At 43.0% G+C, this 68,397-nt stretch overlaps 2 protein-coding genes, 1 long non-coding RNA gene and 1 other non-coding gene across 7 annotated transcripts; 1 reads left to right on the top strand and 3 right to left on the bottom strand.

Moving 5' to 3' along the window:
• Nucleotides 1-11,601: 11,601 nt before the first annotated feature.
• Nucleotides 11,602-48,872, bottom strand: Thoc5 (THO complex subunit 5). Of its 3 annotated transcripts, none has more exons than XM_046427292.2 (21): nucleotides 48,757-48,872; nucleotides 46,838-46,940; nucleotides 44,543-44,686; nucleotides 43,521-43,634; nucleotides 43,279-43,376; nucleotides 39,940-40,086; nucleotides 37,011-37,125; nucleotides 33,141-33,273; nucleotides 32,391-32,426; nucleotides 30,000-30,077; nucleotides 29,313-29,353; nucleotides 29,028-29,127; nucleotides 27,486-27,594; nucleotides 21,763-21,864; nucleotides 20,481-20,577; nucleotides 19,792-19,906; nucleotides 18,416-18,519; nucleotides 18,200-18,287; nucleotides 15,430-15,545; nucleotides 14,564-14,754; nucleotides 11,602-11,783 (listed from the first exon to the last, which is right to left on the bottom strand). In XM_046427292.2, exons 2-21 carry the CDS (start codon nucleotides 46,931-46,933, stop codon nucleotides 11,720-11,722), a joined length of 2,088 nt encoding a protein of 695 aa, XP_046283248.1. In that variant the 5' UTR covers nucleotides 46,934-46,940; nucleotides 48,757-48,872; the 3' UTR covers nucleotides 11,602-11,719. The 3 variants fall into 3 exon arrangements, with proteins under 3 accessions (XP_046283248.1, XP_046283249.1, XP_046283250.1); XM_046427293.2 differs by lacking the exon at nucleotides 48,757-48,872 and adding an exon at nucleotides 48,689-48,712; XM_046427294.2 differs by lacking the exon at nucleotides 32,391-32,426.
• Nucleotides 45,566-45,691, bottom strand: LOC124081148 (small nucleolar RNA SNORA40). Its single transcript, XR_006847969.1, has one exon. It is a non-coding gene; the product is annotated as a small nucleolar RNA SNORA40 (small nucleolar RNA).
• A 23-nt stretch (nucleotides 48,873-48,895) lies between the features above and the next one.
• LOC124081124 (uncharacterized) lies at nucleotides 48,896-50,659 on the top strand. Its single transcript, XR_006847962.2, has 2 exons — nucleotides 48,896-48,987; nucleotides 49,659-50,659. It is a non-coding gene; the product is annotated as an uncharacterized LOC124081124 (long non-coding RNA).
• Nipsnap1 (nipsnap homolog 1) lies at nucleotides 49,793-64,982 on the bottom strand. 2 transcript variants are annotated; one of them, XM_046427290.2, is made up of 10 exons: nucleotides 64,850-64,982; nucleotides 56,973-57,100; nucleotides 56,733-56,778; nucleotides 56,370-56,464; nucleotides 55,924-55,994; nucleotides 55,637-55,777; nucleotides 55,282-55,313; nucleotides 54,824-54,918; nucleotides 53,481-53,564; nucleotides 49,793-50,864 (listed from the first exon to the last, which is right to left on the bottom strand). In XM_046427290.2, exons 1-10 carry the CDS (start codon nucleotides 64,945-64,947, stop codon nucleotides 50,800-50,802), a joined length of 855 nt encoding a protein of 284 aa, XP_046283246.1. In that variant the 5' UTR covers nucleotides 64,948-64,982; the 3' UTR covers nucleotides 49,793-50,799. The 2 variants fall into 2 exon arrangements, with proteins under 2 accessions (XP_046283246.1, XP_058429550.1); XM_058573567.1 differs by lacking the exon at nucleotides 64,850-64,982 and adding an exon at nucleotides 60,930-61,000.
• Between the last annotated feature and the right edge of the window lie 3,415 nt (nucleotides 64,983-68,397).

The raw sequence follows: 68,397 nt of genomic DNA, 5'->3' as shown, positions 1-68,397 counted from the left end.
AATAGTCATCTAATTGACCTCCAATGTGCTTCTCTGGACATGAATTTGTGGTCCTCTTCTAGATTCACAGGTGTCTTTTTACTGTTAAATCATTGTGCAGTTTTTAATTTCAGGCCTTTTTACTAGACACCTTTCCAGGAATTGCTTCTGCCCCTTCCTCAGCCAGTTGGTTTTTAGGGAGCCTCTATATTTCAAATTTCTCTGTATCACTGGTCACTGATGATTGATCCAAGGATGGCCACCTGAGCCAATGAGAGCTCTTTCTTGGGGTTTTGAACTTGGGATCAGAGTAGCTGGGAGTCGTCTGGTTGTGGAAGGCAGTCAATTGGGAATCAGGAGCTGTGAGTAGCCATGTTTCTAGCCTTGTGGTAAAGCTAGTCAAAGCAAGTTAGAGACAAGGTTCCTAGAAAGCCATAGTAGGTTTCATGACCTTTCCATAGATTGTTGGCCATTACTTGTGCCAAGAAATCTCCCTCTGCCAAATTATTTGAGTTATAGCTCTGTCATTTGCAACCATAAGAGTTCTGAATAGGATAGTGACTAAAAGGAATGGTTGTTGGTACGCTAGAAACCAGGGGTGATCTCTCAGGGAACAAGCAAATAACCTCTTTAAAATACTATCCATGGTCAACTCTTTGTATCAGGGTCCACATGTCACCTTTGGTACCCATTTTCCATCTGTGAAAAGGTCTGAAGTGCACTTTAGACAGTTTAGGGTGGTCACATTTAAACAAAGGGGTGCTTAAATGTTTAAATGCCACTTTAGAAGTGGTTTTGATTTGCTTTTGCTCCAAGTTACCAAACATGCCCAAGCACTCCACAAAACCCTAAGCATTAATTTTAAAAAAATTTTTTTTTGTAGTTGTAGATGGACAGAATGCCTTAATTTTACTTATCTTTATGTGGTGCTAATGATCAAACCCAGTGGTTCACATGTGCTAGGCCAGTGCTCTGCCACTGAGCTACAGCCCCAGCCCCTAAGCATTAATTTTTTGAGCAGCTCTGTCCTAGAGAAATCAAACAGACCTCCTTAGGTCCTAGCACACAGCTATAGCATCTGAATATCAAGCTGGTATCCTGGAACCCAGGAAATATCTTCACGTGTCTTATCTGAAAAATGTTACAGTTGTCTGAGTACCCCCAATTGCTTATAATAACAAGTTATCATTTTTTGAGATAACCATGTTTTTACATAAATTCTCTCTAATCCACATGGGCAGTTTCCAAGATAGATTTTCTTTAATTTTTTTAGTTGTCAGTGGGCTTTTATTTTGTTTATTTATATGTGACTCTGAGAATCAAACCCAGTGTCTCACACATGCTAAGCAAGCACTCTGCTACTGAGCCACAACCTCAGCCCCTCCAAGGTAGATATTTTGATGCCTATTATAAAAGTAAGAAAACAGGTGAGGTGGTTTGCCCAAAGCTTGTAAGTGGAGCCAGGATTTGAACCCAAACTCTCCCAGTTTGCCTGGGATAGAGCAGTTTCCTAGGACATACAATTTTTAATGTTAAATCCAGGAATGTCTTAGACAAACGGGGATGAGTCTTCCCACCCCAATGTTTGGGCAACCACTTCAGCACATTTCAAAATATTGCCAGTGACAAAACCTGACATCTGGATTCAAGAGCTGCAGGGAAGTCAGTGGGTCACCATCTTGGTTCTTGGCTCTGTTTATCTCAATGTTGGCTTCTGTGATAGGCATCTTCTAAAATAGCTCCAGTGATCCCCATCTCATGGTATTCATGCTCTTGTCATCCTCTCCCCTCGAATGTGAGCCTGACTTTGTGACTTGCCTCTAATGGTGAGACAGTATCAAAGGATGGGATGTCATTTCTGAGAGTAGGTTACAAAAGCATTCTGGCTTTTTTTTTTTTAATAGAATTTTTAAAAAATATTTTTAGTTGTTGATGGACTTTATTGTCTTTATTTTTATGTGTTGCTGAGGATCGAACCCAGTGCCTCATGCATGCTAGGTGAGCACACTACCACTGAGCCACAACCCCAGCCCGCATTCTGGCTTGTTTTTGTCTTTTTTTGGAACTGGGGGTCGAACCCAGGGCTTTGTGAATGCAAGGCAGACGCTTTGCCACTGAACTACATCCCAGATCTCTGGCTTATTTTGAAGGCTTTTTCATTTGATCCTTCTGATGGAAATCAACTTCCTTGTTGTGAGCTGCTCCAAGGAGAGGCCCACATGGCAAGGAATTGAAAGAAGTCTTGGCCAAAAGTCAGTGAGGACCTGAAGGTCTCTGTCAACAAGGAACTAAATTCTACTAGAAACCATGTGAAGCCAGGTACAGTGGTGCATACCTGTAATTCTAGTGGCTTGGGAGGCTCAGGCAGGAGGATTGTGAGTTCAAAGCCAGCTTCAGTAATTTAGCAAGGACCTAAGTAACTTAGTGAGAACCTGTCTCTAAATACAGAAAAAGGGGGCTGGGATTATAGCTCAGTAGTAGAGGCTTGCCTAGCATGTGTGAGGCACTGTGTTCAGCACTATGTAAAAATAAATAAATAAATAAAGTTTAAAAATATATATTCATATACATATACATATATACATATATATACACATATATATGTGTGTGTATATATATATATATGGGCTGGGGATGTGACTCAGTGGTTAAGTGCCTCTGGGTTCAATCCCTGGTACCCCACCCCCAAAAAAAGGAAAAGAAAAAAAAAGAAAATGTAAGTGTAGAAGCAGATCCTCCCCAATTGACTCAGGAGACTGCAGCCCTAGAAACCACCCTGATTGCAGCCATGTGAGACATTAAGGATGAGCCACCCAGCTAAGCTGCATTTGAGTAAATAAATGTTTATTATTTTGAAGTCACCAAGCCTTGGGATAATTTGTTACACAAAAATAGGTAATATAGCTTCTCTCTCAGGGAGGCCTTCTCTACATGAAGATTCTCAGTACCTAGGGGCTTGCACCATTCTAGGTACAAATCAGAGGAGAGAGATTCTGCACCCACCAGTTGAAACCATAGTCTGGGGCTGCCGTTGTGGCTCAGCGGTAGAGCGCTCACCTCACGTGCAAGGCCTTGGGTTCAATCCTCAGCCCCACATAAAAATAAATAAATAAAGGTATTATGTTCAACTACAACTAAATAATAAAAAAGAAAAAAGAAACCATAATCTGAGAAGTGATCTGATTGTATGACTGGGTCATATGCCCAAACTGAAATTAATCACTGTGGCCAGGGAGGATGGAACACACTGATTGAACTTCATAGGTCACATGCCAAGCTGTAGACCCAAGGATGGAGTCAGCCCATCTAAATCACATAAACAGGACCTGATATTTCAAAACCTAGGGTAAGAGAGGATCCTAAAAGCTTCCAGAGAGACAGAGTGGGTTGTTAGGGTGGACCATTTAGAAATCTGTACTAATAAGCTACTGTGGTACATGCCTGTAATTCCAGCAGCCCAGGAGGCTGAGACAGGAGAATGGAAAATTCAAAGTCAGTGTCAGCAACTTAGTGAGGTGTGCTGAGCAACTCAGTGAGACCCTGTCTCTAAATAAAATATAGAGTAGGGCAGGGGATGTGGCTCAGTGGTAAAATGCCCCTAAGTTCAATCCCCAATACCCACCCCCCAAAATAAGTAGTAGTCTATACTGATAAACAAAGTGTAAGAGTAGAAAAAGGATAATTTCAGGCATACAAAGTCTCAAAAATTTACTTCCTATAAATTACTTGGGGACGTGCTCCAACAAAAGAACATAAATCATAGGCTGGGAATGTAGCTTTGTAGTAGTAGAGTGCTTCCCCAGCAGGTGTGATGCCCTGCATTCAATATCCAGAACTATGAAAAAAAACAAAAACAACAACAAAAAAAACAAAAACCCACATACCAAGAAACAGAATCTCTAGCAATACAGAAAACAAGGACAGTAGTCTGGGAATGTAGCTCAGTAGTAAAGTGCTTGCTTAGCATGCATGAGGCCCTGGGCTTGATCCACGGCTATACACATACACAGACTACAACCAAGAAGAGAGAGGTAGGGACTCTCTGACTCTCTGGAATAATAACAAAGAAGTGTTGAAGGACAAGAGCTGTGCAGTTCCTATTTATCCAGACTAGGGTGGGGTGTATAGGAAGAAGGAGAGTTCCAAGGGGAAAAAAATTGAACTGATAAATTATTTGACTTGATTGACTAGGTGCAAAATTGAATTGAAAGCCTTTCACTGAAGCTTTTGGAGATTTTAGGAAGATTTAGTCAAGTTCAAAAACAAAACAGACAATAAAAGCAAGGCAATTATCAACTTCAGGACAATCAAAAAACCATGTATAAAAGGAAGTATAATTATGATACACTAGCCAATTTAAAGATCACAACATTTACATAATACATCATGAAAGCAATTAATTTGGATTAAACAAAAAAGTACGATAAATATATAAGAAGTATGAGTAAAGGAGAAGGGGTGTAAGTGATTGATCAAAAATATTTCTGTGTGAGTCCCTGAGTTTAATCCCCCAACACCACCACCATGACAACAACAAATCACTCATCTCTCCTAATAGAAAGTTTAGGGGAAAAGCTCAAATTAATAAATCAAAGAAAAGATGTAGAACCAGGCACAATGGTGCTGCCTGTAATCCCAGCTACTAGGGAGGCTGAGACAAGAAGATCCTAAGTGTAAGGTCAGCCTGGGCAACTTTGCAAAACCCTGTCTCAAAATAAAAAAGGTCTGAGGATAGAGCCCAATGGTAAAGGATTTGCCTTTACTTGTGCAATGCCCTGGGTTCAATCCCCAGAACTGGGGGAAAAAAAAACAACCAAACTAGGAATAAAATTTTTTAAAGTATTTGTTTTTTAGTTGTTAATGGACCTTTATTTTATTCATTTATTTATACACAGTGCTGAGAATTGACCCAGTGCCTCACACATGGAAGGCAAGTGCTCTACCACTGAGCCACAACCCCAGCCCCAAAACTAGGAATAAATTTAACAAAGGAGGCAAAAGACTCCTTGTTTTCAGTTTTATTCAGAGACATTAAAGAATTAAAAAAATTTTAGGGTGCAGTGATTGCATACCTGTAATCCCAGTGACTCAGGAGACTGAGGCATGATAAAAAGGACTGGGGATGAAGTTCAGTGGTAAAGGCCCCTAGGTTCAATTCCCAGTACAAAAAAGGAAAATAGATAGATAGACAGATAAAGTAAATAAAAAGACATCCGTATTTATGGGTTGGAAGACTTCATAGTGTTTAGATGGCAATACTGCTGAAGGTGATTTGCATATTTACTGCAACCCCTAACAAAATTCCCATGGCTTTTTTCCTCCAATAATGGAAAAGCTCATTTTCAAATTTATATGGAAATTACCAAACTTACCAGTTACCCCAAATTACCAAAACAAAGTGAAAAAGAATAACACAATTGGAACAACCATACTTACTAATTTTACTTTCTGAAAACATACTACAAATCCACAGTAATCACAACATTGTGGTACTGACATAAGGATAGACATATAGACCAAGGGAATAGAACTGGGAGTCCAGAGCTAAACCTATTCATCTGTAGTCAATTGAACCTAGGAGTACTTTACAACTGACCTACATTCCTGGCATCTTTTTTTTTTTTTTTTTTAATTTTGAGACAGGGTCTCATTAAATTTCTTAGGGCCTCACAAAGTTGCTGAGGCTGGCCTTAAACTTGTGATCCTCCTGTCTCAGCCTCACAAACTGCTGGGATCATAGACATGTGCAATTAATTTCTGACAAGGGTGCCTAGACAATTTGATGGGGGAAAGATAGTCTCACTTCATCAGATGATGCTGAGACAACTGGATATTCATATACATAAAATGAAGTTGGCCCCCTACCTCACACCATATAAAAAGTTTACTTTTAATTAATTTCTTTTATTTATATGTGACAGTGGAATGCATTACAATTCTTATCACACATATAGAGCACAATTTTCATATCTCTGGATGTATACAAAGTATATTCACAAGAATTCGTGTCTTCAGGGGCTGGGAATGTGGCTCAAGTGGTAGCGCGCTCGCCTGGCATGCGTGCGGCCCAGGTTCGATCCTCAGCACCACATACAAACAAAGATGTTGTGTCTGCCGAAAACTAAAAAATAAATATTAAAAAATTCTCAAAAAAAAAAGAATTCGTGTCTTCATACATGTACTTTGGATAATAATGTCCACCACATTCCATCATTTCTAACCCCATGCCCCCTCCCTTTCCTCCCACCCCTCTGCCCTATCTAGATTTTGTCTATTCCTCCCATGCTCCCCCTCCCTACCCCACATGAGTCAGCATCCTCACATCTGAGAAAACATTCAGCATTTGGTTTTTTGGGATTGGCTAACTTCACTTAGCATTATCTTCTCTAACTCCATCCCTTTACACAATGGTATATTACTCAGCAATAAAAAAGTTAACTCTTGATGGATCAATGATCTAAGTATAAGAATTACAACTATAGCTGGGCATGGTGGCACATACCTGTAATCTCAACAAATCAGGAGGCTAAGGCAGGATGATCATAAATTTGAAACTAGCCTGGATATGGCACCAAAAGCATGAGCAACAGATTAGAAAATTGATACACTGAGCTTCATGAAAAGTTTTAGATTTTGTGTACCAAAAGACTTTGTTAAGAGAGTGAAAAGGAGAATGAGAGCATAACTCAATGTTAGAGAGCTTGGCTAGCATGCTGGAGGCCCACTTTGATCCCCACCTCTGCAAAACATTTAAAAAATAAAAATGAAGACCTACAAAATAGAAGAAAACATTCAAAAGTCATATACCTGATAAAGGCCTAGTATCTAGAATATTTAAAGAGTTTAATCCAAAAACAGGCAAAGGATTTATGATAGCCATTTTATCTTAATCTCCTAACAGACTAAATTGTCACTGAGTTGTTCACTTCAGAATGATTAATTTTATGTTATGTGAATTTCACCTCAATAAGTTATTTTGAAACATTTTTTAAAAAATTTTCTCTTTAGTTGTAGGTGGACACAATATCTTTCATTTTGTGTGGTGCTGAGGCTCAAACACAGCGACTCACGTGCACTACCCGAGTGGTCTACCACTGAGCCTCAATCCCAGCCCCTGAAACTTTTTTATTGTGGCAAAATACACATAACAAAATTTACAAGTGACAACATTTAGTACATATACCATGTTGTGCGACCACCACTTTTTGTTCCAAAATATTTTTATCATTTTCTCAAAAAGAAAACCCAGTACCCATTAGCACTCAGTCATTCCGTTTTCCTCTCCTCCGGTCCCTTGCAGTCTCTAATCAGTCCACTTTCTGTCTCTATGCCTTTGCCTATTCTAGACATTTCAGAGAAATGAGATCATCATAAAATATGTGATCCTTTTTGTTTGTCTGCTTATTTTGTCTATTTCCTTCTTCTACCAAGAAAATATGGGAGGAGGGAGGTATTTCTGTTGTTGATATGACTTTTGCAAAACAATAGTCAAATATAAATGTCAGCTTTATGTAGTACATGAATGATTATAAAAAAAATAATAAAAAGGTCTGGAGGATGTGGTTTAGTAGTAAAGCACCCTTGGTTTCTATCCCCAGTAATAAAAAACACAAAGAAAAAAAAAAAAAAGAAATACTTATTGATTTCTTTGTGCACCAATCTGTGTAAGGTCTGAGAGCTCTAGAGGTAAACAAAACACAAGTGGGTTTTCTGCCCATTCTGAAGCCTACAATTTAATGGGAAAACAAATAACAAATAGTAGTACAGCTGGGTGAGGTGGCACATGCCTGTAATCCCTGAGGCAGAAGGATTGAGAGTTCGAAGCCAGCCTCAGCAATGGTGAGGTGCTAGGCAACTCAGAGAGACCCTGTCTCTCAAAAAAATACAACACAGGGCTGGGGATGTGGCTCAGTGGTTGAGTACCCCTGAGTTCAATCCCTGGTACCAAAAAGAAAAAAAAAAAAAAGAGCACACAAATTATTATGTAATTAAATGTGTTATGTTTTATTCTAGGACCTCTGTGGGTTTTTGCTCCTAGCCTCTGTCTCCTTTTTTCTAACAATCCTTTTTTCTATTTGGGAAACCATACCTCCTCACTCTCAGGCCATATAGTAGACTAAATAATGGTCCCCTAAAGATATCCAGGTTGTAATTTCCAAAACCTATGTGCATGTTATCACATAAGGTATATGGGACTTTGCAGAAATGATTAGGTTAAGGATCTCAAGATGTGGAGATAGTCCTGGATTACCTGGGGAGACCCAGTACCAACCAAAGGGTCTTTGTAAGAGAAGGACTGGAGGATCAGCCAAAGGAGGTGATATGCTAATGGATGCCCAGATTGGAGTGACTTCACAGATGAAGCAAAAAGCTACAAGCCAAGAAGGCCTATAAAAGCTGGAAAAGCAGAAAACAGATTCATCCCTAGAGCCTACAGAAGGAACCAGATTTTTACTGTAGTCCAATGAATCTAATTTTGGACATATATGTGTTCCAGAATTTGAAGAGAATAAATGTGTTATCTCATCAAGTTTGAGGTGTTTTGTTACAGCATCCATATGACCCTAATATAGGCCATGTGCTGGCAAGGAGGGACCAAAGCTTCCAGAGTTGGAATCCCTTGGCAGAGGAAGGAAGTATCCAGTGCAAAAGGCCTTCCTCATCCAAGAGGCCCCTTCTCTAGGTTGAAACCTGGAGGGCAGGGATGAGTCTCCTGTCTGCTGAGCAATCCTAAATACTGGTTATGGTACCAAGAGTTGATACTACCTACCTGTGAGAAAGGTTTTGTGGCTACTCCCAGTAGCAGGGGAGGACCCCCAAGGCTTAAAGTGAGTCAAATAACCAGGGTTATGCAGCTGCTCAGGTTGGAATGAGGACCTAGATGAGTCAGTTGGACACCAAGCTGTTAGCTCCTGATGACTGTGTTACTCTGGGTGTATTGAAACGTACAACTTCTGTTGCTGAAATGAATATATGGCCCAGCAAGTGTGCCAGCCTGGATGAACACTGAGCCTGAAGTAAAGAGGGGCTGCAGTTTGGAATGTGCCCCAGCAGGGGAACTATGGAAATGTCATGGACAATTTCAGCTGAGTAGATTCTAGGTGCTCCCTTCCCTTTAGGCCCCTTTCCTCAATCTGCCCACCCTTGTCATGAATGGCTCAATTGAGTAGTTCAAAGGGGTCTTTGTCCTGGATTTCTCATTTGCTTTAAGACCCTTCTTAGCAGGGCACAATGGCTTACACTTGTAATCCCAGCCACTCAGGAGGCTAAGGCAGGAGGATCTTGAGTTCAAAGCCAACCTAGCAAAAGTGAGGTGCTAAATAACTCAAGTGAGACCCTGTCTCTAAAAAAATATAGTGTAGGGCTGGGGATGTGGCTCAGAGGTCGAGTGCCCAGGATACACACACACACAAAAGAACCACTTCTTAAAGCCAAGGGATTCTTTTGTTCAGCCTGCTCCTTTTAAAAGAGAAAAATCTCCTTGGGAGGGTGACAGGCTGCAATGAGCCCTGCCTAGGAAAAAGAGCCTCCTCCTAGTCCTCACAAGTCCCTATTTCCTTTGGAGGAGAGCTTTTGTGCTGAGTCAGACTGGCCGTCTTCCAGCCAAGAACAGAAGTGGAAGCTGCAATGCAGGAGCCAGTAAAGAAACTATTTTTAGGTTCCATTTTAATCGTATTCAGCACAGGCAGTGAGATACAAGGACTGAAGGTGGCCAAACCAAGAGGATGCCTGCAGGGACAAAGTCCCAGGTAAGTAGGTCAGGAAAAAAGACAAGATTTTGCTATGGGGAAGGAAAGAAGTGCCTAGAGGCTCGAGACAAAATTTTATTTTTTGGGATATTCCCAGTAAAACTTTCTCCTTTCGGGGCTGGGGCTGTAGCTCAGTGATAGGATGCTCGCCTCACACGTGTGGGACACTGGATTTGATCCTCAGCACCACATAAAAATAAAGGTATTGTGTCCATCTACAACTAAAACATTAAAAAAATTTGTTCCTTTTACAACAACAAACAAACTTTGGTCTCCATTATAAGCACATTTGGTAAAAGTGGGTTTATTGACTGTTTCTCCTGCCTGCTCAGCTGATCACTGAGCATCCCAGGATTAAGATTTTTCTGAAGGAGAGGCCTATCACTGAGCTCCTAAGACAAGAGACTAGGTGCAAAAGACAGAAGAGGGGAGCTGCTCAGAGAATTGAATAAGGGAAAAATAAGGGAGGAAAGTACAGCACCTTCCAAAAAAAGACTAGGGCACACTGCACCTGGGGAGCTTGTTAAAAATATACTTCCTTGGCCCATCTCAGGTCAACTGAGTCAGAATAGTGGGAGTGGAGCTTGGAATGTGCATTTCAGTTCAGTTCCCAGGATAGGTGATGCAGGTGCAGTTTGAGGGCCTTTGGGCAGGAAAGCACCTGTCTGTGTTGGGCACTCAAAGGAATTATTAAGGCCAAGGTGAAGGAGAGGCTCAGGTAGTGGTGGTCATTTGGTGGCTACTTAAGGTACCATTTTCCTCTCTGGCTGGGGTCCAGTTTCCATATATAAAACAAAGGGCCCTAATAGGCCTTTCCTGTATTGATTTTTTTTTTGGGGGGGGGGGTGGAGGGCAGATATAATTTTTCTGACAAAACTATCCAAGAATACTCTGTGTCATCCTTCACTTTGTCTTCTAATGGAGGATCATGAAGGAGGTAAGCTTAGAAACATTTTCCCAGGACTTCTCCTAATCCCAAGAATCAAATCATTTTTTAGGGGGACATTTATCATGTTATTTACATGAAGATTCTCCACAAATGTCATCTGGTCTCATTTTGCCATTGTCTCACTGGCCAGCAACTTTGCACATGATTCTCTAACATCACTCTCACTGACTTCATGAAATCTTGCAAGATTTAGAATTATGCTGTATGATGTATTTGTCTTCTATTTATACTGTCAAATATTTATTTATTTATTTTTTAGGTGTAGATGGACACAACACAATGCCTTTATTTTTATGTGGTGCTGAGGATCGAACCCAGGTCCCGGACATGCTAGGCGAGTGCTCTACCACTGAGCCATAATCCCAGCCCCTGCACTGTCAAATATTTAAAGCACCCATCAGAGAGAATCCAGCCATCATGGATAATGAAAGTAGTAGTGAAGAGTTGGGGCAGGAGGAACAGGAGTTTGTGCTTTTTGGCTCTGCCTTTGGCTTCTCCACCTAACAGCTGAGACCTAGGAAAATAAATATGAAGATGATAAGAAACGCTCTGCCCCAAGCCAGGCGCAGTGACACATGCCTGTAATCCCAGCAGCTCAGGCAGTTTTGAGACAAGAGGACTGCAAGTTCAACGACAGCCTCAGCAATGGCGAGAAGCAACTCACTGAGACCTTGTCTCTAAATAAAATACAAAATAGGGCTGGGGATGTGGCTCAGTGGTTGAGTGCCCCTGAGTTCAATCCTTGGTACCCCCCTCCCCGCAAAAAAGGTATCTGCATACTAGAGGATGGCATCTCTTTACAGAATCAGAATCTCTTGTTTGCTTTTCTTGGCCACCTTTTAAAACGCTCTTTCACACTGTATCATGGCTCCCAGCTGCCCTCAAATCATAAAACCACCTCCTCAAGGAGGCACAAACAAAGGCTGTTTGGTCAGGTGACACTTTAATAACCTAGTATCTCCAGAAACTATCAAGAGCCACATGTGGCCAAAGCAGAAAGCAGAGGCCTAATACTCCGGGCAGCAACAGGCAGAGTAGCAGGTCAGCGATGGCTGAAGAATCCTTGAGGATGGTTATATTTAAACGGCTTCATCCTGCTTGGACCCCTAGAGAAACAGGAGAAGGAAAAGCAGTTAATACCATGCCTCCCAGACTGATAAGTTACAGTTCACTCACAGAGGGAATATCATGTAGCTGTTAGAAAAAAAGAAAGGGGGACAGAGATACATGGCACAGGACATTGTGAGAAAAACAGACTGTAATACAGTAAGGTGTGACACTATTTTTGTAAAAAGTCTCTATGTGCTTGCAAATGTGTACACAAAACCTGGAAGGGCCCTAAAGAAGATGGGCACTGAGGGGACAGGGATTGGGCACCCTCACTTTTTAGATAATTATTGTTTATATAACAAACATGCTTTGTTTCTATAATTTACATCATGTAAAGAAAAAAATTAAATATTCCTTGTAGGGAGATTCCCATGCAAGCAAGAGTCTGGGACTAAAAAGAATCTGCACTACTGCGTTCGGTGGCACACACCTGTAATCCCAGCAGCTTGGGAGGCTGAGGCAGGAAGATCACGAGTTCAAAGCCAGCCTCAGCAAAAATGAGGCCCTAAGCAACTCAGTAAGATCCTGTCTCTAAATAAAATACAATACAGGGCAGGGGATGTGGCTCAGCAGTTGAGTGCCCTGAGTTCAATCCCTGGTACCAAAAAAAGATCTGCACTATCTGCCAAGAGCTATGGGTTTATACTTATTACCTCTTAGGTGCCACTTCTATCATTGTACAAATTTTACAGATGAAGAAACAGGTTGGGGGTGGGGTTAAATTATCTGCTAACACTGTATGGCCAGGAAGAAACAGAGCCAAAATTTGATAACAGGTCTGATGCCAAGCCTGTTTGCCCCAGGAAGGCTGAGAGTCATGGCTGGGCAGGGCAGGACCTGAATCCAAAGCCTTGATCCTGTGAAACGTAGGTGCTTCAGCTGTAATTCCGGGTGCCCTAACAAAACTTCACATGGGGCCTCTTCCCCACAACTCCACAAGCAGTGGATGCCCAGCAATAAAAGACTCCTTCCCCATTTCTGTCTATGATTGAAATTCAATGGTAACCAAAGGTGATGTCCTGCGTCTTGTTTGTGTGCATGTGCGTGTACGAATGTGTGGCAGGGATTATAAAGAGGGGAGAAAGATTTTTATTCCACCACCAGTGGCTGAGGGTGTACTCAGCTTGCAATACTTGGCACTTGACACCCTCCATCTCATTTAATTTCATCCTCCCAGTAACACCTGAGGCAGGTGCTGTTACAGATGAAGAAACTAAAGCTCAGAGGGGCTAAGCATAGGCTTAGCCTAATCACACAGTCAGAAGCTGGAATTTGAACCTTCCAGAGCCTCTTTCTGGCACTGGAGTTCTGGCTCACATCTATGACATCACTTGTCTCCCAACACTATAAGAGCACAGAGTCACCAGGTCTAGGTACAGTGCTGATGGAGAAGCCTTAGCCTGGCAGTCCCTGGCCAGGGGCTAAGTTGCATCTTAGGTCTCCTGCTGCTCACACCAGCACTCTGAACTTGGTCCCTTGGTTCAGTCCCAATCCCAGTGATCATCTGGACTCTGGGCCAAAAGCTTCACATCTCCCATCTGCCAGTCATGGAGTTAATTAGATCTGAGTCATCAAAGCAGCACCTTTCCACAGTGTAGACAGAGGAGTTAACACTTCAGGAAATGGGTCCTTTGGGAGAGATCTGAGAAGAGGAAATAAGCACAGGGCATATGGGGGTTCCTATCCTGGAAATGTGCTACAGTGAGCTGGGAGGGTGGGAAGAGCTGAAGTCTCACACTGACCCACAAGGGATAGCAGATCCTAGAAGGTTCTACAAGAGTCACCAGCTTTGCCTCCCTGCAGCCACATGGGGGTTTATTATTAGTCAACACAATAAACCAACCCAGTGGAGGTGCTGGGACTGCTTCCTGGGGATGGAACTGCATCTGAGAACAAGATGAGGGCAAGGTATAGCACCATTCAAACTGACAGGGACAAGAAGGGTGGCCCAACTAGAAAGAGTTAGCTCGAACTCTACTTGGAAAGGAGGCCTGAGCAGTAAATTCAGTTTTAAAATGTATAAAAATAGGAATTAGTGGATGAAAAGAAAACAAACTAATGCCAAAGAGAAAGGAAAAACAGCCAGAACTGACGTGAGCCCAGATACTAAACATCAAGGTAAGGTACTAGGATCTGCTGGCATATTCTGAGGAGCTGTCTTATGCCAGGAACCACCTGGAAACTACATGAATCATCTTGGATTCACAATGAGCTAGAAAGGTATGCTTTTACCACTTCGGCTGTAGGGAAAGAGGCTCAGGGCTGAGTAGTTGCAATGACTCTTCTGTGGTCTCTGCACTCGTCTGTCTCACTTGGGAGCTGGTTCCTCTGTGCTGCTGACTATGCACAACCAGAATCTCCAGACAGGGAGCACTCTAGAAGACTACAGAAGACTACCCGGGGACTATGGCGTGCACATCACTTAAAATACTTATTCAGGTAGTTAAAAGCAAACAGACCCTACTGTTTTCCATAGAAAGTTCTGGAAGTTCAGCCACATCCTCTTGGTTTGTGGCCTGGCACTGTTTCCTTGGTTGGCTGTTCATGGAGAACAGGTAAATCAGGCTGCAGGACTCAGGAAGGAGGGCATAGCTCTCCCCAAGGAAATCTGGCAGTAGGATTTTAATTTCTGCTCTGAACAGAGGTAAACGCACCTCAAAAAGCACATACCCTCCATGTCTGGCCCTGAGAGAATTGGTCTCCTGCAAGACTCTGATCTCTGCTCCATCTCCCTTCAAGAGGTCACCAGAAGGTTGAGGCTTGGGCCCTCCCTCACCTGAAAAGCCGCAAACACATCTTCTCCTGAGGAAATTCCTTGGGCCCCTCCACACTGTCATCGTGACTCTCTGTCTCCAGGTAGACATCCAACAGCACGCACAGCCGCTGCAGTTGGTTGGTTAAGAGCTGGTGGCTGGGCCGGGGACCGCACAGCTCCTTGTAGCACACATTGACCTCGCTCTCCATGGCCTGTGTGGGTGGGAAAGCCAGCACCTTAGCACTACCTTCCTGAGGGTGGCTCACTACATTGGCCAGCCTTTTGTCCCAGGGTGGGTGTGAGGGTGCCACAGGAACTGTGGCTGTGTCTCAACACGAGCTACGCCTGCAGATAAAGCCAGACTGCCTCCTACTGAGGTCTCCTTTTCCTCTATACAATAAGGTTTTCCTGATCCTGACCCATAACTTTCCCTGCCTCAAATACCCACAGCCAGGAACACATGTATGGAGAGAAAGAATCTTGAGACAATAGGCAAGTCAGAAGGTACTAGTATTAAAGACATTCTTTATAGCAATAAGGGTACTACCAAGTCATATCAGCAGGTGTAACCCTAATTAAACAGAGTGATTTCATCAGTTTCTCATTCCAGAGCTTCTGTAATGCTTCTGAGTTTACTCATGTCTCCACAGAAGTCCAAAACAACAAACTTTTAAGGCAAGCAATCCTATTTTATAAAAGGGGAAACCCATGAGCCCCAAGGTAGGTGAGCAAGAGAGATGAGCCTAAGCCTTCTCATATTATAGGCTTTGGCATACTTAGTGCCCATGACCTCAGCTGAGACAGGTTGTGACTGCCCACCTCTCCACAAGGCTTTTCTTGTTCCTCCTGTCACCCCTCACCTCCTACCCTCACCCAATGGGCCTCACCCGAATGTTGTCATCATTGCTGTTGGTTTTCTCCCCTTTCCAGTTCAGACAGAGCTGGAAAATGGGTGGGATGGAAGAGTAGCCAGGGTTCAACACCACAGCAGCCTGGAGTTTGGCTGGGAAGAAAGGAGAGGAAAAATTAGTTCTACCACCCAGTTTCCCAGTATGGCAGCCTTCCCACAGTACCCAAGGCCAGCTCAGATGTCTCCTATTAATCCAAGTGCTGCAGAGTACACTCTGGCACTAATTGTTCTAGAATCTCCTAAGTGGAATTGCAGAATGTGAGGTCTGGTAACTCTGGTCCCTTCAAGGACTTTGTTCTAGTTGGTGTGCCACAGAGCTATGAACCCTCCAGCATCTGGCCTACCTTGGGTTTACCCACAGGCTCAATTTGCCATTCTAAGAGAATTTTTATTGTTATTTCTTCATATGCCAGGTTAAGGTGTGGTACTGTTTTGTTTTGGGAATTGAACCCAGTGCCATTTTACCATTGAGCTTCATCCCCAGCCCTTTTTATTTTTTCTTTGGAGACAGGGTCTAAGTTGCTTAGGGCCTTACTGAGGGTCTAAATTGCTGAGGCTGGCCTCAAGTTTGTGATGGTCCTATCGCCTTCCAAGTGGCTGGGATTACAAGTGTGCATCACCATGCCAGACCCCCTAGCCCTTTTTATTTTGAGACAGGATCTCACCTAAGTTGTTGAGGATTTTTCATATGAAACTTATTCTATTGTTTTTTCTTTTCAACAATATTGTTATAGGGGCTGGGATTGTAGCTCAGTGGTAGAGTGCTCACCTAACACGTGGGAAGCCCTGTGTTTGATCCTTAGCACCACATATAAATAAAAATAAAATAAAGGTCTAACTACAATTAAAAAAATAAAAAATAATAATATTGTTATATAATACCAGCAGTTATATAAAACATTTTGTCTATTCTCTTTCTTTTGTTTATATTTTGTTATATAAAATTCTTTCTTTTCTCTTGTCCTTTCTCCAGTTCTGGGACTGAACTCAGGGCTTATGCTAGGTAAGCACTCTATCACAGAGCTATGCCCCCAGCCCTGAAATTCTTTTAAACAGCCAACATTTGTTGAGTCCTTACTGTATTCTAGGCTCTACTAAACACATTTTATTCCATCCTAACTATGATTCTATGAGATGGGTACAATAATCCTGAGATACAGTTTATTATGTGGCAACTGGGGCTGACAGAAACTACCTCACCACCAAAGAGTTGCAAAGCAGTAATGCTGAGTTGAACCAGAACTGCCTGATGTCAGAGTTGCACCCATAATTTTTAAACAAAATATCTGTATTTCTAAATATATTCATTTTTCCTCTGATGAAAGCCTTTGTCTTTTTACAGGATGACATTTATCCTCTCTACCCATGGGCACTGTCTTAGAACTTGCTGTGATTTGCATATGGTTTGAGTGTGTCCCCTGAAGGTTTATGTGCTAGAAGGTTGGTTCCCTGTGTGGCAGTGTTGAGATGGGGTAGAACCTTTGAGAGGCAGGCCTAATGGAAGATGATTAGGTCTTGGAGTTGGACACTGCCCTCAGAAGGGATTAACATAGTTCTGGTGGGATTCTGGTTAGTTCCCATATAAGTTGCTATAAAAAGAGCAAGCCTGGTCCATCCATCTCTCTGGCTTCCTGTTTCACCATGAGCTCTCTTCCACAAATGTTCCTGTCCTTGTGATACCATTGATAATATTAAGTCCTTACCAGAGATCAAACAGATGGGCCACCTAATCTTGGAATCTCAGCCTACAAAAATGTGAGCTAAAAAAAAAAATCTCTCTTCTTTATAAAGTATCCAGCCTTAGGAATTTTGTCACAGAGTCCCCAAACAGACTAGTACAGAAGTAAAAACAACTTCTATAGCTTGGTGATTATAGCAGCAAACCTAGGAAGTGAGATCTTGTGAACAGGGCCAGGCTTGCTGAGGCTGGGGTGAGACAAATTCCTTGAGCACAGGATCTGAGTAGCTCCAGCAGGAAGCCTCAGAGCCAGATGCTGGAAGAGGTGTGAGGAATCACAGCTTTTGATGTCTCCAAGGGGAATACAGGAGTGGAGAAAAGGAAGGGGATCCAGGGCCCTGATCTTTTTTTTTTTTTTTTTAGTTGTAGCTGGACACAATCCCTTTAGTTTATTTATTTTATTTTTATGTGGTGCTGAAGACTGAACCCAGAGCTTTGCACATGCTAGGCAAGCACTCTACTGCTACATCACAACCCCAGCCCCTAGGACTTGCTTTTTTTTTTTAAATATTTTTTTGTTGTTGTAGTCGGACACAATACCTTTGTTTTATTTATTTATTTTTACGTGGTGCTGAGGATCGAACCCAGGGCCCCGCGTGTGCTAGGTGAGCGCTCTACTGCTGAGCCACAATCCCAGCCCGGACCTGCTCTTTATAACCTGAGAGTGACACCTCTGCCCTTCTGAGGAGAGGATGGGGGTCTGATGCTTGACAATGGTTAAGCAAAGGGTAGAGGGCTCAGGCTTTGAGGTCATCCCAGGTGACCTATAAAATGGGAAAGATCCTATCATCCCCAAGACTATCGTGAGGATTAAATGAGATAAAGGGTAGATGTGAATGCATTACAGAACAAGTCCTTGCTGAGAGTAGCTCTCACAATCACTATTTGCTAAGTCTCTGCTGGCAGGATTCCAGGATCTTTTGCTTCCTTTAGGCCACCCCCAGGCATGTTTGATTCTTGGTGGCTCCCCTTACCTAGAACCATTGTCAAGAGCAGAGAAATCACCTACCTGTGCCCCTTTCAACAAGCGCCATGTAGTAGAGATTGGTGTCCCCAGCCAGTCCTGCCTCTACAATGTCTTTGGTAAAATGCAGATCCTAGAATAAGCACCATGGACAAAGACTCAGTTGTTGTCTTCTCCAGTTAAGCTCCTTGCACTTCTAGGATGGGCAGGAGCTAAAAGGTGACATGATCAGTATTTGTGACCTGTCACTCCTCCACTTACCATGTAATCCTCATGAGCAATTGTCACCCACTTCACCAGGCGAGACACAACCTTGGCAGGGAAAAGATACTGGCAATCGCTGGTAACTGGCACAATGCCATGTTCTAAATGATAGCAAGATAGGTAATGTCATGTGTGGAAATCATGTACCATAGCTAGCATCTGTTCAGGGCTGTCTGGAGGGCTATGGTGGCCCTCCATCTGTCCAGATACACCTGGCACTCAAGAGACACAGGCATACCAACCTGACCTTCACTCAGAACTATGTGCATATGCACAGACCCAGCACCAGCATTCACAGTGCTTTCTCCTTAATGCAAATGTTGGCCAGCAAAACAAACCCTGAGGCCAGAACCAGTTTCTGGGCCTCTGCAGCAATGACTGTTAATTAGATCAAATAGCTGAGAGGGCTGCATTTTCACAGCTGACCTTGACAGAGGAAGCCAGTGAAGTGTTCTGTGTCAGTTCCTCTAAGGGAGAAGAGCTGGAGAACTGCTCCAGGGTAAATTCCTGCTGGCAATTCAATAAGCAAATATGCCAACACAGTAAATGCTGTCCTGGATGACAATCATTCAACCTTGGGACAAAACAAATTCAGCAATGCTGATAGGGAGCAAGGTCTAATGGACAGGCAATGCTGCCCTGCAGAGAACAAGGTCCATGTGGAACCAGTGAAATAGCCTGGGAGGTGGGGTCTCTTAATGGGTTAAGGAAAAACAATGCTTTTCCTGACAGTGACTCAGAAAGATCTGACACTCCCACCCTGCAAGTGCTGTAAACTCCGTAAACCAGTTAAGTATTTACCAAATGAATAAATTAAAAGCCCCAGATGGCTACTACCTAGGTCAGAAGTTCATCAGAATCACCTAAGAGCCTAGGAGAAAACACAAGGACTCACACCACCTTAGGGAGTATCAGATCAGTAGGTCTTGAAAAAGAGATGAGGGTGTAGATCCACAGTACAACGGTATTCAAATGAGCTGCATGTGAGCGCCATGAAGGCAGGGGCTCTACTGTTCTTTCCCCTTCATTATGCTTGGCACCTGGCATGAACTAGATTCTCATTAAATACTTGTCAGATCACATCATCATCTGTGATGAATGGATCTAGGATGAGCTGCCCTGATCAGCCCATGAACTTGTGACACCCAAAGGTTTGGGGCCTCTTCTGAGAAGGCAGGACAGCCCTCATGATTCTGCAGGGAGCTCAGAACTCTGCCTGGATGGGTCTGCAGCTCTCCCTAATGGCCCTGACAACATCCCTGCTCAGTAAAGCCATAAATCCAGGTCTCTTTGATTAGAATTAGGAAAAGCTTGTCATTTTTGTCCTGTGTTGTCTGAGTGGCTGTTAAGTCCCAGCCCCAACAGTGACTTACCCAGGGATGCAAACTGTTTGTGGAGGGCCAAACGGGACTGTACCCTGGTCTTCAGCAGTTTCATCGTGGTTTCCATGTGGCTGGCACTCAGTGAGTGGTCAGCGATCACCGTGTGCTGTGAATGACAATGAGAGGCACATACCTGACAGCTCCCCCACTTCCTCCAGGGAACACGACTCTCCAGGGATTTGCCAGCCTGCATAGCCTGAATCATCCATGCCCTAAGGTGCATGCCACTTAGGAATGGCAGGGTTTACCCACTATGAATGGCCACACAGGAACAACATAAGTTGCTGGGTTCTCAAGAGACTGTGGCTAGCTCCTGAGAAAAAGCAGGCTTCTGCTAAGATGCCTGGTCCTCTGGGATTTTGTTCATACCTCATTTTTGGCATCCTTGCTCACAAAACTGAGGGTGGCAGAACCTGAAGCCATGTTGCACCCAGAGGAAGAATCCAAGTTACCTTGGTCTAGAAAGCCACTAGGCTTACAGAGAAGGCAAAAGGCACATTAATACTCATAGCCCCAGACATCTGAGTGTACTGAGTGGATGGACAGAGAACAGATCACAGTCCCAAATAAAGACATTCTGCTAAAATAAGCCCACAAGGCCACCAGAAGCCTTTCTGGAATCTATACAGGAGAGGAGACATAGAGCCCTTTGTCCAAAGAGACAGGGTTAGTGTACATACCTGGGGCTGCTCTTTGGGGAAGTGGAGGCCACCCAGCTTCTGTACCCACAAATAGGGGTGACCCAAATCAAGTACATAGTCTCTCAAAGTCAGGATGCTACAGAAAAAAAACACACAAAAGATTATTTAAATAATGTCTGCTATAGTCCCTGGATACAGCCTTCTCCCATCCTCCCATGTCCTATAGACAGGAGGGTTCACAGACTCAACCATGTTCACAAACAGGCAGCCCACAAAGCCCCTTCACTTCATCAGGTCCTTACTGGGAATTTCATCTCTCCCACAATTGCTTTCTTCTTTTCCCCCCCGCAGCCCCAAGTCAAAAGCAAATAAAAACCAAAAAGGCAAAGGGTGCACTGATGTCTTCATTGGCCTACCAATTTATAAAATGCTGGGGCTGGGGATTTGGCTCAGTGGAAGAATGCTTACCTAGCATGTGCAAGGTCCTGGGTTCAATCCCCAGCACCATGAAAAAAAAGAAAATGTTACATATGGGCTGGGGGTATGGCTCAGTGGCAGAATACTTGTTAGCATGTGTAAGGACTTGAGTGTGATCCCCCAGCACACTGAAAAACCAAAACAAAACAAAAATGCTACATATTTTTAATATGTTTTTTTTGTTGTTGTTGCTAGGTTTTTAAAAAAATGGTACTGGGGATTAAACCTAGTGGTTCTTAACCATTCAGCCACATCTTCAGTCCTTTTTTGAATTTTTTTTAGTTGTAGAAGGACACAATATCTTTACTTATTTATTTTTATGTGGTGCTGAGGATCGAACCCAGTGCTTCACACATGCGAGGTACGCATTCTTACCACTGAGCTGCAACCCCAGTTGCCCACCCCCGCCCCACCTTTTTTATTTTGAAATAGGATCTCACTCAGTTGCTTAAGGCCTCAATACATTGCTGAGACTGGCATTGAACTTGTGATGCTCCTGCCTCAGCCTCCCAAGTTGCTGTGATTACAGGTGTAAGCCACCAAACCTGGCTATATATGTGTTCTTTCAGTTTTTGTTTTTGTGGTGTCAGGTACTGAACTGAGGGCCTTGTGCATATTAAGCAATCATGGGAAGCTACAACCCCTGCTCTTATCATAACATACTTTTCAACTTTTCTATGACATTCCTTTGCCTTGAAAACAAGAAAAGTGCTGCCTCCTGTCCTGGGGTCTCCCTTGTCCCCTGGGTGGCCACTGGCCCTAACAAATCTCCACCTTGGGCTTGAGCCACCAGAGATACTCAAAAGCATAGAGGTTGGGAGAGAACAAGACGCAGCAGACTCACCCAACTTTATCAAACTGATACTGATTGGCTGGATTTGGAGTTTTCTTTCCATGATCTCCAGGATACAAACAGCTCAGGACGGAGTCAGGAGATAGCAAGTCCCTGAAAAAGGGAGAAGAGGCCACAGTGAGAATGCCAGCCAGAAATCTTGCCTTGAGGTAGACCTGTGCATCTGAAGGTGAGTGCTTTCTATGGGCCAAACCTTTTTTTTTTTTTAATATTTATTTTTTAGTTTTCAGCGGAAACAACATCTTTGTTTGTATGTGGTGCTGAGGATCGAACCCGGGCTGCACGCATGCCAGGCGAGCGTGTTACTGCTTGAGCCACATCCCCAGCCCATATGGGCCAAACCTTTTATGTGCTGAAGTTACTGGATTGTGACAACCATATGAAGTAAGGAGAAATATTATTTCCGTTTTGAAATACATGGCTTCTCCAAGCTTACACTGCTGGTAAGTGCTGGAGCAGGGTTTGCACAGTCTGATAAAAAGGAGTAATAATTTATATAGATATTTTGTGGGGGTACCAGGGGTTAAATCCAAGGGTGCTTAACCACTGAGCCACATCCCCAGCTCTTTAAACTTTTTTTTTTTTTTTTTTGAGACAGGGTCTCACTAGGTTGCTTAAAGTCTTGCAAAGTAGGTGAGGCTGGCTTCAAATCTATGATCCTCCTGCCTCAGCCTTCTAGGCTGCTAGGATTACAGGAGTATATCACCACACCTGGCTAAGAATAGTATTTTTAATCACCAAGTCTTCTTTTTTTTTTTTTTAATATTTATTTTTTAGTTTTCGGCGGACACAACATCTTTGTTTGTATGTGGTGCTGAGGATCGAACCTGGGCCGCACGCATGCCAGGCGAGCGCGCTACCACTTGAGCCACATCCCCAGCCCATCACCAAGTCTTTTATAAAACCTACCCCTTCACCAGGCACAGTGGTGCACACCTGTAATCCTAGTGGTTCAGGAGGCTGAGGCAGGAGGAGCCCAAGTTCAAAGCTAGTCTCAGCAAAAGCAAGGTGCTAAGCAACTCTATCTTTAAATAAAATACAAAATAGGGCCGGGGATGTGGCTCAGTGGTTGAGTGCCCCTGAGTTCAAACCCTAAAAAAAGCAAACCAAAACAAAAAAACCCTACCTCTTCACTTCAAGAATTGTATGGTGGCCAGGGCCTTACCCTGGAGGAGCAAACCTGCATCACGCTAGCAATAATTATAGTAATAATTTATTTTGTTTACATGTGAAGTTAGGTTTTCTGCTTGTTTTTTGTGTTTTTGTGAGCACCCAAGGCCTCACTCATGTCAGGCAATCATTCTAACACTGAGCTACATCCCAGACCTACGTTTTTATTTATATAAACTGCATGTATTTATGGTGTTCAGTGTGATAATTTGATATATACATACAATGTGTAATGATCAAATCAGGGTACTTAGCATTTCTATCTCCTGAAATGTTTATCATTTCTTTATGTTGGGAACCCTTAAGCTCCTCTCTTCTAGTTCTTTAGTCCTTCATAACGTACAGTAAGTTATCATTCTACTATGCTGTAGAACATTAGAACTTATTCCTCCTATTTTGGACCTGTTATCCAATTTCCCACCATACTTCCTTCCCAATAAATATTATTTTCACAAAGCACAACACATCCCTTTCCATTCCAAAGAGAAAAAGTATAGAGCTTTGACTTAATCTCATGATAATCACAGAAAAAGCCCTCCTTTATAATCCTAGAAAAAGATAACATTACAAGTGCTAGAGACAAGGTGACCCAATGCTATAAGCAGAGAAAGACAGTTTCACTGTTGCCACCCACCTAGAATGGTTAGGGGACAGCATGTAATTAAATGTGACAAGCAAGAAGAGATGGTGTGGGGATAATGTAGTAATTTTTATCACAAAGGACAACAAGGCCATTCTTTTCTTGAACCAACAGGGGTTCTCCTTCATCTTTCTAAGGAGAGCATCAGGAACTGTTCATCAGGACATGAAAAACGTGCTACTGAGTCACAGGAATGCCTTTAGGAACTTAACATTAGGACAGTGGTAGCTGCTGGCTCTTCCCTGTTCTGTCTCAGAGTCTCACTGCTGCCCCTGGGCCTCTGCCCTTTTCTCTGTCTCACACAGAGAACTGGCCAGAAAACTTAAGTTTTTCGGTCTTTTAGTCTTCCAGCATGTCACACATGCTAAGCTAGAAAGCTACCACTGAGCTACAACTCCAGCCCCATCTTTTAGTCATTTTTTGGGGGGTATTGGGAATTGAACCCAGGGGTGCTTAATCACTGAGCCACATCTCTAATCCTTTTTTATTGAGATAGGGGCTTGCCAAGTTGCTTAGGGCCTCACTAAATTGCTAAGGCTGGCTATAATTTGCTATCCTCCTGCCTAAGCCTCCTAAGCTGCTGGTCTTACAGGCATGCACCACTGCACCCAGCTAAGTTTTTCAGTCTTTTAGCCAGATTGAATCAACCCTAATAAAAGAAAACAGATAAAGTACATGACAAAAAGTTTTAAACCTGGGTCCTCAAACATCTCATATGTGCTATTACACAAGTGCTCTACCACTGAGCAACACACCTAACCTTTTTTATTTTATTTTGAGAGAGTGTCTAAATTTCCTGAGCTGGCTTTGAATCTGCAATCCTCCTGTTTCAGTCTCCTGAGTAGCTTGGATCATAGATATGCACCACCATGTCTGCAACAACAAGGTTTTTTTTTTTTTTACAGTTTTTTTTTTTTTTTTAAATAGTACTAGAGATTGAATTCAAGGGTGCTCTACCACTGAGTTACAACTCCAGCCTTTTTTAAACACAGTCTTACTAAGTTGCTCAGGCTACTTTCAAACTTACAATCCTCCTGCCTCAGCCTCCTGAGTCACTGGAATTATAAGTAAATGCCACTGTGTCAGGCTATTGTAAAATTTTGATGAAAAGGTATTAAAAAACCTTAGAAAGGGGCTGGGGCTGTAGCTCAGTGGCAGAGCACTTGCCTAGCATGCACGAGGTACTGGGTTCAAACCTTAGCATCACATAAAAATAAACAAATAAAAGGGCTGGGTTTTGGCTCAGTGGTAGAATGCTTGCCTAGCATGTGTGAGGTACTGGGTTTGATTCTCAGCACCACATTTAAATAAATAAATAAATAATAAAGTTCCATCAACATCTCAACATCTAAAAAATATTTTTAAAAAGATAAAGGCATTTTGTCCATCTACAACTACCAAAAAACAAAACAAAACAAAACAAAACTTACAAAGTTGGTGTGGTGGCACATGCCTATAATCCCAGAAACTTGGGAGGCTGAGGCCAGAGGATCATGAGTGCAAACCCAGCCTCAGCATCGTAGTGAGGCTCTAAGCAACTCAGTGAGACCCTGTTTCTATTAAAATATTAAAAAGGGCTAGGGGGGGCTGGGGATGTGGCTCAAGCGGTAGTGTGCTCGCCTGGCATGCGTGCAGCCTGGGTTCAATCCTCAACACCACATACAAACAAAGATGTTGTGTCCGCCGAAAACTAAAAAATAAATATTAAAATTCTCTCTCTTAAAAAAAAAGGGGGGGCTACGGTGTGGCTAGGTGGTTAAGTACCCCTGGGTTCAACCCCTGGTACCAAAAAATAAAATGAAAATAAAAAACCTTAGAAAAGTAAAAATGATTAAGAAAAGTTTAGTAGGGCTGGGGTTGTAGCTTAGAAGTAGAGTCAATGCTTAGCACACAGGAGGCCCTGAGTTCAATCCCCAACATCCAAAACATCAACAACAACAACAACAACAAAAAAAAAAAACAGAAAAGGAAAAGAAGAAAGAGTGGATAATGAGAAACCAGCTGTCATTTACCAAATGCCTCATCTATGCTAAACACATGACCTGCCTCTTCATTAGGGCCCTAGTGGAGGGGATATTACAATTAATGAACAGAGGAAATAGACTTTGAGGTTAGACATACAGCTTACTGAGGAACTGGTATAAAGCATTAAATTAAGCCAGACAGCAGCCCTGTCATTAGCATAAATCAAGCAGACTTCTCCTAACAAGACAGCAATGGTGAGCTGGGTGCAGTGATGCACGCCTGTAATTCTAGTGGCTTGAGAGGCTGAGACTGCAGGATTTCGAGTTCAAAATCAGCCTCAGCAAAAGCAAGGCGCTAAGCAACTCAGTGAGACCCTGTCTCTAAATAAAATGCAAAACAGGGTTGGAGATGTGGCTCAGTGGTTGAGTGCCCCTAAGTTCAATCCTCGGTACCCATCCACCCCCACCCCCACCCCCCAAAAAAGAGAGAGAGAGAGAACAATGGTGACATACCTGTAACCCCAACGACTGGGGAGGCTAAGGCAGGAGTTTGAGGCCAGTCTCAGCACCTTAGTGAGACCCTGTCTCAAGCTAAAAATTAAAAAATGCTGGGGATATAGCTCAATGGTAGAATGCCCCTGGGTTAAATCTCCAGTTCCACATACTAAAAGAGCTTCATCCCATACAGGGAGCACTAGAGTTACTCACTAAACCAAGAGCCCTGGCTGAGCAGTGTAACTGGGCACTCAGAAGCAAGTCCTGGGCTCCCTCTGCTGGGAACAGGGTAGATTTCATCCAGTGTCCCCTGGTAATCAAGCACTTTTTTTTTTTTTTGGTACCAGGGATTGAACCCAGGGGCACTTAACCACTGAACTGCAGCCCAACCCTTTTATTTTTTGAGACAGGGTCTTACTAAGTTGCTGGGGCTATCTTTGAACTTGCAATCCTCCTGCCTCAGACTCCTGGGTCGCTGGGACTACAGGAATGCACTACCGTGCCCAGCCCTACAACACTCTATTTTTTTATTCTGTATTTTATTTATTTTTATGTGGTGCAAACCAAGTGCCTCACATGTACGAGGCAAGTGCTCTGCCACTGAGCCACAATCCCAGCCCCTCTACAGCACTCTTAATGTAGAGAATACTGATGCCAAAAGGGGACTAAAGAAGACACCTGAAAAGAATAAAATTAAATGCATATACAAACAAATAATAAAGGAGTCACTCTATTGTCAAGCTGAATGAGAAGGGGTGGGAAGAGCCCCACTCTACCAAGTGCCAAACCTGTGCCCCCCTGATCTGGGCAGGGCCTGGAGAACTGGGCTGGGGTGGTATTCTTTTTCAGTGAAAGCTAGTCCATCCCTAGGCTGGCCCTCTTTGTCCTCCCTTTTTCCTACACCTGGCTGCAGAGCGAGACTGACAAGGTCAGGTGAGTCCTGGGGATGCTATGGCAGTCATTCTCATGCCTCTGCTTACCCTCCTCAAAATCTCCACTGGGATGCTTCAGTCCTCCACCTACCACCCAGGTAAGGACAAACCTGGGGATTGAGTGAGATGGAGAGCAAAAATCCCAGCACCTTGGGACAGAAAGAGAAAGAGTGGCCTCATTTGTCAACCTCGACATGTCTGCCAAATCTCATTTTTGTATTCACATGCTTTCCACTGGTTTCAAGAGTTTGGTGGCTCTGCCCTACTCACTCAATTTGTATATATGCTGCTGGATTTATCATCTGCTGTGTAATAAGAGGACTTCACTAATACAAGTCAGAGAACATTTCTAAAACCCAATGAGGTGCCAGGACTTCTAGGCCACAGGGACAGGACAACAGAAAACAAAGTGGCAGTGGGCTCCCTTAGGGCCTGAGGGAGGAATCAAGAGTAGCCTCCAGGCTGTCATCACAACCCCTCTCACATCCCATACCCATAGTGACTGCCTCATACCCTGCACTGATGGGGGTGATCAGCTCTGTGGCAGTTGTCACTTTGGCTTTCACTGTCATGATGTTGAGGTTCATGAGGTAGTAGAAAGTCAGGTGAAGCACGCTGTCATCTGGAGGGGAGGAGGAAAAGAAGGGATCATTTCTGGGTCTAACAAAGTCAAAGTCTATAGTATTACAGAAAGGAAATTCAAACAGACTTTACGATCTTCTACCATGAAAACAAAAATGCAATTGCAATAATGTTGAACAAAAAAGAACAGTGGTTTACAAATTCTTTGCTACTCTTCCCCATAAAAGGAGGAGGAGCTTCATTTCCTGACCCTTGAGTATGGGTTGAACTTGGTTATTCTGCTTCTAACAAATACAATATAGAGACATAGCCAAGGTGTTAAGGTTGAAATCATTTGTAACACAATGATATCATGTACTCCCGATGTGAGGTGATGATGACCACATATTTGCTACTCTTCTCCCAATTCTATAATCTCAATCTAATCAAGATCATAAAAGAAGAAAGAATGAGAAACCATCACTGCCCAAAGGAGGTTAAGGAGTATGACAACTAAATGTAATGTGGCATCCTGGCTTGGGTCCTGAAACAGAAAAAGGACACAATTTACAATAACGTTATAATAATAATATTGTAGTTAATAGTATTAGGCCAATGAAATTAACACTGGCTTTGATCACTATACTGTGGTTAATTAAGAATGTTAACATCAGAGGAAGCTGGATAAAGAGTATATGGGAAGGCTGCGGGTATAGCTCATGGCAGAGTACATGCTTAGCATGCATAAGACTCTGGGTTCAAACCCCAGTATCCCAAAAACCCTAAACCAAAAGCATACGGCGATGTTCTCTATTACCTTTACAACACTTCAACAAGTCTATAATTACCCCAAAATAAAAAATTTTTAAAATGAAGGGCAAAGGAAGGACCAGTGTGTAGAGCATGTCATTTTTGTACAAAATAAAGAGGCAGAGGATAAATACACAGTTGCATAAAAGCTTCTAGATGTATAGAATACTTTTAGAAAATGGATAAGAAATCTGTATCAATGGTTGTCCTTGGAAATAAGACCAGGACTAGCATCTGAAAGTCTGGGTAAGAAGCAAACATTTTACTGTTAACTCTTACACTGCCAGAATACTTTATCATGTTCTACTTTTTCCTTAAAAAAACAGTTTCCAAATATATTCTCTGTGGAATTCCAAGCTTTAAATATATATTTACTAAATTAAAGATGTTAATTGTATTCAAAATCTGCATACTCTTGCGACTTATTCTTTGGATTTAACATGTCAAATTCAGAAAGAAGTATAGTTTTATTATCTTGCCTCTCTTATATGTTTGGAATTTTGTTGGCTACATTATTATGGTTAAGACTTTAAAAAAATCAAAGAATGAAAGAATGTTAAAGAGGAAAAACAGAAATAGGAGATCAAAATAATTTTGGGGGCAGAGAGGCTTCTGGCCTGCTGGACCCCCTCCATCTATAGTAGGCCAAAAAATTATGGGAGAATGAGATGAGTGCAGTCAGACCTTTGCACTTGAGGTCAAGCAGGACGGACAGCGGGTGTCTCTTTAGCATCTCCTTGCGCTTGTCATCCAACTGAACCCCCAATGTGGGTCGACGCCGTTTCTGGACAAAGGAATGAACCAAGATGGTAATCACTGATCATGGCAATCTCTCCCCTTCTGCTCCCTCCGGACCTGCTGCCTCAACTCCCCAGGCTGCCCAGCTCCCCTCCCAGAAGCCCTGTCTTCAATCATCTTTCTTTTGCTTCTAGGGAGAATGACACCCCTACAAGATAAAAGGATACTCACCGTGGTCTGCTCCTCCTCAGCATCCGAGTCACTCTCATCATCTGCAGTCACACAGAGAAGGCAGTGAGAGATGAGAGGCCTCCAGAGGCTCCCTGAAGCCCCTCAACCAAGAGGGACCAAGAGGCCCAGACTCTGTTTCTTTAGAATAAATATTAATATTCTGCTTCTTATTCAGTATAAAAAACATGGCGATGGAAAAAAAGAAAAAAAGAAGGGCTCATAATCTCACCACCCCTGATCTCTACAGGGCTTTTAAATATCACTTCTATGGAGCAGAAGCATATTTCCATGAGCCAGTAATAGTGATATGAATAATAATAATAATAATTACTCAAATAATTAAGAGTGGCTGCTATGTGCCAAGGATGATACTAAGGGCCTTGCAACCATTATTACCTCATCTAATCTGCATACCTACATGAGGCTACTGTAAGTAAATTATGGCTCGAAAAATGTTGAATACCTTCCCTAGGGTCAGTGGACTAGTGAGTGGCAGGGCTGAAATCCAAAGGCAAGGACTGTTAACTCCAGGGACTGAGAGCTCTGCTCTTGTCTACCCCACACACTGACACTAATATCAAGCTTCCTACTACAAAGAACCAGTCCAGCTAATTCTCAAAGGACAAGGAATGCCCTTGGGTGGTGACTAGGGTATCCCTGGAGGAGGTATCCCAACCACTATGTTACCTTGGGAGTCCTCAGGAGGCTTGAATAGAGCCTTGGCTTCGTCCACACTGCCTTCGATAGCCACAGACAATGTCTTATCTGGGGGTAAGAAAAGTTTCATGGGAAAGCTGCTGGGAAGGGCACCAGGCAATGCAGGCAAGCCAGCTCAGGGGCTGCATGTCTTCTGCTTCTGCCCCATCTTCTCACTGACTCGGGTGGAGGGCAAAAGCCCTTTCTCCACATGGACAGGAACAAAATTGGAAACTTAAATCTTTTCCCCATCACTTACTGAGTACACCAAATTCAATGTGCAGATTCCCAGACAATAATTCCCTGAGGCTAATGGTGAATGCTTCTCTGTTTAGGCTCACACCAAGGCACAGATATTCAAACCCAGGGCTAAAGCCCCACGGAACTCTTCAGTTAGCTGTGCTATAAGTTCTCATCAAAAAGTCCACACCTGCCGGGTGGGTGCAGTGGAACATGCCTGTAATCCCAGCGGCTCAGGAGGTTGAGGTAGGAGGATCTCGAGTTCAAACCCAGCCTCAGCAAATGAGTGAGGCCCTAAGCAACTCAGCGAGATCCCGTCTCTAAATAAAATATAAAAAAAGGGCTTGGGATGTGGCTCAGTGGTTGAATGCCCTGGTTTCAATCCCCAGTACCCGCTGCCCCTGGCAAAAAAAAAAACAATAAAAATAAATGAAACCAGTCTACACCTGTCTACCACCCTGAAACAACAGCTCTCACCTAAGTGCTTACTCTCTTCTGCATGACACCAAGCACCTGGCTGGCATCATCTCATTTAGTAGGGATTTGGATGCTATAGTCCAGTCCCAGACCTAAGTCCCTCTTTCCTACTTTGCCTGAGCACATGGCCTGCAAAGTTAAATCACTACTCTGAGGGTCCACTGGTCTCAGGTTCCACATCTACGAAATGGAGATTAAATAAGTAGTAGCTGCCCTGTTGAGTGGTAAGAACTGAATGATGTTTATATAATTTTAATTATAAAATTATTTTTAAGCTGGGAATGGTGGCGCAGGCCTATAATCCCAGTGATTTAGGAAGCTGAGGCAGGAGGATCACAAGTTCAAAGGCAGCCTCAGCAACTTTGTGAGGCCCTAAAGCAACTCAGCAAACCCTATAACTAAATAAAATATTAAAAAGAGCTGGGGATGTGGCTTAATGGTTAAGCACCCCAGGACTTAGTCCCTGGGACCAAAAACAAAAAGAAAAGTAAAAATATTTTTTAAGACTTGGGTATTTTTTATTTGTTTGTACCAGGGATTGAACTCAGGGGCACTCAATCACTGAGCCACATCCCCAGCCCTATTTTGCACTCTATTTAGAGACAGGGTCTCACTGAGCTGCTTAGTGTCTCGATTTTGCTGAGGCTGGACTCAGCCTCTCTAGCTGCTGGGATTACAGGCGTGGGCCACCTCCCTGGACTTAAAACTAAATTTTGAGGCTGGGGTTATAGTTTTGTAGTACAGGGCTCATTTAGCATATGTGAGGCTCAGGTTCTATCCCAACATGGACAACAAATAACAACAACAACAACAAAAAAAAACCCAAAAACCAAAAAACAAACACACACAAAAAAACTTTTTTTTTTTTTTTTTTATGAAACTGAGGATCTGAGGAAAGGATTAAAAAAAAAAAAGAAATAAACTTTTTAATCTTCATAACAATCTTGTAGGAGGTTGTTATTCAACCCTATTATAGAAGGAATAATATTATTTTAACTATTTAGATATGAAAAACTTAAGGCTCAGAGAAGTTGGAAACTACAACCAGGAAGTAGATAAACCAGGATTCAAGTACAGGTCTGTGCAACCTGAGCTTACTCTCTCAAAACTGAGTTAACAGCCTGTTTCACATACCTGGCTTGAAGACACACTGAGTGACTCCTTGGGTCCTTCTTTGTGGAACTCTGGGGGCCTAGTGCTACAAAGTCAGGCACCTTTCCTTTTTTTTTTTTTTTTTTTTGTGGTGCTGGGGATGAGACCCAGAGCTTGAGCTATAGCCCCAGACCCTCCTCTATCCTTAAGGGTATAGAAAGTCACATACGCCTGAAATAGTCTCCCAGCTGCCCAGCTGCATTAAGGAAGAAAGGCAAAGTCCCTCAATGTAGCTGACTACTGCCTTATCTCCCACAACCATACACAAACCATCACAGCCCGCCCCCAAATCAACTGGATCACCCCCATCAAGCAATGGCAAATTACAGAGCATTCTCTTTTAAAAATGTTTATAGAGATTGAACCCAGGGCCTCACGCAAGCTAGGCAAGTGCTCCACCACTGAGTCCCATCCCAAGCTCCACACTGGTTGTTAATGCTTGAATTCTGTAGGGGCAAAATGGGAGTAAAAACAAATAAATTTTAAACACAAAAAGAAAAGAAAATTACTCACCCTGTCTAGGGGGCTGGGAGGAGGATTTCATATGAGCTGATGATGGAAACAGGAGGGAGAACAAAGGGGAGGGAGATGAGAAGGACCAGGAAGACACAAGAAGAGAGACAGTAATGTGTTGGTGCCCGTGGCTGGGAGGAGAGCATGCACTGGCTCAATATAAGTCTGTCTGATGCAATGCAGTGGGATGGGGTGAGATAGAAAAGTTTAGGTGCTGGGTGGAGCTGCATTAGGACAAAAGCAAAAATTTCTCAAAACCTTAGCAGAGTCCCTTAAGCATAATGAGGACACATCTTCTCACATGGTAATTCACTGTAACGACATGCAGCCTGTTTTGAAGCATCCTGAAAGCCTGGGAGAGCTGGCCAGGACCTGTCTTCACAAGCACCACCCTCCACCCCCCACCCAAAGCAGATTAGGAAGCACTGACTACCTGCCAAGCGTGCCTTGATAGAGTGAGCACCTGGGAGCCCAAAGGGGCTTCCTGGACACTGCACCCATGGGCCATCCAGACAGGCTTAAGAAAGTTTCAAAGCCATCCATTCTGAAATACCCATTAGGTGAGTCCAGCCTCAGGTCAGCTGGTCAAAGCAGCCATGCTGGGTGTGGTGCAGAGGGAAGGTAGCATCCGTCACCTGAAAGCTTCTGGCAAGGCTGGGGAGCTCCTTGGTAGGCAATACTTCCAAATGACTCAGTAGGTCATGGCTGCTCCTCCCATAGCCCTCCTCCTCATCCAGCCCCCATACTCACCACAGGCCTGTCCATATGCAGTAGCCTGGACAAAGAGCACATAGAGGGGAGGTGGCAAGTGCCTAGCTGTCTCGTATTGCTTGTGAGCCTGGTCAAATGGCATGAACAAGTACTCCTGCACCGGAAGGGAAGCCTATGCAATAAAAAAGAGTGTTTTTGTTTTTTCTTTTTCAACCGATCCCACATAAGAACATGCAGTTACTTTGCGATTGTATGTAGCTGGGGTACCAGGGTCTGAACCCAGGAATGCTCCACCACTGAGCTACATCCCCATTTCTTTTTGAAACGAAGTCTTGCTAAATCACCCAGGCTGGGCTTGAACTTTGGAATCCTCCTGCCTCAGCTTCCCAAGAAGCTGGGATTACAGGATGCAACACTGTGCCCACTGTATGTAGTTTTTATTTTTTTGTACTAGGGATCAAAAACCAAGAAACTTGACCACTAAGTTACAGCCCCAGCCCTTTCTTATTTTGAAACAGAGTCTCACTAAGTTGCTTAGGGCCTCACTATGTTGTTGATGCTGACCTTGAACTTTTGATTCTCCTGCCTCAGCCTCCCAAGTCACTGGGATTACAGGTGTGTGCCACTATGCCTGGCCTGTATACAGTTTTTTATTCACAAAGTGATACATGACTAAAAGAATGTATAGGTGGAAAAAGGCCAAATAAATGAATCCATTGTATTTTTTATACCAGTCAGAGAGAAAGAAAATGAAATTATGAAAATATACCATTTCCAACAGCATCAAGTAAACATCAAGGGTCTGGGGATAAAGCTCAGTGGTAGAGTGCTTGCCTAGCATAAGTAAGGTCCTGGATTTGAGACTAAGCACCACCAAAAGAAAAAAAAAAAAACCAGAAAAAGAAAAAGACTTGTCATGCTCAACATCACTAGTTCCCAGAGAAAGGAAAATTAAAACCATAATGAGATACCCTCCAGAATAATATCAAAGTGTTGGCAAGGATATGGAACAATCAGACCTTTCATATGGTGCTGGTGGGAATTACCATAAATCAGTATGATCATTTTAGAAAACTGATTCTGTGTCTACCAAAGCTAAATATATGCACAGCATATTCTATATGACTCAACAATTTCATTCCTCTGTATATCCAACAGAAATGTACATACAGGTTCACCAAAGGACACAGGTAAGAATGCTCACAGCAGCATTACTTACAATAGCCCCAAACTGAAACTAACTAAAATCAAATACTAAACATCAATAATAAAAAGAAATGAATTGGTACTCAAAGTAGCACAACTACTATGAGTACTACTTAGCTTTTTTTTCCCCTTTTTTTGGGGGGGGGGATGGGCGGGCGGTACTAGGATGAACTCAGGGGCACTCGACCACTGAGCCCCATCCCCAGTTCTATTTGTACTTGCATTCCTTCTGCCTCAGCCTCCTGAGCTGCTGGGATTATAGACGTGCGTCACCATGCCCAGCACTACTGATCTTTTAAAAGATAAATTCCACAAACATACCATTGAGCAACAAAAGTCAGACACATAAGAGTATATACAATTCTATTTGCATGAAACTCAAAAGTAGACAAAACTAGGGGCTGGGGTTGTGGCTCAGTGGTAGAACACTCACCTAGCACATGCAAGGCCCTGGGTTCGATCCTCAGCACAACATAAAAATAAATAAATAAAATAAAGGTATTGTGTCCAACTACAACTAAAAAATAAATATTAAAAAAAAAAGTAGACAAAACTAGCTATGTAAGAAGTTGGGATAATGGTTATGAGTGGTAAATAGTGTCTGAGAGTGGTAATAAAGAACTCTAGAAAATTGGTAATGCTCTCTCTTGATTTTGGAGTGGCAATACAGATGTGTTTGCTCAGTAAATATTCATTCAGCTGTACACCTGTATGCTTTTCTGTTATTTTGGTGCTAGGGAATAAACCCATGGCATTGTGAATGCTAAGCATTCACTCTACCACTAATCTAAACCCCCAGCCCTATAAGATTACTATTATTATATTTTGAGATGTGGGGCTCACTATACTGCCAGGTTGGTCTCAAACTCATGGGCTTAAGTGATCCTTCTGCCTCAGCCTCCCAAATAGCAAGGACTACAGACATGCATCACTGCACCCAACTATTGTTTAAATTAATATATGTATGTTGTATCAGAAAGTTGTAGGCAACTTTATAAAGTAAAATCTCTCAGTTTATAGCCCCACAAAGGTAACTGGTAATGGTTTTGTGTAAATATAGATTCTTCTAAGCACACACACAAAACACACACACGTAAATCCACACAGCTTCTTTGTAGATCAAAACATAAAAATGAGACCATACTATACACTCTACAATTTATATCTGTTTCCCTTAATACTATTAATGGGTTTCCTTCCTGTCCAGTTATTCTACCAGTAGTATGCCATTCCATACTTCCATCACAGCTATAAGGCCATATTACACGCCAGGTATTGTAGCACATGTCTGTAATTCCTGCAACTTGGGAGGCAGAGGCAGGAGGATCACAAGTTTGAGGCTAGCCTCAGCAAGGTGTTAAGCAACTTACTGAGACCCCGTCTAAAAAGAAAGGGTGGAGGGCTGGGGATGTGGCTCTGTAGTTAAGTGGCCCTGGGTTCTAATCACCAGTATTTAAAAAAGAAAGGCTATACTACACAAAAAGTTTATTTAACCTAGATCCTATTTACTGTGTCCAGTTAACTGAAGAAAATTTAACCATGCAGAGGATTTGGAGTGTTGAGTACAACCAAACCTTTTCATTTCCATTTTCTTTTTCTCTGGTTATTTAGTGCTACTGGAAAATATCTTTGTTAACAATTCTAATTCTATGCCTACAGTTGAAGAGAGGAAATGCAGGTCTTGTCAAGTCCGGGAAAAGTGAATTTATAATTTCTCTAGGGTCCTTTTACAAAGCTCCTCCATATTACCATTTATCCTGCTTCATAAAACCATAACAATTTTTAGAACAAATCTAGCTTTACAAAGCAAACAAAAATCAGGTCACCTATATAGAAAGACAATCTATTTCATAGGTAATGTGGGAACTTTTCCTCCTAAGGAACATAATGGATTTCAAATGCGTCAAGTTCTTTACAAAGTAAGCAGATCTGCTGAACAGTCTGCCCTGAGCTCTCCTTAGTGGGATGTAACAGACATCCACAGGAAGCATGTTTAGATAACCTGAGACGGGATAGGGATGTAGTTCAGTGGTAGCGCACTTGCCTAGTATAATGTGAGACCCTAGGTTTAAAAAAAAAAAAAAAAAGGCGCCTAGAGACTATAGGGCTAGTGGGGACCATGAAGGGGGTTAACTGAATTTATATAATCTGAAAAAGTATGACACAGTGCAGAGGGGGCTCTAGATATAAAGAAAATGCCCATTACATGTGTATATATGTTTCTAAAACCACCTGGCCAGAATTTATTTATTTATTTCCTTCCTTCCTCCCTCCCTTCCTTCATTTCTTTTATTGCAGTGCTGGGGATTAAACCCAGTGTCTCATGCATGTGAGGCAATGCTCTACTACTGAGCTACCCTTTAACCCCTGGCCAGAATTTCTTTCTCTTCCCTTTTTTTTTTCCTAAATGTTTTTTTTAGTTGTAGATAAACACAATACTTTGTTTATTTTTATGTGGTGCTGAGGATTGAACCCAGTGCCTCACGTACTAGTCAAGTATTCAACCACTGAGCTACAATCCTAGCTCTAAGCATTTCTTTACTGCAGGACACAAGCTTATTGTACAATCAGGTAGGACTTCACATAAGACATTCCTATTATGTACTCAGATTAGCGTAAGACCTGGCAAAGCCTAAAGGGCGATGTAGCTTCTGGTGGCCTCTGGGCAGTGGTAAAGGCAAAAGCAAGACTGGCAGGCCTCACCTGCATGATGCTGTTGAGGCGAGGCTGGAGGCTGCTCAGGTATTCCTTCTTCACCTCAATCTCCTTAAGGATTTTCTCCTTGTTGGACAGGCACTCTCGGTACTTCTCCGCCAGCCTGAGAGGGTGAACAGAGCTCTGTCACCTGATGTCTTGAAGGGACATCTCAACAATTAATCTAGGTATAAAAATACAGTATATATATTTTTTCATACTGGAATTTTCATGGTTGCTTCTCTCCTGTTAGAGTAATTTTTTATATTTGTTCCAGAATTCTAGGGCTTTTGAATGGTACATCTGTTTTTTTACATAAGCAGCATTTTCTACACTTGCCTTTTTCTGTAATAAGAGAGAAGAACAGGTCAGACTCTACCTATAATAGCAGCTACAATTAAATGCTAATGTTTGGGGCTGGGGTTGTGGCTCAGTGGTAGAGTGCTTGCCTTGTATGTGTGAGGCCCTGGGTTTGAGCCCCAGTACCGCATATAAATAAATAAAATAAAAAATTCATTGATAATTTAAAAAAAAAATTTTTAAATGCTAATGTTTGCCAACATTTGCCATGTGCAAGACCCTTAGGGAACTCTTTATAAGAACTATCACATTTAGTCCTTATACAAACACAGGAAGATCTTATCCCTAAAGGAGAAAACTAAGGTTCCAGGAGGCATTAACTTGCCCAAGACATCTAGTTAAGAGCAAACAAATGAATCCATCCCTGTTTCTCTCTAGAAGTTCCACCTGTAACCACTAGAGAATACCTCTGAACTTCCATAAACCTGGATCAAGCAGTTATGGACATTCTATAAAAGCTCTTCATTAATACAAAGCCCATAGACTGGCCTGAGTGAGGCAGGATGGGAATGGATTCTGGATCAGTGCCACAGGTATGCAGCACTCATGGTTCAGCCTATGCCTGGGTCAAAGAGTCAACTTAACAGGGGAGTGACAGTCCAGGTCCCTCTGCTCAAACACAGACGTAAATTCCCTAAGAACCAGACTCAGTGCAAAGTGTCTAACATGGACCAACGGGACAGAATATCTCCTATTATAGAAAAAGGCAAGTATAGAAAAGTGCTGCTTATGTAAGGAAAAACAGGACAGATGTGCCAATCAAAAACCCTAGAATTCTTGTACAAATAGGCAACAGGAGAGAAGCAACCATGAAAATTCCAGTATGGAAAAACATATATATTGTATTCTTTGACCTAGATTAAAAACATTCTATTACAGATTAAAAACATTCCATTACAGATTAAAAACATTCTATTTATGGTTAATAAAGAAAAGCTCTTTATTAGTACAGAAAAATTTAATATGTAAACAGCATTATTTATGGTAGCAAAAATGGAAATAACCTAAAAGTTCAACAAGGGGAAAGGACTTTTTAAGTTACATTTTTCTATACACTAAAATGTTGTACAACTTTCTAAAATAACAGAAAGCATATGATGCTGAAGGATTATGCTTAAAGATGGGGGAAAAGGCAAAACAAAAATTAGATTTATGGTACAAAAGACATTTAGGTCTCAGGTATTGAATTTTTTTTTTTTTAATATTTTTTAGTTGTAGTTGGACACAATATCTTTTATTTTTTTATTTTTATGTGGTGCTGAGGATGGAACTCAGGGCCTCACACATGCTAGGCGAGCACTTTGCCGCTGAGCCACAATCCCAGCCCCTCAGGTATTGAAATTTTAAAGAAAAAAGGTTACTTTGCTGTGTATGATGGTGCATGCCTGTAATCCCAGCAGCTCAGGAGGCTGAGGCAGGAGGATCACAAGTTTGAGGCCAGTCTCAGGAACTTAGCAAGGCCCTAAGCAACTCATCAAGACTCTACCTCGAAATAAAATAAATAAAAAGGGCAGGCTGGAATTGTGGCTCAGTGGTAGAGCACTTACAGAGCATGTGTGAGGCACTGAGTTTGATCCCAGCACCATATAAAAGTAAATAAATAAACAAAATAAAGGTATTGTGTCTGCCTACAACTAAAAAAAATTTAAAAAAAATAAACAAATAAAAAGTGGGGGACTGGGGCTATAGCTCAATGATAGAGAGCTTGCCTCACACGTGTGAGGCACTGGGTTCAATCCTCAGCATCACATAAAAATAAATGAATAAAGATATTGTGTACATCTACAACTAAAAAAAAATATTTAAAAAAATAAATAAAAGGGTATGTAGCTTAGCAGCAAAATGTCTCTGGATTCAATCCTCACTACCCCCCTAAAAAAAGTTACTTTAATGGCCAGGTGTGGTGGCTCCTGCCTATACTCCTAGTTAATCAGAGGACTGAGGCAGGAGGATCACTTGAGTCCACAACGTGGTGGCCAGCCTGAAAAACACAGTGAGACTCCATCTCAAAAACAAAACCCAAAAACCAAAAAAAACAACAAAAAAAAACAAAACACCACTCCAACTTTCTATTAATAACCTTAAGCAAATACAATCCCACCCATGATGAGGTTGGTCAGGTTTGGTCTCAAAATAAAATAAAAAGGGCCGGGAATGTAGGTCAATGGAAGAGTGTTAGCCTAGAGGTCCTGGGTTCAGTCACCAACTCCACACACACACAAAAAAAAAATGTCTTGGAGATTATTCTACTAATTGCACAGTACTTGGCTGTCTGATCCTGGATCATGACAAAGCACTATCACTCTATGGTTAGGAAGATCAGGAAGGAGAAGCCAAGCATGGTGGTAAACACCTGTAACCCCAGCAATTCAGGAGGCTGAGGCAGGAGAATCAAAAGTTCAAGGTCAGCTTCAGAAATCTAGTGAGGTCCCAAGCAACTGGCAAGACCCTGACTCAAAATAAAAAAATAAAAACTGGCTGGGGATGTGGCTCAGAGGTTAAGTGCCCCTGGGTGTAACCCTCAGCAACAAACAAACAAACAAAGCAGCAGCAGAAGCCAAGAAAAAGTAAATTCTACCTTTTCCGTTGCTCCAATTCCCAGTCCAGTCGTGCTAAGGTCTGCTGATGAGGGTCTCCCATGGTGACTTCAGCTTTGCTGATGTCTGGTGGAGCCTCCTTATAAAATTCCTCTAAACTGACCAGATCTATTTCTTCATGCTTTGACCTACAGGAAGAAAACAGATGTCAAGCTGCTAAGTTGGGAGTCCCTTCAACTGCACTCACTCAGCCCTAATCCACAATTACTCAAGATACTGGAATCCAATTTCAGAATATGCTCATTATCAGATGTTTCAGTATGATGAGAGGTCACTGGTGACATGCGATAGGATCCTTGTCCATGCTGTCCAACCTTTTTATCTATGAATTAGCTAAAGGCCTGGAAAGGATACTTACTGAATTTACAAATATCTCCCAGTTGAGCAGGAGAGCTAAGAGTCAAAATCAATACAGCCTAGACCTAAACTGTCAGGTTGAAAGCAGGACATGTCATGGAACAAGAATAAACGTAAGAGTCTGAATGTAAGTTCAAAACACTAAGTATAAGTATAGGAGGGAGGGAGATCCAACATGCCAGAACCAGATGTAAAAAAGATAAAAGCTTTTAATTGTTACATGAACAGTGACATACTGGTATAAAAGAAAATAAATCCAATACTTTTTGATGCATTAACAAAGTTGAGTGCTCAGATAAGGCCACATTATCATGGCCATGGTCAGCAACTACTACGTATTAATTAGTACCCACCAGCTGGGCGCAGTGGTGCACTCCTGTTCTTTGTTTTGTGTTTTGGTACCAGGGTAAACCCAGGGGCACTCAACCACTGAGCCACATCCCCAGCCCTATTTTGCATTTTATTTAGAGACAGGGTCTCACTGAGTTGCTTAGTGCCTGGCTGTTGCTGACTGGGATTACAGGCATAAACCACAACACCCAGCTAGTGGTATACTCCTGTAATCCCAGGGACTTAGAAGGCTGTGGCAGAGGGGAACACAAGTTTGAGGCCAGCCTCAGCAATTTAGCAAGGCCCTAGGCAAATTAGCAATACCCTGTCTCAAAATAAAAAATAAAAAAGGACTGAAGATGTGGCTCAGTAAGTAGTAAAATACCTCTAAGTTTAATCCCTAATACCGCATCAACCACCCCCCAGAAAAAAAAATAATTAGCACCCTATATATGTGTCTTCACTTAATTTAATCTTATAACAATTCTAGGATGTGAGGATTTTTATCTCCATTTTTCAAGTGAGATGGAGGCTTTTATTCAGTGCATAGTAGAGCTCAGACATGGACCCAGGCTATCTAACTACAGCTCTTTTCACATGGCTGCCTACTGCCCCACAGGCCCGAATTCCACCGCATTCTGAGTTTGTCAGCTTCCATCTGAGCAATGATTATGGAATGGTGCATTGTATTCTTTTATTTTGTTTTCATACTTTTTAAATTCTGATAAAGTTTAAGATTCACAAGAAGTTTCTAACATAGTACTGAGAGGGGAGAGGAAGAGGTTGATCAATAGGTACAATGTTATTGTTCAATAGGAAGAAAAAATTCTAGTGTTCTAAAAGTATAGCAGGGTTAAGTACAATGAACTTTTAAGTTTCTCAAATTGTTGGAAGACAGAAGTATGAATGTACTTACCATAAACAAATGATGAAAGTTTAAAGTCATGGGTGCCAATTATTCTGAGTTGATTATTACTCAATGTATACATGAATCAAAACACCATACTGTATCTCAAAAACATGTACAAATATTATGTGTCAAACTACTGAGAGTTTATTTTCTGTGTACTCTTTGTCCAGGTTCCCCCAATGATAATAAATATAGTACACTATCAAAACCAAGAAACTGACGATGGTACAATAGTATTAACTGACGCAATTTTTTTTTTTTTTTTTTGAGAGAGAGAGAGAGAAAGAAAGAGAGAGAATTTTTTAATATTTATTTTTTTAGTTTTTGGCAGACACAACATCTTTATTTATATGTGGTGCTGAGGATCCAACCCAGTGCCACACGCATGCCAGGCAAGCACACTATAGCTTGAGCCACATCCCCAGCCCTGATGCAAATTTTTTATTAGTACTTTCTCTGGGGGGAGTGGGGACACAGGTACCAAGGATTGAACCCAGGGGCATTTAACCACTGAGTCACATACCCAATCCTTTTTATGTTTTATTTTGATAGGGTCTCACCATGTTGCTTAGAGTCCAACTTGCTGAGGTTGGCTTTGAACTCGTAATCCTCCTGCCTCAGGCTCCTGAACTACTGGGATTATAGGCATGAGCCACCAAGTCCAGATCTCTATTAGTATTTAAGTGTTAATATGTAACATGTACCTCAAAAATCAGCATCATCACTTGGGAGGCTGAGGCAGGAAAACTGCAAGTTCAAAGATAGCCTCAGCAACTTAGTGAGGCCCTAAGCAACAGTGAAACCTGTCTCAAAATAAAAAAAGGCTGGGGATGTGCCTCAGTGGTTAAGTACTCTTGGGTTCAATCCCCAGTATTTAAAAAAAAATAAAACAACAACAAAACTCGCATTATCATCACTAAAGATATGCTGGACCCTGATGTCAAATGTGTCCCCATTCATACCAAGTTTGTTACAAATAAGATCTGCCTTCTTTCAGTTTGAACAATGTCTTTCCAAGCAAGAATTCCTTCCTTTCTCTTCCCATTTACTCCTTCCTCTATCTCATCTCTCAGCTTGGTTTTGCCAAGAGGTATCACATCCTAAGATTACTAATAAACTGTAGATTGTTCACCTGAATATAGCTAAGGAGCAAGAAGTTCAGGTCCAAAGAATAAGATTCATATGCAAAAATGAACTGCTGTGCTTTCAGAGAGGAAAACTGGGCCAAAATGTTAAAAGGATATGATTGAGAGATTGAGGATTGTAACTTGGGAGACTGAGGGAAAAGTTGTACTGACCTTGGCTCAAAATGAAAAACAAAAACGACTCAGGATGTAGTTCAGTGGTAAAGCACCTCTAGATTCAATCCCTAGTACCAAAAAAAAACCAAAAAACAAAAAACAAAAACCTGCTCCCATATAATGTGCCCAGGAATCAAACTGGTAAAGTAAAGGCTCCTGCTGGGGACAGAGAAGCACTCTTTACCAACTGTGGAGCTCACAAACTCAAAAGGATCAGAGAGGCTTCTATGGTTCTTTGTGCAGCCCCAAACTACTGCTTACAATTCTACCACTCAGAGTGATCTATTCACCCTTCTCCCAGATCCTGCAGTCCTTCAAGCTCATTGAATTTCTTTTCAAAGAAACTAGCTCACACTGAACTATGTAGGAAAAAGCAGTTACAATAGACCAGGTGTATCAAAGCCCTGCGTTCCCAAACTCACTTAAATTCCAGACATTTGGTGATCTCCTTCTGCAGGTGCATCACCTCATACAGCAGGTTCTGTAGTTGCAGGTGATAGGCGTCTACTTTCTGCTTAGCCTGAAGGAAAGACAAGGCTGAAGGTGAGAGCAGGTTAAGTTGGGGTGGAACAAAGCATCTGCAAAGTCAGAAAAGGGGAAAAGGAGATAGAGAAGGGGATGAGGAAAAGCAGGAAGGAGGATTCATTAAATCTTTCAACTCTACCTCATGGGTCTGATCCCTTCCTTTCTTCAACCTTATGTGGGCTAATCGGTTAAGCTTCTTTAGAGTCATGAAATGTACACAGCTTTGGATCCTTCGTTCTTCAATTTCAATTGCCTGTGGGCAAAGAAAAAGGTAAAGACCACTAAGAATAGGTGCTGCCGACCCATCCCCATTCAGGACCAAAGGAAGACACCAGGGGGAGCTCTAAACCACAGGTACTGTCATGAGGGAAACACCAACAGAAGGGATGACTGTACAAAGGAAGTGCCTAAGGTTCCCAGGCAGAAAAGCAATTTCTACTTAGACTGAAGTGACAGGAATTAAAGATAGACCAGGTGCAGCCAATACACGATTAATAGCTTTCCCTAAGATCCTAAAGAGAACTTGATAATAGTAGCGTTGTGACTCAAAATCTGACCTCTATCAATAGCATTACAGAATAATTTAAGTGATAATAACAAAAGTACAGTCATAAAGTTTGGCTACAATAAAACAGATATGAGTAATAACTTTAGTAATGTTGGCCAGCTTAAGCACAAATAAGATCCCTGGGGAAAAGATGAAAAGTATTTTTTAATTTATCTAGTTTTTAGACACATTACTTAGTTTTTCTGCCACTAAAGTCCGGTTTGTTCATTTAACATTAACGAAAACTTCATTTTTGGTCTCTACCAATTTACTTATGCATACTCATGCTATCACATCAAGGGAATTGATATGTACTATCATTTATCAGCACTAAGCAAAAATGCTGGCTACTTATGCAATAAATGTTATGTCAAAGAAAGATCAAATCAAAGTTTTAAAAAAATAATTATCCTGTACATTCATTACCATAATGGGTAATCAGGTAATGATGACAGGTTCCAATTAATTAATAGGCAGCTCTGGAGTCTGTAGGCTCCAACCACCTGATTATGGCTAGAACAGAAGATCAAGATCAAGAAGGGCCCCAGTAGGTGCAAAAGTTACCCCTCTGCACAGACCTACCAGGTTCAAGTCTGCCTGGTTCCATTCCTTACCATATCCTTGCCACCCCGGCTCTTCAGATCCTGGATCTCGGCCATCAGCCTCTGTAGCTCCTGGCACGTGTACTTATACAGCTCATAGTCTCTGCCAGGGTCCCGCAGGTCCACCTCAGCCTCCTCGCTATAGTATTTACCTTCCTGTGAAGGCAAGGAGAGAGTCCCCAGGTGAGAAATGAGTCTCCCTGTTGGGACTAGAGACACTTGACTGAGATCTCTTGTTAAACATGTACAATTAACAATGAAGCCCCAAATTAGGTCACTAAAGAAAATGGTTCTCATATCAAATGTTTTTATTTTCAAAACAGAAACTTCTTTTTCTTATTACAAAGTATGCATATTTGGTGTCTAAGAACAGAAACATCACAAAGTTCAAGGTCAGTCTCAGTAACTCAGCAAAACCCTAAGCAACCTAGTGAGGCCCTGTCTCAAAATAAAAAAATAAAAAGGGCTGGGGATATGGCTAATGGCAGTGTTTAATCAATCCCCAGTACCAAAAAAAAAAAAAAAAAAGAAAGAAAGAAATAACTTCCTATAATTTCACTTTCCAGCCCCAAACAACTCCATTGTGAATACTATGAATAAATATATATTTTTAAGCAAGACAGAATCATCATTGTCCGTGTTATTCAGTGAAACTTCTCATAAAATAAATATAGATTTCTATCAAAACAGCTGTATGGGTCTGGGGTTGTGGTTCAGTGGTACAGCGCTTGCCTCATACATGTGAGGCACTGGATTCAATCCTCAGCACCACATAAAAGTTAATTAATTAATTAATTAAAGGTATTGTGTTCATCTACAGTTTAAAAAAAAAAAAAGTCCACTGTAGAGATAAGCCAGAAATCACTTAATCAAATTTCTACTGATAGATATTTAAATGGTTATAGCAAGCTTTGGCAGACTATAATATCAAAACTAAGACAAGAATGCCATAATCAAAACTCAAAAAAAAAAAAATAAGGTCCTTCAGCAATCTGATTTCCTAAATCAGAGAAAAGCATTGTTTTTATCTTTCATAATATTCTTTCTTATATGTATCAAGACTCATACTGAACAATGAGTTTTAGATTGCAAAAAAGAGGTTTAATATTTGCACCTGTTTATAAGTTTGTCCATGAGTTAAATGAAAAACACACAAAAGCAATATATATGTGCATATATACATACACATGCATACATATGTGTATGCATGTATGCACATATACATATACACACATATATATATAATACAACACAAAACTATCACAAAGTGCTAAAAGCATTGTTTTCTGGTTTTGATTTGTGTGTGTGTGTGTGTGTGTGTGCTGGGGATTAAAACTAAGCCCTTGCATATGCTAAAATAGGTTCTACCACTGACCTATACCTCAGCCCATACTGTGTTTTAATTGAAATTTTTTTAAATATACATACATATATTTTAGTTGTAGATGGACACAATACCTTTATTTTATTTGTTTACTTATATGTGATGTTGAGGTTTGAACCCAGGGCCTCACATGTGCGAAGCAAGCACTCTATCACTGAGCCACAACCCCAAGCTAGTGTTTCATGATTCTACTTAAAACAAACAAGCAGACAAACAAAAAACCAACTAGCCAAACAAAAACAGCCAAGTCATGAATTGGCTTGAAAGACTCAAGGACAGAAAGACAAAAAGAAGTACCACCTGTTGACCACAAGAGCTCTCGGGCCACAGAACAGGTTCTGTGGGTTTAAGGTTCTGGTACCATCTTAGTAGCATACTTGGGGATGTAACATCTCTGAAGCGCCAGAGCTATGCGGTAGTCAAGCTCCTGTCTTCTGACCATCAGGAAATTGGAGACATACATCACACTGTGTACGTACCAATGATGTCTAATACAGGATTGCTGGTTCTTGGGATGCTCAGCTAAACCTGATGTGGACACACAGATTTTATGGGGCCACAGAAATTCTAGTCACCTGGTCAAACAGAGACCACCATGGGACTGTCCCTGGTAGATACAAACCTGAGCTGACACAAACCCCTATGTAAGTGCTTGACCATAGCTGCAATTTCTTTTTTTTTTTTTTTGGGGGGGGGGTACTAAGGATTTAATCCAGGGGCACTTTACCACTGAGTTATATTCCTAGACCTGCTTTTTTTTTTTTTTTTAAATTTTGAGGCAGGTCTCACTAAGTTGCTGAGGCTAGCCCTGAACTTGTGTTCCTCCTGACTAAGCCTCTGGAGTCACTGGAAATACAGGAGTGTACTACTGTGCCCAGCACAAGCTGCATCTCTCAGCACCGTGGCAACCTGGCTGATCTCACCTGCTCTGTGTCAGATCGATTCCGCTTTCCTTCAGCTGGAGCTCCATCACTTCGGATCACTTTGGGCTTCCGTTTTTTGCTGGATTCTGATGACATGGTTGTTCTTTAAGGTTAGGAGAAAACAAGAGAGAGCTGGTAAGAGGAAAAAGCTTTCAGGATTTTTTCTGAAGTAAGAATACTAAGTCTAACTAGAAACTCTAGTTATTTATAGATGTAGTAACTCAAGAAAAGCCACTCAACCTCTAAAGCTTGAGTGTAATCCTCTGTAAAACAGGGACTCATCTTTCAGCATGTCCAAAATGAACCTGTCTCACATAAATCCGTTCCCATTACCGCTGACTGGTCACTATGTGGTGGGCCTTGATCTAAGCACTTTATGGGTATGTTCTCATTTGATTACTATTAAAAAATTTTCAGATAAGAACCACTAACATTTTACAAATGAGAAAACTGAGAATTGCAAAGGCAAATATCTTGCCTATCCCACAGCTAGTACACTAAAACTTGGACCAATGTCAAAGCTCTTTTTTAAAAAAATATTAATTTTTTAGTTGTAGTTGGACACAATATGTTTATTTTATTTATTTATATGTGGTGCTGAGAATCGAACCCAGGGCCTCACACATGCTAGGCGAGTGAGCTACCCCAGCCCAATGTCAACGCTCTTGACAACTATAGTATTAGGCCTCCTAGTCTTGACAGCATTTCATCTGGTGATGCCATGATGGCTGAACCTAAAATTTAAAGAACAGAATGCACATTTCAGGGGGTTCTAGGCTCACAAAACATCCTCCCTTGTAGTCATCACCTCAGCCTCCTCAGGTAGGCAGCACTGTCCCTCTTAGTTAGCTGCCACACTTATTGGGGGGAGCCAACAGTGTGTTGAGGCAGAGTCAAAAGTGCACTAACTAGAATCTCCGCTCTACTATTTTATGGCTTCAAGTTCTGGGTCAAGTCACTTCACTTTTTGCAGGATCCGTTTCCTCACAAATCAAATGAGAATAACAGTCCCTATATCAGGGCTCATGGGGAGGGAAGGCATTAACACAAAAGACACTCTACTAGGAAAGATGATAAACTTGAGCTGGGGCTGTGGTGCATGGGTGATATTACATAACAATGAATACCCAAGGAGAAAATTAATCCCTTTCAATTCTTTTTTGAAACTTCCAATTGCTTCAAGAACTTATATCTTCCATAATTTATTTTTGACATCTATGAATACCAAGGTTCACTTGTTTAAAAAAAAAACAGGACTTTATCTCCAAGCCTTAGACAATGAAATCTGGGCAGAATTTGTTAACAAAGGCCTGTTTTCATTATATTAAATATATTTGTATCATTATCTTCTGCATAAAACAAATGAAAGCAATTTTCCAATTTTCATGGTAAAATAACTTGACATTTTTTCTCCAAGTATTTATGTTTAAAAAGTGAAACGGGGCTGGAAGTGTAGCTCAGTGGTAGAACGCTTGCCTAGCATGCCTAAAGACCTAGGTTCGAGCCCCAATAACCACCGCTCTCAAATAAATAAAGTGACTGGAATAAAAATATTTAGTAAACAAATTGTACAAGTGGCAAACTGAATTGGTAAACTCCACAAAGGTGGGACCCGAAATCCCAACACTGGAACACAATAGAATGCCCAGCACACAAGACTGCACAACAAACGTGAGCTGTAACCACCATCATTAACATCATGAGGCTACAAAGCAGGGCCTGAGGATGCTGCAGCAAACATTTTCCAGATGAGGATACAGCTCGGAGCCCGGGGACCAGGAACCCCAGGAGGAGAGGGCGGATAATCTGGTTGGTACTCCAGCCCAGAGACACCCCTTGCGCTGTCTGCACCTCAGTCCAGAAGCGCCCAACCCGGTTCCGCCGTGCCGCGGGTCACACCACCCTCTTCCCTTCCTCACCACACTGCTTCACCGACCGGCCCCGACTGGACTGCGAGCTACTTCCGGCCGCCAGGCAATCTAAGCGCATACACCATGGAGAAGCGGAAGAAAGGAAAGAGCGGCCTGCCGGAAGTAAGGAGCGGAGACCGGAAGCAAAGGCGAGGGCCCCGGAAACCCGCGGGTGCGCGTGGGAGGAAAGGAAGTGGCGGTTCTTATCAGGGGTTGCCCCTTCTCGCTCTCGGAAACCGGGTAACTTTGGCTGTGCGGTTAGGCTCTTCGGTGACTAGTTGTTTCCCCAAAGCGTAAAGCAGTCGCGCTACTAGTGGGCGCTCACTTCCCAAACTGTTTAAATAACTGTGATATGCAGAAGATTAGCACAAGAGCATGGCAGTGTCTAATTCGGTCCCTAGTGAATTTGCCTCCCAAATAGGGCCTTTCCTTTTTTCAATGGCACTAGGAATTGAACCCAGGAGCATTTTGCCTCTGAGCTACATCCCCAGCCTTTCAACTTATTTTGAGACCTGGTATAAGTTGCCAAGGCCGGCCTCCAACTTGTGATCCTCCTGCTTCAGCCTCCGGAGTCTCTGGAGTTATGGGCGCGGGCCACTTCACCCTCACTCAGCCATAACCGGACTACGACCATATTCCCCATAACACAATACACCAATGAAGGTGGCAATTCAGGGAGGGTAGAATTCAATTTTACACTGTTTTTTCCACAAGTGTGCATCACCTATTTCTCCATGTTAGTCTTGATTTGCCCAGTTCAGAATCACAACTTTTACGCAGATTTTGGATGCATCAAGTGTTTTCTATCCCCAGCATGAATTGTAAGGGTCCAGGATTTTTGGTGTAAATCCCATTTATCTGGAGCTACATTCAATATTCATTCCGAATTCTATGTTGTGCCCTTGGGTAAGGATGAAGATGCCCTCCTTGAGAGTAGCTCCAGAACACAGTACCCTCCAGAGAATGGATCACCAGGTGAAACTGAGAAGCCTGCCAGTTCTGCTTTGGGCTGAAATTACTTGCAAATGAGGAAAAGACACCATAATTTGTAGTAAATATTTAATTGATTCCATCAGCAACTCCAGCGCATTTTCCTGGTAAGGAGGCAGACTCAAGCTACCCAAGGGTTCATGAGGTATTGGGGTCACTGAGGAAGTCCCCAGAGTCACTGACCCTACTCCACAGGCTTCAGGCCCTGTAAAATAAGAGTTGGGCTGACAGAATGTCAAGTAAGGGGAAAAGAATGCTGGATGAGGGAAATACAGGCCCTGTCCTGTAGTTTTGCCTGCAAGAAGGAGGGAGGGCAGGATAAGGGCTGGAACTACATATTTAAGTTCTCAATCCCAGATAAGCTTCTCTATCTAGTATTATGGACCTTCTTGCCAATTGGTCACCTTTATTCTGTCTTCCCAGTTCTGTTTTACAAATTGTGCAAGTTCTCTTGAGTTCTAAGTTCTAGTTTCTGGGTTTCTGTTTCATGTCTGTCTCTTGCTCCCAAATTAATCCTGCTCCAATCCCTTTTCCCAGCCTCTCCGGATAGAGTCTGGATTTCATTCTAACCTTTAAGATTTGAGGGTTTATGGCAATACCAGGCTTTTCCCCAACAAGTGGGACTTGACTCAGTCTTTGCTTATGCAGTAAGGATGGCACAGTGGAGATCAGGGAATTCCTCAAAGCCTGGCCTGGTCTGACCTCCTCCCTTCACACTACCTTCTGTGCAACTATGCTAACCCAAGGGTTTCCATGCTGATACCTGGGACTGGTGGCCTTGATTATGAGGAATCTCGGGGAGAAATGTGAGAAGTCCTAAAAGGTTGCTATTCTTCATTTAGGGAAATTAGAAACTACCAGCAGAGGGGAAAGAGGTGAGTGGAAAGGCTTAGGGAAGGATGGATCTGGACAGAGCTTAAGTCCTCAGAGCCTTGTCATCTTTGTCTGAGCTGTGCACTACCCTTCAGAGTCTTCCCAGAGCCAAGAGAAATCAGGACTGGGAACTCCTCTGTCCTGGCTGCCTTGAGGGAGAAGGGGAAGGAGCTAGAGCCATCAGCAGCATCATTGTAGAGGCGAAATCTTCAAGGGGATCATGATCCGAGACTCCATGTGTCGCACCAAGGGGACTGTGGAGAAAGGAAGAGGTTGGGATAGGGGTGTAGACAAGCCAACAACCCCTCATACACACATGGACACACAAGCCGTTGAAAGAAGAGGCAGCTCAGATGCTGAAACAGGAAAGACTCATTGCCCTCCTAAAAAGGCGGATTGAAAGCATCAGGTCTCCCAAATTATGGAATGAGACAGGACTTTCAGGGTAATGAGATGAACATTTTTATTGTTCTGCTTTTTGGTACTGGGGATTGAACCCAGGGGCACTTTACTACTAAGTTACCTCCCAGTCCTTTTTAGTTTTTTATTTTGAGACAGGTTCTTACTAAATTGCTGAGGCTGGCCTCAAACTTGTGATCCTTCTGCTTCAGCATCCAAAATTGCTGGATTATAGGCGTGCACAATGGTGCCCAGCAGAAAAATTAAAAATTTACCTTCGTGTATATGTGGAAAAATAAGTGGCATAGGGCTAGGGATTTAGCTCAGTGGGACAACACTTGACTAGCATGCATGAGACCCTGAGTTCATCCCTAGCACCACAGAAACAAAAAAACCGAAAACTATCATAGTATAAAAATGCTTTCACAGATATTATTGCTAAGGACAAAGTAGGGAGATTTAAAGAAAGATATCAAAAAATCATTGTAAAGGTGGGGGTGTAGCTCAGTGAGAGTGTGTATGCTTATGAGCATGTGCAAGGTCCTAAGTTTAATTCTTGGCACTAAAACCATTTTTTTTTTTTTTTTCAGTGCTGGGATTGAACCCTGGGCCTGTGCATGCAAGGCAAGCACTCTACCAGCTGAGTTATATCCCCAGCCCTAAGACAACTTTTTACAAAAACTGGTAGGCCAGGCACAGTGGCGCACACCTATATTCCTAGTGGTTTGGGAGGCTGAGGCAGGAGGATGGTGAGTTCAAAGCCAGCCTCAGCTATTTAGTGAGGTCCTAAGGAAGTTAGCAGGACGCTGTCTCTAAATAAAATATTTTTTAAAAAAAAGGGCTGGTGATGCAGCTCAGTGGTTAAGTGCCCTTGGGTTCAATCCCTGGTATAAAAAAGAAAAAAAAAATTGTGGTAGTATAATGGAGAACAAAAGCTGTGAGGGGATCCTCAAGGTGCTGAGGTTTGAAAAACACTGAGTTAGTTCAACCACCTCATTTTACAGATGGGGAATCTGCAACCCAGAGAGAAGAGGGTCAGCTCAAGGTTACTCAGGAGGTTAGACTCTTTCCTCCTGCTCAGAGCTTTTCAGACTCTAATGTGCATACAAATCACCTGTAATTTCTTGTTACAGTGCAGATTCTGATTCAATAGGCTGGGGGAGGCTGATGCAGCATTTCTTACAAGTGTCCAGAGGATGCCAACATTGTCAATTGGAACCACACTTTGAATAGCAAGGCTTCAGCTACCTTTTTTGGAAGAGACATTCTTAGCCAGGAATGGTGCATGCCTCTAATCCCAGTGACTCAGGAGGCTGAAGCGTGAGGATTACAAATTCAAGCCCAGCCTCTACAATTTAGGGAGACCCTAAACAACTTAGTGAGACCCTGTCTCAAAATAGAAAATAAAAAGACCTGGGGATGTGACTCAGTGGTTAAGCACCCTTGTTCAATCCTTGGTCTCTGCCTCCCCCCGAAAAAAAGACATTGTTCCTGACACTAGCTGTTAAGTGTGGAAGCTTAATTATGCTCAAGAGAAGGGACAGGCTCTTATTTATGAGGCTCCACCCACCCACCACAGTTCCCCACAGATAGTCAACATCTACTGACTCTAGGTGGTTCTCTGGGGTTCTAGTGGCAAACACCATGAGCAAAAAACTTGCTTAAAAACTTTACTGAATGATTTCTCTATGCCAGAGTCAGGACATAGCACTTTTTAGCCAGACATGATCCCAGTGACTTGTGAGGCTAAGGTAGGAGGAGACACAAGGCCAGCTTCAGCAATTTAGTGAGGCCTAAACAACTTAGATGAGACCCTGTTTCAAAATAAAAAATAAAAAAGGGCTAGGGATGTGGCTCAGTGGTTAAGTACCCCTGGGTTCAATCTGCTGTACAAAAGGGGTGAGGAGCACTTTTCATACATTAGTTCATGAAGTCCTCTCTGTAGCCATCTGAGGGAAACTAGTACCATCACTCTCTCACAGATGAGGAAGCAGCCTCAGGCACTCAGCTATAACACCAACACATCTCCATCCCCCGAGAGTACTCACTTAAGACTGCTTATATCATGTGGAAAGTACCACTATGATAAAAACACACAAACTTATTATTTAAAAGTGAATTCTGAAGCCAGGCACAGTGGCATGTCCTTGTAATCCCAGTGACTTGGGAGGCTGAGGCAGGAGAATCACAACGTCAAAGCCAGCCTCAGCAATTTAATGAGACCCTAAGAAACTTAGTGAGACCTTGTCTCAAAATTTTAAAAAAGAAAAAGGGGTGGGGATGTAGCTCAGTGGTAAAGCACCCTTGGGTTAAATCCCCAATACCAAAAAAGAAAAAAAAGAAATGAATCCCCCAATTACTGGATGTGAAACTAGATCTCTTTGTAGAGGGGATTGCATCCTTTCATTCTCAGACAGGGCTCCCAGCAGATGACCTCCAAAGGTCCCAGTGACTGCCAGAATGGTGCTCACCTGTATAGTAGACATTTTCATCCCAGCCCCTCTTCCTCCAGGCAGCATTTCGAGTCTCCTCCCGAGACTGCAGGTCTTTATAAGCTGTGGGAAAGGCACAGAGGATCTGATCCCTTCTCCAGCACAGGGTCCCCTTTCCACTGTGCCAAATTCTGCCCAGCTTTTTTTTTTTTCTTCCCCAGATGCCTCCCTTGGACTATTAGCAAACAATGTCTACTTTGTCAATCTTATCCAACCAGATGTACAAAAAAGATTAATTTCAGATGACCACAAATACTGCTATTAGAAAAGAGACAGGGAGATAAAGAAGACAAGAAAAGCCTCTCTGAGGGGGTGAAGTGGAAACTCAGAGCTACAGGAGGAGGAGCTGGCTGTGAATTGCTGGGGGATGGCATTCTTAAGGGAAAAGCACTTACAAAGGCCCTGCAGTGGGGAATGGCCTTCAGGGTTTAAGGCGTGGACATGTCAATTCCAAAATGTATATGTTTAGCCCCAAACTCTCCTGTGGATTCCAGACTGCATTGCAGTGCCCATGTGACATCTTAAGTATGTCAGTATCTTAAATGTAACATTCTGAGGGCCAAAATTACACTCCTGACTCCTCCTCCTTGCTCTTCTCCTTGCTCCACCACAGATGATTCATTCTCAAGTTCCACTGGTTGAACCTCTAGACTAATGAATCTGTGGACATCTCAGCAGTCCACTGCCACTTCCTGAGGCTAGGCCCCATCCTTGTCTGCATGAACTGATGGAGCATCTCCTGAGGCCCAGCTTTCTCTTTTGCTTCCCTACCAAACACCCTCAGTAACGCACACAGCAGCCAGAGGAATCCTGTTAGAAGGCTGCTCCAGCCTCCCACTCCATTTATGATAAATCCCAGCTCTTCTCTGTGGCCTGTAAGGCTCAGCCTGATCTGGTGTCTGTTGTCTCACTTTATTCCCCACTCATTCCATACCAGTCTCCTTTCTCTACCTCAAACCTCAAAGGCCTTTCCTCATTGCATGGCCTTTGCACATGCTGTTCTCTCCATTCACAATGCAATTCACAGCTGGCTCCTTCTCACCCTTTAATTCTGAGCTTACATTTACCCCTCAGAGAGGCCTTTTCTACCCAAGCCCATATAGGTTCTCCGTGTTTTTTCCTATCATCTCCCCCAGTCTCTTTTCTACAAATAATATTTGTAATCATCTGAAATGAGTTACTTTGGCTTGTTTACATCTGAAGTAATGTCTCCCTCTACTAGTCTGTAAGTTCCACAAGGGTACTAATGTATCCCTCTGGTTTACAGAGTGCTAATGGATAAAGGGGACAAACAGAAAGCTCCTGGAAGGTCCCTGACCTACCCCAGAGGTGGTGCACAACGTAGAGCTCTCCTATCTGTGAGAAGAAGCCGCCTACTGCCTCCTGGTTCTCCTGTCGGTACTTGATGGCCCGAGCCCTAGAGATGGCAGAGAGTGTGGGGCAGGAGCCAGTCTGGTGCACAGGGCCTCCTGAGCTGGACCCAGGCTGATTCCTTGGCCACACCTCACAGCAGAGGGCTGAGGTGGGGCCCGTGGCTCTCAGAGATGCTGAGGGAATAGGATAATGGAGATACAGATGCTGGCTGCTTTCCTACAAAGGGAAACCTCACCATTTACTAGGAGATCTGCATCTCCTCATAGGATCTTTCTCCAGGATCTGGGAGGGACAGAGGATGCTGGGTTTCCTGTGACATGGCCCTGGGAAAGTGGCCCACCAGAAGCCGTGCTGGGGCAGGACAGCAAGCATTCCCCACATTCCCAGCCCCGATGCCACCACTCACCAGTTGTTCCCCCACTCAATCATGGTTCCTGGCTGAAAGAGAACCAGAAAGAGGAGGGGAATGAGCCCCCACCTTGGATTCCTAGCATCATAACATGGCAGAGATGAAAAACTGTCCTATCTCCCTAGCTCCGGGAGCAACTTGGAAATAGGCCCCATTCATGAGCCCTGACTTACACCTGGAATGCAGGTACAGACATGAATGTACACACCTCTGCTCCAAGCACATAGGAAGGAAAAGGCCAGAAATACAGACTATGTGCTGGGGCACATGGCCCACCCACCTAGGGGCATCCATAGAGCAACATGCAGCAGGGAGGGTGGGGGACAAAGGGGATCTTTTGGGAGGGAGATACCTTGAGCTTGTATGTTCTCAGTTCATAGATGTTGGGGCCCGCTCTAGGCTGTGGCTCATTCCAGAAGCTAAACTCCAGGAGCAACTGGTTTCTCCTAGATAGCAGCATACAGCTCCGCTCCTTTCGGAACTCCAGGTACTCCTGTGGGCATGGCAGTATGGGTACAGTAGCTAGGAAGTGCCCTCCACCCCAGCAGTGTGCCCTGTGGGCTAGTAGAGGAGCCCCCAGCAGCAGGGCTGGGCCAGAACTAATATCCAAAGAGGTTGGTCAAGTGGACACTGACATACCTTGTTGTTTTTGAGCTTGTTCATGCAGTCCATGAGGGCCGGGTAGCCGCCTGAGAATCTCCACAGGTGCACTGTTGTGGGGAGGTACAGATCAGGGGACTTCCAGGATCCCGCCTGGCTCATGCAAGTGTGGATGTGGCAGTGTGCATGGAGGGTGAGATAAGGCTCGATGGAGAAGGACTCGCAGGTCACAGAGGGTACAGGAGAATCCTGGCCCATGTTTAGCAGGGGAGTGAGGCAACAAGATGTGTGTTGAGAAAGACCCTCCCCTGCTAGGAGCTGTTGTGAAAGGAGTACAAGGCAGAGAGATGCGAGAGGTCTAGAGGACAGAGTGAGTAGTTAGTGCGTCTGAGGCAATAAAATCAAAAATCATCTTATACTGGTAATATATTTGTAGGAGCATACAGAAAGATGAGTAGGTGGTGTTAGGGAGATGGGCACCTCACCTGCCTGGTCCTGTTCCCCATACCATGTGTTCCAGTTGCCCACAAGTGAGCAGGGATAGTCCTCATCCAGGTGCAGCTTAGGCAGCACAGCCTCCCTGTGGGAGGAACACAGAGACAGAGGACAAGGCTCACACCAGCCAATAGGGCCCTATGAATAAGGGTTTCAAATCAGGCCCCCTGAATCAGAGCTCAGTCTATCTCTAAGATGCACAGGCTGGACAAGACATCCTTAGGACTTCCAGCAAGGAAATCCACATCTCCTGGATTTTGGCAAGAAGGAGGGAGAAGATGTTCTGAGGCTTTTCTGGGATTGGGGTCCCTCAAGCAGGGGCTACGACAGGCCAATGGAGAAAAGATGCTCACGTCAGGCTGTTGTAGGCATCCAGACACTCAGGCTTCACATTGTGAACTGCAACAGAGGACAGATAGTGGGAGGTGAAACAGGGTGTGTGTGGGTGTGTCTTCATTTGGGGTGGGTGGAACCATTAAAGCCAAAGCTCCCAGGATAGCAGAGAATGTTCCCAACCTTTCATCTCCATGTTGGAACCTCAAAGAGACCTGAGACCCTGAGAGGGAAGGGCTGTCAGCCCAGCAGCCACTCACACTGGATCTTATAGAGGTTGCTGGTCTCCTTCTTGGACAGCAGGGTGGAGTGGGCATCCTTCCGAGGATCCACCTTGTGGACAAAGAGGGACCGAAACCAGCTGCCTTCATTGTCCTTGGAATAGAAACTGTAGGACAAAAAAGTTTAGGGAGACATGCACGGGTAGTAATTCCATCTGCCTAGATGTCATGCTCTGGGATTAGAGATGTAGATCAGTGGTACAGCACTTAACTACCAAGCCTGAGGACCTGGGTTCGATCCCCAACACCCCCACCAAAAAAAAAAAAAAAAAAAAGTGTCAGATGTCTTACTCCCCAAGGCTGGTGATTTTGGGCCATGGAATCCCATTGCAGCTTGAGTGTGAAATGCCAACAACCTGGCTGACTTGAGATCCCAGCTGTCCAGTCTGCAGCTTTGTAGGATCTCAGAAGTATGGGAGAGGCAGCCTCACCTCTAACCTCTCTCTTTAGCCTCCTTTCATATACTTCCCCCTTTCCCAAAGGGTCTTCTACTTGGGCCAACAATTGTAGCCATTTACAAGAGAATCAACCCCTGCTTGAGATTTGCTGGGATTGGGGTCTTGTCAAGGACTTGCCTAAGTCCTTGACAACCCAACCTATCTCGTTGCCCCACACACACACACACCTGTGTTTGCCACTTTCCAGGTGTACTCTACCCTGAACACACCAGGCTCTTTTACTATGTTGCTTCTTTGTAATTTCTGTCCCTTCCGATGGGAAGACTGTACTCACTGTCTTCCCCTCAGCTCATACTGCACTTGCCCTGTGCCCACTTAGGTCCTACAGAGAGCCAAACACAAATAAGCCTTGTCCTTGAGGAGGTCACAGTTCACTTTAAGACACCGGGTGAGCAGGCCTTAAACTCTGCCTTCAGCAGTCTGGGAAGTGAGGAGATGACTTGATCAGTCTCCAGGGCTGATTTGGCAGATACAGGCAGAGGGTGGGTAAGAAGCATTACAAGGCCTTGATTTATTCACTGGGCCAAAGCTGGCCCACCCAGATAGGGTGCAGTGAAACACAATAAACCAGTGAACATGATTATGCATTTTGATTATGAGACTGTAGTTTAGAGCTGGGGGACCTGTGGAAGATCCTGCCAGTTGGGGACTGTTACCTCCCCATACATATGCAAGGTTCCAGCAAGGGCAGGCTTATTTTGAGACTGTCTCCTTATTCTGTGGTCTCATGGCCTGGCCTGAAAAGCAAATGTGCTGGAGAGATGGTGTGTAGCAGCAGCAAACCCTCTTCCTTTTCAAGCCTCTAGCAAATAACAACATCACTTTTGCTGGGCATGGTGGCGCACACCTTTAATCTAAGCAGCCTGGGAAACTAAGGCAGGAGGATCCCAAATTCAAAGCCAGCCTTAGCAACTTTAGTGAGGCTGTAAGCCACCTAGTGAGACCCTGCCTCAAAATGAAAAGTAAAAAGGGCTGGCAATGTACAAAGCTCCTGGGTTCTATCCCTGGTACCAAAATATGGATCAGCCTCTGGGACTGATAAAATAAAAAGATCTAGAGGGCTGGGGTTGTGTAGCTCAGTGGTAGAGCACTTGCCTTGTACACTTGAGGCCGGTTCAATTTTCAACACCATATAAAAATAAATAAAAATAAAAATATCGCATCCACCTACAACTAAAAAGAATATATATATATATATATATATATATATATATATATATATATATATAAAAAGAAAAGATCATGGGACCAGAGGTATTGCTCAATGGTAGAGCGAGTAGTTAGTGCGTCTGAGGCAATAAAATCCTCAGCAATAAAATTAAAAATCATCTTATACTGGCAATATATTTGTAGGAGCATACAGAAAGATGAGAAATTATTTTTCAAAACCATTAATTCAGTAGTGTCTCCTTATCTGTGAGAGATATATTCCAAGACCCCAAAACCCTATATAAACTATGTTTTTTCAAACTATGTGTATACTTATGCTAAAGTTTAATTTATAATCCAGACACAGTAAGAGATTAACAATGCTAATAATAAACTAAAAGAAATATAACAATATTCTGTAATAAAATCATGAATGTCATCTCTGTTTACTTCTGGAATTTTCCATTTAATATTTTCCAACTACAATTGGTGGCGGATAATGGAAATCATGGTAAATGAAACAAGGGATAAAGGAGGACTACTATATTGCTTTCCTGGGAGAGGGAAGAGGCAGATGGTTAAATTTTTCTCTATTAATTTTAAGTTTTTCTAAAAGATAAAAACTATTGGTTTAAGCATTTCTAAATTACCTGTCAATCACTGTACATATATTTATTTTATTAACAAAAAGCAAAAAGATAATTATCAATAGATGGATAGTATGGTCTGGGAAATTAGGAGCCTCTAAGCCAGGGATCCCTGATGAATTTTTTTTTTAATATTTTTTTTAGTTGTAGATGGAGACAGTACCTTTGTTTCTATTTTTTGTGGTGTCGAGGATCGAACCCAGTGCTTCATGCATGCTAGGCAAGCGCTCAACCACTGAGCCACAACCCTGGGCACCCCCGATGAAATTTTCAGTTATATAATCTCACTGAATCCATGCAATGACCTTATATTGTTGGTACTACCACTGTCCCCATTTCCAGGAGGATAAAATAGAAGCTCAGAGTTCAAGGGATTTGCCAAAGTCACACAGAAAATTAGGGAGCAGAGTTCTTTTCTGTCTTCTTCCTTTCTTTATTTCTATTTATTTATTTAGGTACCGGGGATTGAACTCAGGGGGACTCAACCACTGAATATACTCCCAGCCACTTTTTAAAATTTTATTTATAGACAGGGTCTCACTTTGCTAAGCACCTTGCTGTTGCTGAGGCTTTGAACTTGTGATCCTCCTGTCTCAGCCTCCCAAGTTGCTGGGATTATAGGCGTGTGCCACCATGCCCAGCCCAATTTATTTATTTTCTTATTCTAAGTCAGGGTTTTGCTAAATTGCCAAGGGTGGCCTGTAATTTGCAATCCTCCTGCCTCAGCCTCCCAAGTAGCTGGGATTATAGGCATGCAATATTGCACCTGGCAAGAGCTCTTTCCTTGAAGGTCAGCCCTCTCACCTCATGTAGGCACTGAGGGACCTGACCTTGGTTTGAATGTAAAGGGGCTGCTAATTCCTGGAGGAGAGTGGATCTCTATTTGTCAACCAAGACCTTTGCTCCACAGCTAGGCTTCCTATAATTTATTAACATCAGTAGTACCAATATAAATAGGCAGTTATCTAGTCCTGAGGAAAGTGCTAGGGGGCTAAAATGCTGGGGAGGAGAAAAGGACCCAGGAGCTCTGATGGGCTCCCATCTCTTCCCACTATCCTCTAATCCTTTCTGCCTATGGGCTTCAGTTTCTGCATTTGTTAAGTGAGCAGGGCAGAGCAACCCACTTTGAAATATCTTTTTCTAAGGTAAAATCCAACAATTGACTTATCCAAAATCCTGGGATGGATCTGAACTCCAGCACCTTCAAGTACATATTTTGAAGAATTCAAGTTTCACTTTCTCAGTGAATCTGCAATGTCCTATCCTTGATCTTCTCAACCCCTTTCACACTGCTCTTTTATTTTGTCTGCAGTGACTTCTAAAACACCATGTCTGGGTACAGTGGCACACACTTGTAATCCCAGCAGCTCAGCAGACAGAGGCAAGAGGATCACAAGTTCAAGGCAAGCCTCAGCAACTGAGTGAGGCCATAAGCAACTAGGATATGGCTCAGTGGTTAAATGCCTTGGGTTCAATCCAAAAACAAAATAAAACACTATGTCAGGGGCTGGGGTTATAGCTCAGTGGTAGAGTGCTTGCCTCACACATGTGAGACACTGCTGAGTTCCATCCTCAGCAACACATAAAAACAAATAAATAAAGACATTGTGTCCATTAAAAAAAAAAAAAAAAAAAAGCATTATACCAGGGCAGGGGGTGTAGCTCAGTGGTAGAGAACTTGCCTAGCATGCACAAGGACCTGGGTTTGACATCCAACCCTACAAAAAATAAAACACATTGTATCAAAAAAAATTTTTTCTGTTACTTATTATATACTAAGTTTATTGTCTGTGTGCCCATCAGAAGCAGCCCCACTAGGCAGCGACTTGGTCTGTTCTGCTACATCTCCACTTTATCCCCAGTTTCTGGAATAGGACTGGGTACATGGTATCTGTGACTCAATCTGTATTTGGGAAATCAATAAATGGGCTGAGCAGGAAGGGTTAAGATATAGTTGCAATGAAAATGATGAAAGCTGGAGGTAAGAAAGGAAAGAAATTTTGGAACTTGGCCTAGAATACAGACTCAGGAATCAAGGACCTTTTTCATTCTCAACAACAGCAGAATTAGCCCCTAAGAGCACAGACTCTGGACAAACCCAGGTTCTAGTCCTAGCTCAGCTTCATCTTTCTGGGCCTCACTTTCCTCATCGGTAAAATAGGAGCCACTGAGCAGGTCTTTAGAGAAAGGGCCTAACATACAGTGCAACTAATATCACCATCCCTACCTACTTACCTTCCTACTGGATCTCCCAGCTCCCACTTTCCCCATCTTTTCCTAATCTGCTCCTCTATCTTTAAAGTGCCTTTTACCTTTTTCTTTCTTTTTTCTTTTTTTGCTTTTTCCTAAAGGGATGGGTATGGAACCCAGGGCCTCTAGCATGCTACGCAAGTGCTCTACCACTGAGCTACAGTCCCACCCTTTAAAGCATCATCATATGTGTGTGTATGTGTTTGTATATATATGTATATACATATATATATGTGTGTGTGTGTGTGTGTATGTATGTGTGTATGTGTGTATATATATATATATATATATATATATATATATATATATATATATAGGAGATGGACACAATACTTTTATTTATTTTTTATGTGGTGCTGAGGATCGAACCTAGTATCTCACATGTACTAGACAAGCACTCTACCTGAGCTACAATCCCAGCCCAAGCACCATTTTTAAGATGCCCAATGCCTCTAAAACAAAGGTTGAAGGTCTCCTCTGGGGATTCTAGATTTTATCTACTTTGGTGAGGGTTCCAGAGTGAATTCCTTTTTGAAGTTGGCAACTAGAGAGCCAGGATTCCCTATCTCAGCAGGTATCAAACTAACAGTGTCAGTATTACCTGGGAACTTGTGAGAAATTCTTAGGCCCCACCCCAGTAGTGCAACAAAAACTCTAAGGATAGGTTTAGCAGTCTGAGTTTTTATAAGCCCACTGGGGATTCTGATATAGGCACAAGGTTGAGGATCATTGCTTCAGAACTGTTCCAATTTCATCTTTTCTTCATGTAATCTCAGTAAATCATCTCAGAAATGCCAAAAATCCTGGAATCTAAACTATATTAAGAATGCCACTTAAGCTCAGAAAAACAAGATAAAGTTTTGTCCAATCTGTTAGAAGGATCTGCCCCAGCTAGACTGCTCCAGCCCTTCCCCACAAAAATATCTCTAGTATTTCCCCCTGAACTCTTTCATCAATGTTATCTGGATATGTCTTTTTCCCTAGGCACATGGGATGCTACTAGTTAATGTCTTTCCATCTCCCAGATACCCAGTATAGTGCTTTTGACATAGTAGTTGCCAATAAATATTTGACCCAGATGAGAACTTTTCTCTCTCTTAAGGAAAAGCTATTGTAGATGACATATTCATACTGCCAATAGTGATCAACAGTCTGATGCCTCCCCACATAAAACCCAGAATGTTCTAGTTTATACACTAAAAGGCTTGGCTCTATGCATGTCTCATTTGAAAAGCTTGACTTTAGAGAGGGGCTGCATTTCTGCTTCTTGTTCTAGGGCTGTCTTCAGCTAGAAGAACTGAAATTTTGTTAACAAGACAACTGAAGCAGCAGTTAAAAGTAACCAGTGTTACTTATTATGAGCACTTACTGTATGCTAAATATTAATCCTTACAGCATATTTTTAAAATAATGAGTCTGGCACTGAGGATATAGCTCAGTGGTGGAACACTTCCCTAGCATGCACAAGGTCCTGGGTTTGATCCCCAGCACCACCCATCCACCCACCTACACATGAAATACAAGGAGGCTCAGAGATGTTTCCAATTCAGGTCTGTCTGATCTCAAGGCCCAGCCTCTGTTTCCATCCCAGCAGCCTCATTGCCCCCAAACCTCAAGAAACCAGAAGGGCTATTGATGGTCCCACTAATGACTCCAGAAAGGAGGCAGGCAGAGGATCAGCAAGAGGTACCCAATGTGGGACCACAAACTATAAAACTGCAAAACAGTTTTTGAGGGACTTGATAAATACTAATCTATATGCCTTCCCAGCAATCCAGTGAAAAGTGCCAAGCAGGGATTACCATGCCCACTTTACAGAGAAGGAAACCATAGCTCAGTGGAGCTTTAATGACACATCCCAAGTTACCAAATGCAACTGAGGACAGCAGGCTGTCTCTAAGTCTCCCACTCCTTTTGTAGCCCCTGGGTATCCACACAAATGATTTTATCACCAAATGATTCTGTTCCTTCCCCGATCTCAATGTCTTCACCTAGAAAACATGGGCCTACAAAAGATTATCTCCATGAGGCCTTTTCAACCCTGACATTTTGTGGGGTCTAGGGTAGAAATCGCCTGAGATACAGGTTTGAGCAAGGGATAACACTTGAGTGCATCAGGTGACACATCACAAGCATGACCTCTTCAGTCCTCAACACTCCTAGCATATACATCCTATTTGTCATCCTCATTTTACAGATAAGGAAACTGAGGCTTGAAGAAGTCAAATGTCATACTGAAGGGCACCTTTCAAAAAATGGCTGATTTAAATTTGCTAGCGCCAGGCAAACTCCAGGTTCATTTTATGATGTCAACCTTCTCATTCATTATCAGGTAGTCCAGGTGAGGGGCACATGCTTGGCTCCTATTTCCCAGTGTCCAAAGGGCTCACTGCATAGTGCTCTAACATCTCACAGGTTTAACAGAACTCTGCAGCTTCACTCCTGGGCTGCTGGGCAGGAGGAAATACTGCTTCCTTTTCACAAGTGGGAGAAAGTGTTCTCACTTCTTTGGCAAATATTCTTGAGCATATACTGTCCTGATCCCTGTGGGGGTGGGGAATTGAGGAAACAGAAAAATTAGGTAATGGTCTAATGGGGCAGATAGATAAGCACCAAGTCATAAGTACACAGGGTGATATGTGCAGATATGGGGGAAGTACAGGGCACTGAATGGAGGAGGGAGGAGTTGCCTAGAGTCACTCAGGGGAAGCCAAGCCCTGTCTCAGCCCAGGACAAACAAAAGCCTTGGGTGAGCACATGGTCCGGCCAGCCTCCCTCCCCCAGAAAGCCATCAGTTATGGTGCAAAGTGCAAGGTACACTCAGGCTCCACTACTGCCACTGCACAGCATGGAGACTGACCTTGGACAATTCCCATCTTAGGCTTCTGTTGACCCACCTGTACAGTTCAGAGTGGGGAAGCAAAAGATCTGTAAGGCAATGGTCCTTGGGGCACCCCCACCTGTACCCTCGCCCTCATCTCTTCCTCCTAGAACTTGCTGAGGAAGAAAGTGCCTCGCCCAGAAACCCCCAGCGGGTGCTAAATCATAGTCTCGGGCAAAGGCCCCAGGAAAGGGGCAATACTACTATCCTTGGTTCCCCCAGAACCTGCCCCTCCCACTCAATCCATCTTTCATTCTTCAGGGACAGCCAGATTCCCACCAGCACAAAGACCCTGCCCTTACTTTCTCACCTCCCCCATTCTTTCCCAGACCCTCCCCAGGCCTAGATCCTGGCTCCGCCTCTAATCCTTGGACTCCAAACCAGGAGTCTCCGCCCCTCCCCCAGGCCCAGACCCTGGCCGCCGCCCCTGCAACTCAGCTCGCGGCCGCCGCCTCCCAGCCAGGCTCTCACCGCGTCGCCGCCGCAGCCGCGACGTCCCCTGCGCGGGGTCCCGGGTTCCCCAGCACCCGCCGCGCCGCTGCAGAGATGCTGCACAGACGCGGAGCCATGTTGTAGCGGCGCAGGTTGGAGGAAGGCCCCGCCCCCGAACCCGGCGGCGGAGGCGGGGCGCTTGTAGGCTCCGCCCCTTCAAGTCGCCCGGCCTCCCTCTGCTCTTGGCCGGGTGGGCGCTGCGCACCTGCGTTCTCCAGCTCCGCAGGTGCTCGGTAGAGAGCCTGGTGCAGATTTCTGAGCTCTTGAGGCTCTACGGCTGACTCGCTCTGTTGTCTTGAACAAGCCTTTTCCCACTCTGGGTCTCAGTGTTCAACTCGATAAAACGGGAGCCTCAAACAGTGATACCTGGGATCCAGAGAATGGGCCAAGGAAAGTCAGTAAGCCCCCTGAAATTGTATACAAGATTATGTGAGTTCTCCCATCCCCAGTGCTGGGAATCAAACTCAGGTGCTCACACATGCTAAGAATGTGCTCTGCCCACCCCTCCCTCTGGGGCATGACTACCCTTTATCATACTATCAAAGAAACAAACTCTTTAACAATTTAAGACAATTGGGCAAGACTCTGGACAACCACTGTGTTTTCTCTCCAGCATCTTTTGCTTTTTAATCTTCCTTTACCTTCTCTGTACGAACCTCCTAGACCTCACATACACTTTCAAAGTTCCTTTGCCTGTCGTCCAAATTAATTCCTTCTCAACCCATAATCCCTCAGATAACAGACAGGAATGGAAAGCCTAAAGATCCCACGGTGGGCGGACCCAGGGACAGAGCTACACCTCCCCCAAAAGAATGTCCACCCACTCACTGGTGTTTTCCTCCTGGTGTGCTTGGGTGGAGAGTTGGAGGGCAGGCTTTAATTTCTTGATTGTTTTAAATAGTGAATCTGCCTGGCTAGGCCCTGTGCTCTGAGACACCAAAAATTGACAGAACAAGCACCATACTGCTCAGCGGGTCCGAAGAATATCAAGTCACCACTGATTTTGAACCCCTCCAGGGCGAGGCCTCAGCCGCTTATCCTTCCCTCATCTCTCCTGCCTGATGTATTAAGGATTTACCAAATAAGTGAAAAATATTCATAGATACATTTGTCAATTGTGATAGAGGCTATGAAGAAATATGGGTAGAACTTGTAATGGGGGTGAGGAAAGCATAGGGAAGTTCTTTAAAGACTTCCAATATCTGTGATGACTTTTGTAAGGAAGTTATATTTGAATGATGTTTTTCTTTTTTCCCTAAGTTTTCTTTTTCTCTTTCTTTTTCTTTTCTTTTCTTATTTTTTTTAGTTGGGGCGCGGGGGTTACCAGAATGAACCCAGGGGCGATTAACTGCTGAGTCACATCCCCAGCCCTTTTTTGTTTTATTTTGAAACAGGGTCTAAGAGCCTCCTAAATTGCTGAGGCTGGCTTTGAACTGGCAATCCTCCTGCTTCAGCCTCCTGAGCAGGTGTCAGCCTTCTCTTCTGGTGCCTTTCCTAATTTTTCTAAAGTTGCTACAATGAACATGTATTTTGTGACTTATTTAAAAAGGAAACTGTATATCAACTTGATAAATGGAAAGCAGAATTAATTGTCATAAGCAGGTGGAATCATCAAAATAAATGCAATGAAAACAACAGTATTGATGTTCCAATGTAGCTAAAGCAGAGGCTATGAGTTTATAGCTTGAGCCCTTTGATAACAAAGTAAAGCACCTAGAAGGGGTCAGAGGCATAACTGTGCCCCATTTATGTGCACATGTGCTCTGTCTCTCTATCTCTCTCTCTTTTCTTTTTTTGGACCCGAGATTTAACCCAGAGTCATTTTACCATCGAGCCACATCTCCAGCCCTTTTTAGTTTTTGTTTTTGAGTCAGGGTCTTACTGAATTGCTTAGGACTCACTAAGTGTCGAGGTTGAACTTGAACTTGCAATCCTTCTGCCTCAGCTTCCCAGGCCACTGGGGTTACAGGCGAGCACCACTGGCACCTGGCCCTAATTGCTGTTTGAGGTTATAAGAAAACCTGAAAGCAGTGAGTTTTTCATTCTGGAAATCAGTGTATTCTCTACAGGGCCCCCAGTTACAGCCACTCTGGAAAAACCAGATGGGTAGACAGAGGAAGAGCAAATGGAGACATCACTAGAGTCATGCAGTGGGAGCTTGTTCTTCCCTTAGAAACCAAGTGTGACAGACTGAGTGTAAGAGACAGAAGCAACCACTTGCAGAAGGCCTGACTTTGGACTTGAATTTCTAAGGATGAATAGAAGTTTTCCAGGAGTAGAGGGAAGGGAAAACCTCAGAAGCAATGTGTACACAATACAGTTGTCCTCAGAAAATCTGTGGAGGGTTGGTCTTAGGACCTCTTATAGATAAAAAGAAAACCCATGGATGGGGCTGGGGTTGTAGTAGAGCTCTCGCCTAGCATGTGCAAGGCCCTGGGTTTGATCCTCAGCACCACATAAAAATAAATAAATAAATAAATAAATAAACAAACAAACAAATAAATAAAGGTATTGTGTCCAACTACAACTGAAAAATAAATATTAAGAAAAACCCATGGATGTTCAAGTCCTTTATATACCAATAATATTCGTATAACCTATGTGTTTCTAACATCAAAGATTATGTGTATGTTAATGTAAATAGTTGTTATACTAGTAACAAAAAATAAGACAAGCCAGGCAAGCCAGGCATGGTAGAGCATGTCTGTAATCTCAGTGGCTTGGGAGGCTAAGGCAGGAGAATCACAGGTTTGAAGCCAGCCTTAGCAACTTAGTGAGGCTATGAGCAACCTAGTGAGACCCTTTCTCAAAATAAAAAAATAAAAAGGGTTGAGGATGGAGCTCAGTGGTTAAGAGCCCTTGGATTCATTCCCTGATACCAAAAATTAAAATAAAAAATACTTATTTTACTGTATTATTTAGGGAATAGTGATAAAAAAAAAAAGTTTGTACATGTTCAGTACAGACACTATTTGGGAGGGAGATCCCAGGGATTGAACTCAGGGGCACTCAACCACTGAGCCCCATCCCCAACCTTATTTTGTATTTTATTTAGAGACAGGGTCTCACTGAGTTGCTAAGTGCCTCACTAGTTGCTGAGACTGGATTTGAACTTGCAATCCTTCTGCCTCAGCCTCCCAAGCTGCTGGGATTATAGGCATGTGCCACCAAGCCTGGCTAGACACTTTTTCCCAAATGTTTTCAATCCACAATTGGTTGAATCCAAGATGTGGAACCCATAGTGCAAAGGACTGATGTTATGTGAAGGGTCTTCCAGGGAGAAAGCACAATGGAATGTAATCAAATGTTGGTGATTTATGTGGCAGCAGCTTCCCACTCAGTACAAAGGATAATTTTCTAACAATGGAATGGGCAACCCTTGGTGACCTGTCACTGAATAATGCCAGCACAGTGTGCATAGTAACTCATTGGTCATGTGGTAGAGGACATTTGGTAATCAAATCACAGAATCAAGACCCATGGACCGGGAGGGGCTGGCCCTGCTGGTCTGGGGAGAGCATCTCCTT

This window comes from Marmota monax, unplaced genomic scaffold (genome assembly GCF_021218885.2).
Source record: "Marmota monax isolate L192 unplaced genomic scaffold, Marmota_monax_Labrador192_F-V1.1 WCK01_AAM20220418_F8-fsc00177, whole genome shotgun sequence".
Lineage (NCBI taxonomy): Eukaryota > Metazoa > Chordata > Mammalia > Rodentia > Sciuridae > Marmota > Marmota monax.
Note: the sequence above shows the minus strand (reverse complement) of the source record. Positions and strands in the feature narration are given on the sequence as shown.

Coding starts and splice junctions, on each gene's coding strand:
- Nipsnap1 (XM_046427290.2), bottom strand. CDS start 64,947: ATGGCTCCGCGTCTGTGCAGCATCTCTGCAGCGGCGCGGCGGGTGCTG. Junction 53,565..54,823: donor CGTTGTGCACCACCTCTGGG/GTAGGTCAGGGA, acceptor CCTTTCCCACAG/CTTATAAAGACCTGCAGTCT. Junction 50,865..53,480: donor TGAAAATGTCTACTATACAG/GTGAGCACCATT, acceptor CTTTCTCCACAG/TCCCCTTGGTGCGACACATG.
- Thoc5 (XM_046427292.2), bottom strand. CDS start 46,933: ATGTCATCAGAATCCAGCAAAAAACGGAAGCCCAAAGTGATCCGAAGT. Junction 29,354..29,999: donor GCCTCCTGAGGACTCCCAAG/GTAACATAGTGG, acceptor GTGTGACTGCAG/ATGATGAGAGTGACTCGGAT. Junction 21,865..27,485: donor ATCACCCCCATCAGTGCAGG/GTATGAGGCAGT, acceptor TCCCTTTTTCAG/GGACTTGCTATCTCCTGACT.